The following is a 72,089-nucleotide window of genomic DNA, read 5'->3' on the forward strand; positions in this document are numbered from 1 at the left end:
CGTCTTACTCACGGGTAATTCTTTCAGTCCAAATTTTCAAGGAAGCAAGTCAGCGCTCTTCAGCCATGGCACACGGCTCCGCTCCGCTGGGGTAGCGGTTTACTCTCAGCACCACGCCACTCTCCGTATCCTCTCCGTAGCCTTTAAAAAGGCTCTTCGTGAATCGGGGAGGGCGCTTAAGGTGCCCACCGAGTCACCAGGTCCTCAGGCATCCGCGCCTGAGGTTTTTGAGGGTCCCCGCGTCGCCGTCGCGGCAGGACCCGTCCCTAGCGGAGCCGATTCCCTCCGGAGCTCGGAGGGAATCCGCCATTAGCTGTTCGCGCCAACCCGGAAGTCGGAGCACCACCTGTAAATCACCTGATAATGACATACAGTGGCTGACAGCTATCCAAGTTGTGTTCACTTTTTTGGAAAAATGGAGGCAGCAGAACTACTAGGAAGAAGAAGAAGAGAAAAAGAGTTTGGATTTGATATCCCACTTTATCACTACCCTAAGGAGTCTCAAAGCGGCTAACAATCTCCTTTCCCTTCCTCCCCCACAACAAACACTCTATGAGGTGAGTGAAGCTGAGAGACTTCAAAGAAGTGTGACTGGCCCAAGGTCACCCAGCAGCTGCATGTGGAAGAGCAGGGAAGCGAACCCGGTTCACCAGATTACAAGTCCACTGCTTTTAACCACTACATCACACTGACTCTCACGAAGGCTCCGTAAATACAGGGCATCATCTAACCTTCACGTAAGCCCTTTGCAAGCAAATGCTCAATAAACTGGTCGTTTCAAGGCACTCCCCATGGCAAGAAAATATATGGCCCCATGACCTTGATAACTGCACAATCTGTTCAAGAACATGCCCCAGACCGCTCCAATATGCTTCATCATTCTGGGTACACAGAGATCCACTTCTATCTAGGTCAGCATCCTGTCCACACAGCAGTGGCCAAACAGATGCCTCAGAGATGTCTACAAGCAGGACATGAGTTCAGTAGCACACTTGAACTTGTGACCCCCAGCAACCGAGGCATGTTGTCCTGGTGCAGATGATCCCATAAGAAGCAGCATTGGGGATACAAGTCAAGTGGTCCAGATGATCACATCCAAACCTGAGCATTGAATCGACATCAGAGTGATCTCCCACCCCTCACCCACGGGGGGGGGGGGAATTACAGATGAGGTGCTTCAAGGGCAATGGCTGAAAGCCCTTTTGGAAGTATCCTGCTAATGTATATAATCTCTCAGGCTGGAAGCAGTTACTGATTTCGATGAATAAGCCATGCTTCTTAATCGGCTTGAATACCAGCCTTGCCTCTAACTCCTAATGAATGAAAACACTAGGAGATCTTCAATGAAAAATGCATGGGAGTGTGCCATTCATAAAAACATTCAATTACACATATGAAGCATATCCTGCCGTGACCCATATGGAACTTGGCTTTAGAAAGTAGAGTGACCCTGTTTTCTGAAAGTCTATCAATGGCTCAAACTGGTTGCCCTCTCACGCAAAACTGTTCTGTGCTTCTTCGGGAGGAAATCAATAAGCAGAAAGTAATCTCTGAGTACGGCTACAGCAAACAGAACGTCCTTTGCCCTAGGCACAAAACAGTTTCTTTTCTATTTTCGAATAAAAGTGGGAGGGCGGGGAGATGAAGAAATGTTTTGTCTCTTGCCTATATTGCTTTATGGTGGTCTTGAAAGTATGCAGGGGCCAAGCTGTGTATTTACTCATTCATTTATTTGCAGCATTTGCCAGCCACACTTAAGTGTATGTTCTCAAAGTGTTTGATTCACAAATAAAAAACTCACAAGGAAACCACAATGAAACAGAGCAGAACAGAGAATAAAACAGCGAATAAAAAGTCAGCAGCGACAACAAAATAATCCCAGGATTGCACCAAACACCTTAAAAGGCACGGGCAAATTGGAAGATTTTCACTTAGCACCAGAAAGAAAACAAAGACAGCACCAGGGGAGGGAAAGGCAATGGGAATTCCAGAAACAGGGTGCCATAGCAAAAAAGGCCCTGCATTCTGTCATCACCAGCCTTATTTCAGACAGTGGAGAGATCCAGAGCAAGACATCAGAGGGTGATCTTAACACTCTGACAGGATCATATGGGGAAAGGAGTGTTAGAAACTGAGATATGAAAGCTAGGAGCTAAATGGCACTTTAAACCTATGGGCGCCACGACAGAATGTATAGGCACACTTAAAAAACAAAAACAAGAATACAAAGCTGAAAATGAATGAACTGCAGCTAAAATCTAATATTCATTTTTCACATGGCCTAGTCCTCATCTGAAGATTGCAAAAAACAAAGCCATACTTCCCCTGCCTGCCCCCTAATATTTTTATGAGGGTCCCTTTTCAAGTCCTCAGACAGTGGCTGGAAGTGGGGAGGCAGAAAAAAGGTCCTCCTTCTTTTCATTCCAGCAGTGGCAGTTTTAATCTGAAATCTTAGGCGCAGTAGAAGAAGAAGAGTTTGGATTTGATATCCTCACTACCCGAAGGAGTCTCAAAGCGGCTAACAATCTCCTTGTCCCTTCCTCCCCCACAACAAACACTCTGTGAGGTGAGTGAGGCTGAGAGACTTCAGAGAAGTGTGACTAGCCCAAGGTCACCCAGCAGCTGCATGTGGAGGAGCGGAGATGCAAACCCGGTTCACCAGATTACGAGTCTGCCGCTCTTAACCACTACACCACACTGGCTCTCTACTGCACCCAGAGCTCAGGAACTGCTCACATTAATGAAATTCCCTGTCGCAAAATGCACCTAGAACAATGGGAGTTTCGAACACTGGAGGAAAGTAAATCCTGCAAATGGGTACAGGACAATGTCCAACTTCTTTTTTGCAATCCCTGAGTCTGGCGCCTCCTGAAACTGCCCTGTCTTCCTTTAAGTTAGTTTCCTCCATATTTCCCTTGGCTTTCAAAAGTGCATATCCCTCTTTCTGTGTAATTTCAGAACAACTGGAAGGAGCAGCATTTATTTATTCATTTTTACTCTTCTCTGATTTATTTATTTCACAACAAACGAAGACTCTCTGGACAGTATCCATATGACAACAAACATACTACTCTGAGAAATGCAAACTGTATGCATCTAAAAAGTGGCAGTTTGCCTTCCTCTGATCAGGTTTTTGTGTGATTAAAAAATAAATGGTTGAGTTTCCCCAATTCTGCTGTCAGCTGTCTGAGAACAAATTGTTAGGTTCCTGTCATGTGTGAGTGTGGAGCACACTAAAGTAAGAAAGGAATTTCTTTCCAGAACAATAACCATCAAACCATTCTGTCTAGAATTCTAATCTGAGGTTGCTGCTGTGAATACTGAAACAAGGTGGTCTTTATTCTGGAATAGTTAATCCAGAACACTTTTGTCTCTGGCTCCACTCATTGGTAGCTCTGCCCTCTGCTGGTATACAGATTATCCCTTAAAAAAGTAGCCCTTGACAGAGAAAAAGAAAACCATAATGAAAGTAAGGCTTCATAGATCTGAATTAAAAAATTTGTCCAGAATTTACCACAGATGGTGGAGCAGTAGAAGAAGGGAGTTTCAGTCACTACCTTCCTTTCACTATTGTTTGTTTTACTGAAAAATAGGGCTATTTTGCAATGAATGGAAGAAGAGTGAGTGGGGATAATGAAAGGGAGCCAGTAATTAACCCACTTCCTTACAGGGAACAGAAACTGACGATCTAAGTGGCAATTAAGGCACCATTCATCCACCCGCCATTTTAAACAGGAAGCCGTAAAAGACACAGCAGGTGCAAGAAGGAAGCTACTAATTAAGGTTGCAGGAGACCTTTCCTGAAAAGAACTTGTTTGTGAGAGAACATTATAGGATGATCTTGGCTGTAAGGATTGGGTACTGTTGAATAATCTAGCACTGTTTTAAGCGCAGTGTGGACCACTGTTTTAATTCCTCTTTTTGCTGATTGTGGAAGAGCAATGCCTTAGGAGCATTATGCAAGGCCCCAAGCTTAGCCTGAAACAAGTGTGCCATTTCGTATCTCAAACGGCCACCTTGTTATTAAGCAGTCTGAGGACAACTAAAATATTATAAGCCCTCCTTTATGTTTTATTAAACCACCTCTTTTCACCTCCAAAACAATGTAATCTCCATCTACTAAAACCACTTTATCTCCCGCTCTAGGTCCCTTTACTGTAGGTTCGTCTGTCATTCATCGCGAAAGCACCCGAGTACAGTAGCTGTAGCAAAAATCGAGGGGCTTGAGAAGTTTGTTGCCAACTATAGAAAAGCATAAGGTTACTGAATAGCTAAGCCTATGCATAGGAAGCACATTCATCCGTGCAAAAATGAACATGGAAGATTACTCGCTTTCAGTCATCAATAGGCATTTGCCCTCAGTCGTTACCTTAACGAGGACACTGGAAATTTATCAACAGAGTGGTATAGAGCAGCCAGGTACACAGGGTGAAGCTGAAAAGATAAATTCCAAATTATACTCTGACTCTCAAAATAGCTTGTGCCATCCATGTTATATAAAAGTAAATTTCAAGTAAATTCATTACTCTTAGACTTCCCCTGTATATAAGCAGACAATTGCTCCATCTTCCATACTATCACCCATATACCTGTACATCCCCTTGAAAACGTTAACCAAATATGGAATACCCATAACAAATTAATACACTGAATGGCAGTGGGTCTTCCCCAGTCCCAACGGGGCTTTCTTTGTGGTGGCACCTTGGTTGTGAAATCCATTCTCTAGAGAGGCTTGTCTTCATTTTCAGGATGCGGAAATATTTTTATTTTTAATTTTAATTTCAGGGGCTCTTAATGGGTTTGTATTCCCCTGCCCCTCCCACGGAAGTGTCTTTTCGTGTTTCAGGTTTTCTTTAAGCGAACCTGTGTTCGTTTGCTGTAATTCAGTCCTTACGAACCTGGTCTCCCACAGATGTTATGGACTACAACTTCCATCAACCCCAGCCAGTTTCATGAAGCTTGCTTGAAGTTGCACGACTCTTTGTGGAATCAGTGGGGGTTTAAAGAATGGGGTGCAAACTTCTTGAATGTAATGGATGGAGAAATAAATAAGCGCAGGCAATGTGAACTTCTCTCCTGACAGAGCTGAGGAAGGATCCTGTTTCTTCTATAACCAGGAGCTGCTCTTTGAAAGAATGGTGAAGACCCTGTAGATGCCTAAATCTCCCCCTCTGCTCCAGCATACACTTTCAACCCTACCACGTTCGTGGTTTCCATGGCAACTTTCCATCTGTTTTTGACTGTTTTCACAGCCTTTTTAAATTAAAGCTTAACTATGTCAGTGTTCCCAGATTAGCTTTGTCTTTGAATAAACCATATGCCTCTTCGACAAAGCCCGCTATGCCAATAACATGGAGAGGAAATGTTTAAAGTTGATTTTTCACACATCTCCTCTGATTAAAAACAAAGCGTCTGGGCAAGGGGAAATATGGGAATGTTTGTACAAAGATCCATTTGTCATCATCCAATAAAGCTCTCATGCCCTGCACATAATTGATCATTGTATCGGCTAAACACGACAAGGGAAGGAGAGAATCGCGAAACAAGCAGACCTCCAGTTGTCCGAAACTTTGCATTTCCTGAAAATCAAAGTGAAGTGACAGTTGTTAGGAGAGTCCTAGAGGTCTCTTGGAATAGTGATTGACTTACACTGCTTTGGGAACTGTAGTTCTGCAAGGGGGATTGGAGCCTCTCAGCACCCTTAACAAACTACAGTTCCCTGGGTTCTTTTTGGGGGGAGAGGGAATCAAGACTGTTTAAAGTGGTATGATATTGCTTGAAATGTCTAGTGCAGAAAAATGACTCAGTTTTCTATTGGCATGTATTTTCCCCCATGTTCTTGATTTGCATATATTTGCATGCCTTTTTGCAACAAACTGATAATAACTCCCCCCTCCCCCTCCCCCAAAAAAGAAACCCTTCAGAATCTTTCCAGTATCCCCTGGAATCTACTTTATCCATCAGTTCACCTTTCAGATCCCAATTCAGATCTCCTGGTACCAGCCAAGAACTCGCAAAGAAGAGATCCTATTTAAACGTTGTGGATGGTAAACGATGAATCACAAAATGAAAATAACAGATGTTATAATTAGTGTCTTTGGCCTGATGCTCACAGAGAAAAACAACAACCAGAGTTGATGGTTCTGCCCACTTCCTTTATGATATACTGGGGATATTCTTGGATTTGAAATTCCTTGGAAATATTGTATTATTGGCCTCACGAGCCTTGGCCTAATAATACATTAGTTTATACCTCAAGGATTCTTTCCATCTTGACATTAGTCAAGATGATCTCTTAGCTTTGTGTGGTGACGAAGGTAAAAGTAATCAAAACCTACAATGAATAAATAAGCCATTAATAAAGGATGGCATAAACTTACAAAAGAGCAGGTATGTTAATGGCAAGAGAGAAATCATGTCGCCAAGTGAGCTTCATTGCTGAACAGGAATTTGAACTCTGGTTCTCCTTAGTTCAGGACCGATACCCTATCCACAATACTACCCTTATTTAACACACATTAATGATTCTATATTAATAATAATAATAATAATAATAATAATAATAATAATAATAATAATAATTTATTTATTTATTTATTTCCCGCTCTCCCCAGCCAGAACCGGGCTCAGGGCAGCTAACATCAAAATATACAATACATTAAGACATAAAATTCAACAATTGACTGAAATACAGCTTAAAATCGGATTAAAATCAAAATAAATTACCCGTTAACCATTTCTGCTATATGGTGTAATCACATTGCACGTGCATTTTACTTGCACAAATTCAGTTACGGTGGTGGCCCTCCCAGCTATGGTTGCAAAAGAGGAAGGGGAGAGACAAAGGCATTTAGTAGAGTGAGGCAGCGACCCCAGGTAGCTGGGTAGGCATGGAGCGGTGGCAGAATTTTTGAGGATGCAGGAAATCCTGGGTGCCAGGACACACATTTGGGGAAAGCACTCTTTAGTGAGAGAACCCCAGTAGAGATTTAGCATGGCAAAACATGCAGCAAAGAGAAGAGCGTTGAAATATAGGCTGTAAAATGTGCCCTTGCCAGTGAACCCCAGCATATCCCACCTCCCTAGCACACAGATAGACTGCATGTTTAGTAAGTTATGAAATGGTTTACTTACAAAACTCTTCAAATGTCAAATTCATGTGCTTCTCCATGCAGCAGTGAGGGGGAAAATTGCACAGGCAGTAAACTGTTGCTTGGTTACAACATGGTAAAGGTTCCTAAATATTGATATAGGAAAATGTTGGTTTCAGACTCTGTTGTTTTCTTAAACAAAAGAGGCTGGTTAAAGCCATATGGCTGGAAGGAGCAGCTCAGAGCTCCTCACGTACCAAATTAACATGTAGACTGAGCAGAACAAAAGGCTTGGTTGCCCATTTCCCCCTAGGGAGAGGGGAAATGATACAGGCTAAGCAAAAACAGAATCCCTTATCATGTAGGGAAAGGCGACAAACCAGCACATGGTGCACAGTACAAATATTTGATGGAACTCATAGAAATTGAGGTGTGAGTGCATCAGGCCCAGCCCACCCATTAGCCTCAATGAAGCAGTCACCTCAGGCACTGGGGGAGGAAGAGGAGTGCGGGGGGAGCACACCGCGCCCAGCAGTGCGATCCCGGTAGAGTGCCATTGTGGCTGCCGCCCGCCCGTGCTGGGCGCCACGCCGCCTGGACATGCGTCATGCCCCTGCAGGCAACGCGCCACACCCCCCAGGACGCACACCCCACCCCCAGGGCGCACCCCAGCCCTGCCCCCGCCTGCTCTCTGCCCCCCCCCCAGTGCCAGAGCATGAAGCTCCGCCCCTGACCTCAGGCAGCAGACTGGGGACAGCTGGAAGGGACAGCAGATTGGGGGCCCCTGAGGAGCACACTGTGCAACGCCTTCCTGCGCTTGTCACCTGCTCCTGCTGCCTGGGAAGAGAAGGGCCTCTGCTGCCGCCACCTCTGTCCTCCTTTTTTCTCTTCCACCACCTTCAGCACACCAAGGCTTCCTTGGGCCACCTCTGGACACCCCAGGCAGTAGAGGAAGAGAAGGTGGAGGTGGTGCAGTGGCGTAGCGTGGGGGGGCAGGGGGGCATGCCGCACCGGGCGCAACATCTGGGGGTTAGGGTTAGGGGGCACTGATCCACGGGTTAGGGAGCGCAAATTACTTGCCTTGCCCCGGGTGCTGACAACCCACGCTACGCCACTGAGGTGGTGGCAGCAGGCATATTCAAGCTGGAAGATGTCTTGGGCCAGCCTGTGTGTGTGTGTGTGTGTGTGTGTGTGTGTGTGTGTCATCTCACACGTTCCTGGTATCCTGTTTGTCTGAACAGGGCTCTCAAGCGTACAGCAATCAAGTACAGTGGTACCTCAGGTTGCAGACGCTTCAGGTTACAGACTCCGCTAACCCAGAAATAACCTTTGGGTTAAGACCTTTGCTTCAAGATGAGAAAAGAAATTGTGCAGAAGGCAGCACAGCAGCAGTGGGAGGCCCCATTAGAAGAAGAAGAAGAAGAGTTTGGACTTGATATCCCACCTTTCACTCCCTTTAAGGAGTCTCAAGGCAGCTAACATTCTCCTTTCCCTTCCTCCCCCACAACAAACACTCTGCGAGGTGAGTGGGGCTGAGAGACTTCAGAGAAGTGTGACTAGCCTAAGGTCACCCAGCAGCTGCATGTGGAGGACCACACTGGCTCATTAGCTAAAGTGGTGCTTCAGGTTAAGAACAGTTTCAGGTTAAGAACAGACCTCCAGAACAAATTAAGTACTTAACCCGAGGTAAAACTGTATACAGAAAGCCAGTAGCACAGAGGCTCATGTGATTCAGATTCTCCGAGTAAAATGCTTCAGGCTCCCAAGTGCAGGATCTCTCCAAATTTGGTCAGACAGAGCTGAACTACTCAGGTCAGTAGTTAAGACATGAAGCTCAAGTTGCCACCAATCAGCTCAAAGCTACATTTCAATTTCTCATTTTCCTCCTAGACATTATTTATAATAATCAGGCCAAAGACAACAACTGCTATATTTTTCCAAGAGGTCTGCCCAAGGCCAATATCTAAAACGCTGTGTGGAAGGCAAATCTCTAAAGACCTAAGGAAGGAAGCTGAAAAAGGCCAAAAGAGAGCGAGAGAGAAAGATGGAACAAGACATTTAAGATACAGGGTAAACCTGCACAATTTTGAAGTGCGAGACGAGGAACCGGTGGCCCTTCAGATACTGCTGGACTACAACTCCCATCATCACTGACTATTGGCCATGCTGGCTGGAGGTGATGGGAGTTGGAGTCCTCCATATCTGGAGAACACCGTGTTGTCAATACCAGAATTTATCCCAGCCTGACAGGATAGACTGTCAGGAACTTCTTCCCACAGCGCATAGTTAAATTCTGGCACTGGTGAGAGACTTGTGACCCTCCAAGGATTGTTGAACTACATCTCCCATCATCCCTGACATTGCTGGTTCAGGGGGATGGGATTTGGAGTCCAGCAGCATCTGGGGGTGGGAATCACAGGTTCTTCATCCCCATTTGAAACCCATTAAGCTGGACATACCCCACTCCAGCCATAGAAAGCAGCCTTCTACCAGGCCATATAACCCAGTATTGTCTGCTCTGACTGGTTATTCAGGGTCTCAGCCAGAGCCTTTCCCATTTCCAAGATCCATTTAAACTGGGCATCACATGGCAGGACAGGAGAAGGCTGGCAGGTGGTGTCTGGCTGTGTGCAGAGTGAGGCAATGCCCCCTCTGTCCTAATGAACCAGCCTCCGCTTGCTCTGCTGTGTCCGCATTCGCAACTTGTGTTTTGCAGTTGCGCCCCCATCCCAAGGATACAAAAGATTTCAGGTTCTTTGTTTCGATTCTTTTAATTGGGAGCTTTGCTGTTCTGAAAAGCTGCTCCAGAAATAACTTGGCAGCCAAGGCAGCAGGTTGAATAAGCCCCTCGGAGGCACTTAAGAACGGCTGCTGATGCAAGAGGCCTCTTAATTGATCCGAATCCATCCAACGTTTGAAATGCACAGGGCAGCTGCGGCCTTGCAGTTTGTGTTAGGAAGAGAAGGAGCAAAGCGAAATTACCGTTTCAGAGGGGAGGGCTCAACCTTGGCTTCTGTAATTGCCGTGACCTGGGGTGAAGGACAGGAGGTGGAAATGACAAAAAAAAACTTCCAAAAAGGTTCTAGATTCAGGTAGGTAGCCGTGTTGGTCTGACACAGTCGAAATATATATATATAAAATAAAAAAATTGTCCAGTAGCACCTCAGAGACCAGAAGTCACTCAGTCGTCAACAGGTTTACCATACCCATTGAGTCAATCACCCATCTCCTACTACCCTCCTGAGAAAAACCCCACCTCACCCTCCCACTATATATAAGGGTCTGGTGACTTCGGTTTCAGTGTATCTGAAGAAGTGTACATGCTTATACCCAGAACAAACTTAGTTGGTCTCTAAGGTGCTACTGGACAATTTTTTATTATTTTTTTATATATTCCTCCAAAAAGGTGTTGCAAAGGTGGGGGTGGCTAAAGCACATGCCTCAGTATTAACCTTTAGATTGACTGAATAACATTAAAAACAGCCAAAACACCAACTTCCAAGCAGGCATAACAAAGTTACGCTGCATGATGGGCTGATCTGTAAAACGCACATTTCCCTTAACTGTGTAAATGTTCACAATCTTGGTTTGCAGTAGATAAATGAATGAAATAGGTGTGAGGAATCTGGTGCTTTCCAGATGTTGCTGGATTCATAATGTTTTGGGTTGGATGGGGGTCAGACTGAACGTTGCCCTGAATTCCTTCCATTTCTTGGGGTCCTGTACCCATGGGGGTTTACTGAACTAGTCAGACAAGTTTCTTTGAAAGAAGAAGAGAAGAAGAGTTTGGATTTGATATCCCGCCTTTCATCCCCCTTCAGGAGTCTCAAAGCGGCTGACATTCTCCTTTCCCTTCCTCCCCCACAACAAACACTCTGTGAGGTGAGTGGGGCTGAGAGACTTCAGAGAAGTGTGACTGGCCCAAGGTCACCCAGCAGCTGCATGTGGAGGAGCGGAGACACGAACCCGGTTTCCCAGATTACGTGACTACCGCTCTTAACCACTACACCACACTGGCTACACTACACCACACTACACCACACCACAGACAGCGACTTTAGCTGGCCACTTAAGTGTGCTCTTTTGAGCATCTCAAAGGAATGAGCTAGGTTGCAAGAGCTACAGTGAGAGATCTGGAGGGTGGCAACACGAGAACGGGGACTTTTCTGCAGTGGTTCCCCTGCATTTGTGGAATGCTCTCCCCAGGGAGACTCGCCTGGCACCTTCATTACACATCTTTAGGCACCAGGAAAGAACATTCCTCTTCTTCCAGGCCTTTGGCCGATTAAACTATCTATGGCCTTTTAAACTGTGAGGGGGGTATTGTTTTGTTTTTAATTATGTAGTGCATTTTCATGTTTTTATACTGTAAACTGCCCTGTGATCCTCAGATGAAGGATGATGTATGAATGGAACAACACAACCATCTCCACTTTGCCTTCAATAAGTTCAGGTGCAAGATAATAAATTCTGTACTGCTCTGTCCGGTGGGATTTTGGCAGGGGGCAATGAGGGAACCCCCCAAATCCTGAATCCATCATTGCCAGGAATAAACCTTTCAGACTTAAAAAGGAAAGAAAGAATTTATATAGAATGGCATTTTCCTTTCACTTTTTCGAAAGCACATACATTCCGGGGATCCCTTCAAGATGTTTGCAGTGAGTGTCGGCTGCCAGAAGGGAAAGGAACCTACGATGAGATACATCCTTTTGAAATCCGAGTAGTTGCAGGCCACTGGATCTGGAACGCTGCAAGGAAAATGTCAAACTGAAACTGAACGACTGTGATGATTATAAGTAGAGTAATAGGCCTGAAGGCAAGTGAAATAATCATATTAGTCAGTGTTCGTAAGAAACAATATATGTATATATTTCCTCCAAGGCTAGTGGGAGGGGATGAGAATGTCAAGAGCGCTAAGCAGTTTTATGCCACTTTTGATATTCGATCAGACACTGATCTTCCAAAGCTCATGGGTGGAAAAGGCCCAGATCTGCCGTCATTGACATATTTCTGGCCCAATCTTCCTCCAATGACTTTCAGGGTGGTGCACATATAGTATTTGTCAGCATTTTGGCCTCCGGACACTAGTTGCAAAGAGAGGGTGGAAACCACCATCGTGCCCGGTTTCGGCCCACCATAAACAGAGTTCCAATGTCATATTGAAGATCAGGAGGCAGGCAAGGAGCTGCCTTCCAGATGTTGCTCCTTCCATCAGCTCCAGCCAACACAACCCATCATCAGGGATGATGGGATCTGTAGTCCAGCAATGTGTGGAGGGTTACAGGTTCCCAGCCCCTGATTTGTCAGTTGAGGGGATTGGTCTGAACGTCTTTGGGTCCCCTATTCTATATCTGTAGGGTGGGATTCTGTAGGAAACAATGGTGGTGGTTGGTGTTCATTAGGACTTGAAGGGGAGAAGGCAGGCTAGTGGCACGCAAGCCAATGGCAGGTTGATTAGTTTTGCCCCCTCCTTAGGCAACAGGACATTAGCTGTAGGCTGCTTGCTTCTTTGTGCTAAATTCCTTGCGTGAACTGCTTCTGCTTTAACACTAACACCAAGGAGGTAAACACAAAGGCCACCATCCTATGTTCAGTTTATGCACACTTAAATCCCATCAAAACCGATGGGGCTTAATGCATGCGTCTGATTGCTGAAGTCAGACCCTATTGATTTCAGCGGCACTTGCTTCCATTGAATGCCTGCAGGTCAACTCATTCATGGAGTTCTGCACAAGTCCTGTTACTCTCTGAAGAGCAAGGGAGCGCTCCGTGTGTGCTGTGGAGAACTGGCAAACACACTGCAGCATTGCTCTGCGCAGAAGACAAAGGAAGCTCCTGCACACATGAAGCATTTTGACAGTAAGGTAAAGGTAAAGGGACCCCTGACCATTAGGTCCAGTCGTGGCTTATTCTGGGGTTGCGGCGCTCATCTCGCTTTATTGGCCGAGGGAGCCAGCATGCAGCTTCCGGGCCATGTGGCCAGCATGACTAAGCCGCTTCAGGTGAACCAGAGCAGCACACGGAAATGCCGTTTACTTTCCCGCCAGAGTGGTACCTATTTATCTACTTGCACTTTGACATGCTTTCGAACTGCTAGGTTGGCAGGAGCAGGGACCGAGCGACAGGAGCTCACCCCGTCATGGGGATTCAAACCACCGACCTTCTGATTGGCAAGTCCTAGGCGCTGTGGTTTAACCCACAGCGCCACCCGCGTCCCTCATTTCGACAGTAACTTCAATGAAATAGGATACCTGAAGACTCTTGAAAGCTACAGAGAGTTTATATTATGTGTGTGTCACAGATCCTCAGCTAATGCCATGGTAGCTAAAATTATGGTGAGTGCATGATGTTCAGTTGATCTGAAGAGCTAGGATTAATCTGCTTAGCTTGGTTTCGTTCAGCTGACCTTCGTCCTATTAGGCCAGTTAATTTATTGCTACAAATGCCAAGAGTGGTTGATTTCTCTCGGTTTAACTTTCACGTGTGTTTGCTCTCTTCTGCTAATGGATAAAAATGTGTGCTCTTCTGTTTACATTCGAGTCTGGATTTTAAATAATGTAATCCTTACTCCAGTTTTAATTTTTAAAAGCTTCTATTACAAGCTACCTAACGCGTTTGGAGAAGAAGTGTTTTTCTTGAAAAGACCTTCCGTGGCTCTGAAGACAGCCAATTGCTAGCACATTTTGGTTCGAAATGAAACAGAGATGCCATTGTCATGCTGCTGTTTCCTTGTTTCCAAAGGAAAAGAAGTGGAGCTCCGTTTGGGTCAAAAGCATTTGCAGCTTAACATCCTCCCTTAACTGCCATCTATTACCTGAAAGGGGTCTGCCAGCGATCCCAGCTCCAAAGTGCCTTGGCTTGCTCCAGGGACAGAGAGCACAAAAACTCAAATAAATAACTCTGTTGAGCCAGCATAGACCTCCCACGTCATTCTTGCCGGCATCAATTGCCCCCAGGGTGGGTGGCCTCACCTCACACACACTCGCTGCTTGTACGGCGATTCCAAAAAGGACAGACTTGGATCCTTTCAAAGAAAAAAATGAGGGGAAGAGATGCATGATGGAATCGGGAAGGAGACAATATGCCAAAGGCAAACAGGTCTTGCCCTCCAGTAGAGATGAGGGAGAAATTCGACTCTGTTGCATGGAAAGGCAAATCCACACTTTCCAAATTAATACGCAGAGCAACATGCAGCCACCCTTCCGATTTGTACTTCCACCAATTTCGCAAGGCAGCTGCCCCACTCAACTAACATTGTGAATGGGGACAATGGACGTAGGGAAATGTGCATATAGGGCAAAATTGCATACAATAATGTCTGCTAAAATTGCATACAATAATATCTGAAGAAGTGTGCATGCACACGAAAGCTTATACCAAGAACTAACTTAGTTGGTCTTTAAGGTGCTACAGGAAGGAATTTTTTTATTATGCTAAATAAATGATCTGCAGCTATCATTTGCCAAATTCTTCTCTGAGCACTTCTGATTCAACATTGCCCTCCTGCAATAGGTAAAGGTAAAGGGACCCCTGACCATTAGGTCCAGTCGTGACCGACTCTGGGGTTGCGGCGCTCATCTCGCTTTATTGGCCCAGGGAGCCGGCGTACAGCTTCCGGGTCTTGTGGCCAGCATGACTAAGCCGCTTCTGGCGAACCAGAGCAGCACACGGAAACGCCGTTTACCTTCCCGCCTGAGTGGTACCTATTTATCTACTTGCACTTTGACATGCTTTCGAACTGCTAGGTTGGTAGGAGCAGGGACCGAGCAATGGGAGCTCACCCCGTCGTGGGGATTCGAACTGCCGACCTTCTGATCAGCAAGTCCTAGGCTCTGTGGTTTAACCTACAGTGCCACCCGCATCCCTTCCCTCCTGCAATACTACTGACTAAAATTATATTTTCTAGCTCAGTCAGTCTTCTCCGACCTGGAGCCTTGTAGAGCATAAAGCTATCAATGGCTACCAACCCTGATGGCTATGCTCTACATAGACCATTGCAGACAGTGGCTGGAAACTTGGGGGGCGGAGTGCTGTTGGGTTCAAGTCCTGCTTGCATTCTTCCCACAGGCACCTGGTTGGTCAGTGAGAAGAGGATGCTAAACTAGATGGGCCATTGGCCTGATGCAACAGGCTCTTCTTATGTGCTTAGATGTTTTGGACTACAACTCCCATCAGCTGCAGCTGCTTAAAAAAAGGAGAGTCCACAACCTCTTTGGGAGTCCGTTCCACTGTCAAACAACTCTGACTCTCAGAAAGGTCTTCCTGATGTTTAGTCGGAATCTCCTTTCTTGCAACTTGAAGTCGTTGGTTTGAGTCCTACCCTCTGGGGAAGGAGAAAACAAGCTTGCTCCATCTTTCATGTGACAACCCTTGAGATATTTGAAGATGGCTATCATATCTCCTCTCAGTCTCCTCTTTTCCAGGCTAAACATACCCAGCTCCTTCAACCCTTCCTCATAAGGCTTGCTTTCCAGACCCTTGATCATCCTGGTCGCCCTCCTCTGCACACATTCCAGCTTGTCAACATCCTTCTTAAATTGTGGTGCCCAGAACTGGACACAGTATTCCAGGTGTGGTCTGACCAAGGCAGAATAGAGTGGCACTATTCACTTTCTTTCATTCCACCTGCACCAGCAATACTTGTATAGTAGCCTTAACCCTAATGATTACAGCCTGTTCCTCTTCTAACATTCAGTTCCTGCAGTCCTGTCTTTTTTTTGGGGGGGGGGGCGATTCTCTCAAGGAATGGAGCCTGCCCAGGCAGCTGTCAGATTAAGTGGTATTAAGTCAGCGAAGGTCCCGTGTTCATTTGGAGGACAGTGGCAAAGTTACAAAGCACATCAATTGTGGTTCTTCCTTCCCTCAGGTGCAAGAGCTCTCCGATAAAGGTCATTCCCTAGAAGGAAGTATTTCTCAGAAAAAGACCGAGCACAGATTTCCCAGGAAAGCATTCTCTAGGAATGGATCACAGGTACACACAGCCCAGCCAAAGGCACTGTGGGGCATTGCTCCGAGTCTTTTAAAGGCTGACTGACGCAGACCAAATGAAAAAGCCTGTGTAAAGGCAGCAAAGTCTCCGCCAACACCTCAGCCTCCAGATATTAATAAGAGAGATTGTCTGTGTGGCAGGAGTGAAGCTTTTGCAGTAGATATGTTACTGGTCATATTTCCTTGCTTCTTTTCAGAAACTCCCCAGTGCTGCAAACAGTGAATGTTCTGTTTATTTGTGCTGTTTAAAGGTAAAGGGACCCCTGAACATTAGGTCCAGTTGTGGCAGACTCTGGGGTTGCGGCGCTCATCTCGCTTTACTGTCCAAGGGAGCCGGCGTACAGCTTCCGGGTCATGTGGCCAGCATGACTAAGCCGCTTCTGGCGAACCAGAGCAGTGCACAGAAACGCCATTTACCTTCTCTCCGGAGCGGTACCTATTTATCTACTTGCACTTTGATGTTCTTTCGAACTGCTAGGTTGGCAGGAGCAGGGACCAAGCAATGGGAGCTCACCCCGTTGCGGGGATTCGAGCCGCCGACCTTCTGATCGGCAAGCCCTAGGCTCTGTGGTTTAACCCACAGCGCCACCCGCGTTCCTTTATTTACCATATAAAAGCCAAAGTTTCTAAAAAGTCTCTCTCTCTCTCTCTGTGTGTGTGTGTATTAAAAGCATACAATAGATAAGATCAATCAAAAATAATTGTAAGAACAGGAAAACCTTCTTAAAATGCCTGCTGAAATAGAGAGGACTTTGCCTTTGTCTTGCGCCTGAAGTTCAACTGGGAGGGAGGCTTGTCTAACAAGGATTCTCTGCTGTAGATATGCTGAGCACCTCTCTTGTACTTCCTCCCACGTATTCCAAAACCAGAAGTCTACTGGACTGAACACGATTACTATTGCTACTACTATTGTTATTGTTGTTGTTTCAGTATTATTTTGATATTTCGAGCGGGGCAGAAAATGTTTCATCATTGCTGGTTCATTTTGGGGTTGTGTTTCGCAGAAACTGCTTCCTATTTTATATTTTTGAATTGCTATTGTTTTGTTTTTAATTTCTCCCAATCCCTAACGTAAGCTGCCCTTGAGATAGATCTGCTCAGAAAGGCAGCCTGAAAAGACTTTGTTGTTGCTGTTGTTTAGTCGTTTAGTCTTGTCCGACTCTTCGTGACTCCATGGACCAGAACACGCCAGGCACTTCTGTCTTCCACTGCCTCCCGCAGTTTGATCAAACTCATGCTGGTAGCTTCGAGAACACTGTCCAACCATCTCGTCCTCTGTCATCCCCTTCTCCTTGTGCCCTCCATCTTTCCCAACATCAGGGTCTTTTAGCATTATTTATTAAATTTATTCATTTCTGCCTCCAAAGGAAAAGTCGCTGAGTGACTTAAAACACAAATGTACCACAAAAAACCCCACAGTGAAATGCCACCAATTTAACAAGTTGAATTCTACTTCAGCGCTGGTGAAGGGATGACGTCCTTCTCTGATGCTGGTGGCCACTGATGGTTAGGTGGTTCCCACCTCTGGAATACAGGCCAGCTGCCTGTTGTGGATGGGGCTGTGCAGCGGTAAAGCAGCGGTTCTCAACCTGTGGGTCCCCAGATGTTGTTGGACTACAACTCCCATCATCCCTGAGCTCTGGCCTTGCTAGCTAGGGGTGATGGGAGTTATAGTTCAACAACATCTGGGGACCCACAGGTTTAGAAAGCCTGCTCTAAAGGAACACGTGCATAGCTTGGAAGACTCCTAGATACATCTTCGTCATTGGAGACACAACTGATCTCTGTGGCTGGTATGTTTGATACGCGAGCTGTAACTGGGATAACTTGCCACCATAAGCCACTTCACCACTTTACTCCATGCACTGGTAAACTCAAGATATGGGACTGCCCTGGAGCCTGGTCCAGAAACTCCAACTATTGCAGAATGCAGCAGGTAGACTGCATGCGGTGCCTCTGTTAAAAAATCTACACTGGCTTCCCAGATGCTGCTAGGTTCAAGGCTCTTGTGTTGATAGACCACTTGGGGTCCAGGATACCTTAAGTCCCACCTGAGCCTTTCTATCCCACATTGATCACCCAGAGATGCACTCTGCTGCAAGTTGGGCATTGAGTGTTGCTGGTCCCAACACTCTTCCAGTAGATTTGACAGGCTTCCTCACTCCTAACTTCCAGGCATCTCCTAAAGACCTTCTTATGCCAACAGGCCTAGGCAGCTGTTTTTTAAAAAAATGTTCTTGACTAGCCAGTCATTTTAATGATTATTTTGTACTCTTAAAATGGTGTTTCATGTTTTATTGGATACATAGAGAGCCAGTGTGGTGTAGTGGTTAAGAGCGGTAGACTCATAATCTGGGGAACCGGGTTCGTGTCTCTGCTCCTCCACATGCAGCTGCTGGGTGACCTTGGGCCAGTCACACTTCCTTGAGGTCTCTCAGCCCCACTCACCTCACAGAGTCTTTGTTGTGGGGGAGGAAGGGAAAGGAGAATGTTAGCCGCTTTGAGACTCCTTCGGGTAGTGATAAAGCGAGATATTAAATCCAAACTACTACTACTACTACTCTTCTTCTTCTTCTTCTTCTTCTTCTTCTTCTTCTTCTTCTTCTATACCACCTTGATATAAAATATTGGCAGTATACTTTTTAAGAATAAAAGGGATCATCTCGTGACTGCTAGATAGGGCTTTACACTCTAAGCAATGGCTGGGGAAAGGGTGGGGGAGAATCAGGAAGCCCCCCCCCCCACAAGGCACCTCTGGCGAATGGAAGGATCCTAGCAAAGGTGAAGTGCACCCTCTTGTGGCACTGCTTATGTGAACATGTTGCTTTGTTGTACGTAAGCTTTCCGAGTGACTTGCCCATCATTTGGGAACTTTCCCGCAGAGACAACCTATTATTAATGCATACAAGTCGAGTGACACTTGCTTCCTGCCGATCTTCTCCTTCCACTTAAGGGATGAAAAAAAGCTATGGTGAATCTTGCCTGCATGTCGGAACTTCAAATAAACCCTCCCCATTCCGATAAAAAAAAAGGGTTAAGAGCAATCAGCCATTCTTTTGAGGGTTGGTTATTATTAAAGATTAAATACTCAGCAGAATCATCAGACAGAAGACTGATAAAAAAATGTGTACCTGATCATTCATTTGAGAGTAAGATCATTTAGTCTGGCTGTGTACTTGCAGTGCAACACCGTATTTTATTATGTCAGTCAACGTGGAGATCTATTCCACCAATGATCTAGCCCCATTCAAATGTCCCCTAGGATTTTAAGGGTTTAAACTGGAGAGGGAAATAGGGGCACTCATATAAGCCCTGCCTCCAATGCCCACCCCATCTGACCGTCAGTATTGAGGAACAATACTGAGACAATATAGATAATTCAGAACTCAATGGACCATTTGTCGGACTTTGAGTAAAGAAGTTTCGTAGGTTCCTATACACACTCATTCCTTCTACCTGAGTGCAAAAGGAAGCATCTTTCTACAGGGCTGGGTCAACTGTATAGCCCCCAATCTCCCCCCCCCCGCCACACACTGGGTACTGTTCCTACCCAGCCTAGCCTATTGCAAGCCTACCCAGACACCTTATTTTATCATGTAGCAGTGTTCCCCAAACTTGGGTGTGCAACTGTTGTTGGACTACGACTCCCATCATCCCTAGCTAGCAGGACCAGTGGTCAGGGATGATGGGAACTGTAGTCCAAGAACAGCTGCACACCCAAGTTTGGAAAACCCTGATGTAATGCCCAATTTTTCATTTTATTCTATGCCTTTGCCTTAACTTTTAAACTGGGCTCTCTTTTCTTTGCATAAAGTGGAAAGTCAGAAACTCTGTGATAATATGGCAATAGGCTGGAGTTAGCAAATATGATCCCTTCAGGCATTCAATTTTTTACTTTTCTTAACTGTAAAGGTAAAGGTAAAGGGATCCCTGACCATTAGGTCCAGTCGTGGCCGACTCTGGGGTTGAGGCGCTCATCTCGCTTTATTGGCCGAGGGAGCCGGCGTACAGCTTCCGGGTCATGTGGCCAGCATGACTAAGCCGCTTCTGGCAAAACAGAGCAGCGCATGGAAACACTGTTTACCTTCCCACCGGAGCGGTACCTATTTAACTACTTGCACTTTGAAGTGCTTTCGAACTGCTAGGTTGGCAGGAGCAGGGACCTAGCAACGGGAGCTCACCCCGTCGCGGGGATTCAAACCGCTGACCTTCAGATCGGCAAGTCCTAGGCTCTGTGGTTTAACCCACAGCCCCACCTGCATCCGTTCTTAACTGTAAACTGGCTCAACTGACCCAAACGGAGGGTCCCTGTGGGGTGACCTCCACTGAGGAGCTGCCTGGCCTTGAAGCAAGTTTTTCTAGTATATGTGCTGCCAAAGCAAGCACAGAAGCAAGTTTTCCTGATCTGTCAATAAATACCAAAGGGGCAGCAGAGAGATGTGTGTCCTGTCTGGAGGTGTTAGGACATGTAGAGCCAAGGCCCTGAAACAAATAGGAAAAGCAACAGACGACTACTAAGGACCCTCAAGAATCCTACATTTTAGGAGAGAATTCTGAAGAAGAGGAGAGAGACTACCCTTTACTCCACCCTTCCCTACAACCTGACTATGCTAGCTGGGGCTGACTTGAGGTTGGGAATCCAACATCTGGAACACCACAGGTTCCTATCCCCTGCCTTGATGGGAAATTCACTTTTTCCTCTTTTCTGCTGTTTTTACACAAACTCTGCACCTTTCCTTCTGCTACCCAGGAAGTACACATTTCTAAGTGTAGTAGGATTGATCTGCCGAAATAGGTGTTGAGCTGAACAAGCCATTAGGAAGCTTAGCCTTGATTATTCTCAATTCCTTGGCTGCACATCTCTATGCATGGATAAAAAAGGTAAAGGGACCCCTGACAGTTCAGTCCAGTCACAGACGACTCTAGGGTTGCGGCGCTCATCTAGCTTTACTGGCCGAGGGAGCCGATGTTTGTCTGCAGTTTTTCCGGGTCATGTGGCCAGCATGACTAAGCCGCTTCTGGTGAACCAGAGTAGTGCATGGAAACACCGTTTACCTTCTTGCCAGAGCGGCAACTATTAATCTACTTGTACTTTGGCCTGCTTTAGAACTGCTAGGTTGGCAGGAACTGGGACCGAGCAACAAGAGCTCACCCATCGCGTGGATTCGAACCACCAACCTTCCAATTGGCAAGCCCAAGGCTCAGTTGTTTAGACCACAGAGCCACCCGTGTCCCTCTCTATGCATGGATAGCTGCCATCAAAACCTTCCTCTTTTTATAATTATTATTAATAATAATAATACACAAATGGTGCTATCCTAGTGCACAGAACACTTAATCAGACGAAAGCTAGTATTTAATTTGTATCTTTGACGCCAGTTATAAAAAGCCTGTTACAGCAGCTAACATTTAGACGCTCGAGACATACTTATATTTGCGTTGTTTTATTAGAAAAAATACTCAGGCAGGGTCTACAATCATCTGTCAATTAAGAATGGTATACAATGAATGCAAAGAGAAATAAAATTAAAAAATACAAATACAAACTATATCTGAAAAAACCTATTTGGCAATTTTATAACTTTTTTTTTAAAAAAAGAATCAAAGTAATTGCAGATGACCATATAAGTTTAAGCGGTAACTGAAGTGCTCAAGCAAAATTAAAAAATAAGAAATAAAAATAACGAACTGCATTATTTTTTAAATAGTAACATTGCTACAGATCTTTATGAAATACCATTATTAAACAACTATTCCAGAACCATTCCATGTTAGTGGTGCTTATAATCCACACATTGATGAGGAATTCAAATGTATATAGACCATTCTAGACTCAATGGGACCCAAGCAAGCATCTCATCTTCATTAAGGTAGACCCCAATTTATGGTATTGGAAAAGCTAAGTTCTCCAAGCAGAGAGTCTAGAGTTTTGTTTTTTGCTATTTAATAATAAAAAAATTAGTGTAAAAACAGCTGGTATTTATATTCACTGTAGTAATGCAAAAAATAAAAATAAAAATCCTCCTAAACATGGAGGGTTAATCATGCAGTTTGACTGCATATAGCCACCATATAATTATTATTTTTTTACATTTGTTCCTTCCAACAAGCAAGGAAAAGAATGATTTCATATCCCTTACCAGCAATGGGCGCTGTAAAAATCCGAAGGATTTCTGGAAGGATGTTCAATGTGTTTTTTGTTTTTACAACAGTAGTATATAGGCTCTTAGAAATCCAAGAGACATTTTTTTTTTATTGTTAGGAAAGGTGCTTGCTTTTAAACAAATTCTTCTGGCAGCACTAATGAATTACAATATCCTTCCATATTATTTCTACCATAATATATACATCTCAACTTCCATGCCTCTAGAAAAAACATCTACAATACATTTCATAATATAAAAATATATTACAAATCTGCAAAATTATTTTACAAGCAATGTCCCATTATCTATCTGTTTCTCTCTCTCTCTCTTTTGTCTCCATATAAGACGAACATGGTAACACATATTTTTCTATTCCTGTAGGTTAAAAGAAGTCCATAATTTCTTGCTTGGTAAAGCCAGGAAGCAATTTAATTTTCTTTTCATAGCCAACTTTGGTGCATAAACGATTGTATTTTTAAATGCTTCTTTTTTAAAAAATACAAATTTTTTTACAACTAGAAAAATTTAGGCCAAAAGGAGGGGGAAGGAGAAGGGAGATTTCTTTAGTAGCAAAGAGGAGTTTTAAAGGCCAAGTAGTAAACAAAACAACATTGCTACCTTCTTCTGTAGAGGTTATTAAAGTTAAGTCTTACTAACATACAGTAATAGTCCTTATGGAGAGGATCAGATATACAGCAACACTTAACACCGACCTGTTCCTCTTGAACGTATATTCCACCAGAAATGAAAATATGCCACCACCATTTTGCTTAAACATGATACCACCACTTGTTATGCGACGACAAGTTCACGAAAGTGACAATGGATTACTTTGCACCATACTCTTGAGAGAAGAGTTCCCTCTCTAGTGTGTATTTATTTCATTTACCAAATGACAAGATCCCAAGAAGCTTGCTTACAAAAAAACCCAACAACAACCACTACAGGGAGGGTTGTACAGGGCAATGTATTAATTGCCAGTTCATCCGATACAGGCTACGCCAGGGGGGTGGGGTGGGAGAGGTTGCTAAAATAAAAGCCGCAAGCATGCAAAGCCTTTGAGAACACCCACTATACTGCCGGTATATTTTGCTTTCCTCATCTCCCATCGTACAGATATATAGGATCTGTTCCATGTATATAATATATTCCATAGATGCACCAAATTCATTCACAGAATGGTTTGCCAAGCGTAAATAGTTGGTGGCAGCCGGGTGCAGGGGAAGAACATAAGGTGGAGGGGCTTGACTAATGTGCATTTTCAATTCTAATTCCACAGTCAGTGAATAAGATGATAGATGAGGTGCCCGCGCTGAGCTCGCTTTTACCTCTTCAACCTCTTCTGTGGCATTGTTCTAGGGAGGAAAAGGAAACATTGCATTGGTGGCTTCCCCAAAAAACGTCAAGGAAACTTAACATGCGCTGGTTAACGGGTTCACAAATGACACTCTCTCCAATGGCTGTGTCTGCGTGCCACGTTAAATCGCATTCAGCCTGATGTGTGCAAGCTGGAATCATCCATGTGAGCCCTGGGCATGAAAGGCCCGCTTCCTTTTCTCCTGGTCCCATGCAACCAGGAGAAAGGCTTCAGAAATCAACTTTTGGTTTGCCCTTACGTATGAATCAACTCAGTTTGCCCTTACGTATGAATTCGGGCTTGTGGTTTTATCACTAATTATTGTGGGTCGTTTTGGAGCCAACCACAGTACGTGATAAACCACAATCCCAAGTTTGGACAAGCAGCCAAGTTTAAGGGAAACTCGGAACAGCAAAGAGCCTCCAGAGTCCTTTCTCCAGCTGTGCAGAAATGTCGCACTCTGGTACTAGACAGCTCTTCAGACATGGATGCGTCATGTGAAAATGTTCTAATGTGGTTCAGAAATTATGAGCAGTGGCCCCTTAGAAAATGTGCACACTACCCAAATAAAGATCAGGAGTCACAACCTCAATTTTGCAACAGGATTCTGTTTTTCGTTTTTCACGTGGCAGCAATTCATGGCCAGCACAGAATCTCCAGTACATGTCTTCGGTCATGTGTGTTCCCGTTTTATTTCTGATGCTCACCATTTTTTTTAAAACCAAAAGTGAACTTTACCTTGGTTGCAGGAGCCAAAATGTTAAGAAAACACTGTAAACATTTCAAAAAAATATTAGCAAATGTATTTTATGAAGACTGAAAAAGCTGGCAGCAACAACAAAAAGTTTCATTATCCAAGAGTGAGTACATTAACTTGGAAATCTTAATGGCAAGAATCCAGAGAGTCTAGTGCAGGCATAGGCAAAATCGGCCCTCCAGATGTTTTGAGGCTACAACTCCCATCATCCCCGACCACTGGTCCTGTTAGCTAGGAATCATGGGAGTTGTAGTCCCAAAACATCTGGAGAGCCGAGTTTGCCTATACCTGGTCTAGTGCACACAGTGTTTCAGTGCTACATTGGGTTTGGGTGATTTTTCCAATTCAGTGGCAGCCCTACACCACATGGGGTGCTGATGGAGGGGGCCCTCCAAGCTGCTGGGAAGCTCTTCGGGAGTTTTAAGAAACTGATACCGGGAGGGTGAGGGGTTGGATCCTAACCATTTATTGTAATGCCATTTATTTCAAAGCAAGTGTGGTTTGGATTGCAGTTTAAATCTCCTCAAAACAGCTGGAACACATTTCACCACTGCATCATGTACATCTGAAAACCCACAGGGCCAGTGTAACAGGGTAAAACACTCGTGACTGACGGCTTTGTGTTTATATCAGTCATGATTACTTGTGTTGCATAGCGCATTTGATAGCAGCGTGCACTTTCCCAAGGCAAAACAGAAGCTGATTAATCGAAAATATGAGAAATAAAAGGTAAGTGGAAAGGCTTACTGGACACCCCAACTCACATGTTCCCCACCTGGCTTGGGGTCCCATACAAATGTCCATAAAAGTATATAGCCACATTTATCATATATCAAATTGTGCCAGGGGAAAAGGTGTGGTATAATGATACGTAAACACATGAAGCTTCCTGATATAGCATCTCTTTAGCTAGTGCTGGGCTTGATGGAGTTCTTTAAGGATGGCGTTCTTCCCATGCCTACCAACTGACTCACTGGGGGTTGAAGCAAGGGCTTCAAGTATTCAAAAGAAGAAAAAGAAAGAAGTTATGCTATTCTGTTAAGCAGTTCCTGCTCTTAATCTTTGATTGACAACAACAGTTTAAAAAGTGCAGGAACACAGAGGTTTCCTATGACAGGAGAAAGTTTTGTTTTGAATATGCACCATATATTCAATACAACAGTTTTCTTTTAAAACATTTCAGAGTATCTTTGGGGGGGGGAAATGTACAGAAGATTTAGTGGTGGGCACCTTTAGTCATTAATATAAAGGAAGCAAATCTGCTTTTAAGAAGCAGATTTAGATAGAGAATCAAATCTCAAGCAGCACCTGATGCTCAAAAACAGGTTACAAGAGCTGACCACCCCCTCTCCCCAAAGTGGAAAGAAAGTTATTTTCAAATTGAAAAATTGCACCGAGCACAGATTTCAGAGTAATACCACGTGTATTACAGGCCAAGAGTAATTAGCATATATTTATTAAAATATATATGAGAATATAAATTTGGATAAAGTTGGTATACAAAAATTGGTATACAAACCAGCATGATCTTAACAGAAGTGATCTTTCAGGATTCCACTGTGTGTACCTCCTTTACTAGACTTTCTGTACACCAAGCACAAAAAAGTAAAATACACTTGGTAAATATACACATTCCCTTTTCCTGTCACTACAGTTTAAGAACTGTTAAAATGATCTCAAACCTCAAAACTTAACTTTTTGATGCTGTTTTTGTTGGAAGTTGATGTATTGGTGTATCAAATGCTATTTACTTTCTCTAACTTCTGGCAATAAAACTAAGGTGAAATTAAGAATACTTCGAGGTCTACTTGACTGACTAAAAAGAAACTGAAGACATATGCAGGCATTGAATATTTTTCAATTCTTTTTAGTTGTGTTTTTTTATGTTTTATCACTGCTGGGTCTTCCACCCATGGCTCCTTCAGTAGGAAAGTGAGGATATAAATCAAATTAATCAAATGATAAATAAAACTTAAGCTACCAGCATTACTATTTTTGGCATCAGCTTCAAAAAGTCAAGCGAGGCTTAAGGTCATAATGAGAAGAGAACAATCAAAAATTTAGAAGTTACCTGTATATGTTTGGATCCAGAAGCAAGGCAGCATCTTTTGGTAGTTTTGATAAATGAACTACTTTAGTTTTTAACTGATGTCGCTCACTTTCATTTACCCACACATCAGGAAGACTATGAATTACAAAAAATTAAAAAAATGTCAACCTTTTCCCCCAACCATAGATGTTCTAAACGACATTTAAAAACAAAATTCTCACCAATGAATGTGAACTACCATCAGATTAGACAATGAAGATGGTCTACGAGTGGAATGGTTTTCAGTAGTAATAGCCTTGCTTAGCTTACACATGAACTAAGGGAACCAATGTTGAATAACCACTCAATGACAATGACAACATGCGTATTCTCAGGATTCTACTTAATGCAAAGTGATGGCAGCATTGCACACAAGGAGGCACTGTATACACCTGATGAAACAGCCATGGACCATTAGAAATTACCAAAAGGATCAGAGTATAGGGCTTTCCTGTTCTCGTCATCCGAAAGATGAGAATACTGCTAGATCCTGCACTTGACTCTCATAGGTTTTTGAGATGCTAAGCCATAAAGTAGAAATGTTTTAACTTCTTTTGGCAATGAAAATCCTAGCCTGTGCAAGAGCATGGATTCAACCATCAGCATCCATTATAATTCAACTTACCGGTATATCATGATGAGACAACCAATGCAACTACTCTTGGTTTAAGAAGTGCCTCTTCCTCATAGTGGCCATACTTCCATTTGCACACCACAAAAAACTAGCTTTAAACAGAAATAAAAGCTGTCCTGCATGCAATAAGCACAAATAGCTTAGAATATTGCATATGAAATGAATTGCAGTTTCAACAAGTCAGGAGAATTGTAAGGAAATTGCAATCTTCCCAGGCCAGTGTTTTTCATAATGATAGCAAAACACGTGAAACAGCAACGGACGAAGATGCACTAATATACAGTTGACTCTTCAGTGCATGCATGCATGAGCAATCCCACAGCAAAATCTGCTGGGATGATAGACTTAGGATGCAGCAGATCTCTGGCTCAAGTTGGCATCCCCAACCTCAGCTCAGCTGAAGAGACATTGGCATAGCTTGCTAATTTCTAAACTGCTTCCAGTTTTCAGTCCCCAAAAAGGGGTGTTACAGGGACCAGACTGGATCCTAACTAAGCCTGTTCCTGTGAACTGGCAATATGGCATAGAACTCTTTTTTGCCTCTGCCAAGCTTAAGTAGTGCAGCTGCAGCCAGCCCACTGCTAAATGGAGTTTGAATCTGGTGTAGCTTACACCGGCTTGCTTTGCGGCATTTCTTGTGCATAGGCTTGCTCCCATACTCACATATCCTCTGGTGTCCAGTGAAGTAGCAGCTTTATCTTTCCAGACTCCTCTTTTCTCTTAGCTATTACCTAAAAACAACAGTCAAAATTATTGGGCTAAAATTGGTTGACTGGCACTCATGACCATGCATGGAAAGTGTCTGATCACTCTGCAAACAATACTGTACAACTGGAATAAATTAGGCAAATTGAATCAATAAGCACAGAAGTATAGACTTCGCACACACTTTTAATATCTGGAGGCCTGGTATTGTTTTCAAGTCTCTTCATTGTGTGAGATACTTGCAGGGGGGAATACATACGTAAAGGGAAGGGAGGACAGAGCTGTGTCAGGAAATCAAACCTCATGAGGAACAGTTGAGGGAATTGAGTACATTTAGCATGGGAAAGAAGAGACTAAGAGGAGATATGATAGCCATTTTCAAGTTATCTTAAGAGCTGACACATGGAAGAGGGAACAAGCTCGTTTTCTCCTGCTCCAGAGGGTAAACACTCAAACCAGTGGCTTCACGTTACAAGAAAGGAAATTCTGACTAAACATCAGGAAGAACTTTCTAACTGTAAGAACTGTTCAACAGTGGAACAGACTCCCTCAGGAGGTTGTGGACTTCCTTGGAGGATTTTAAGCAGAGGCTGGATGTCCAGCTGCCATGGATGCTTTAGCTGAGATTCCTGCACTGCAGTGGGGTTGGACTAGATTCCTCTAGGGGTCCCTTCCAACTCTACAATTCTATAACCTTTTACCAGAAAATATTCTTTATAATTAATGTTAACTACGAACTTGAAAATGGCAAGGAAGTTATTTATTACATTATTGCAGCCAATTCCTGGGTGCATATGGTGGTGCTGGGGACCACTACTAGCTTCTGCCTCCAGTCTAATGCATTACAATATTAACACAATACGGGGTGTTTGTGTTTGCATCAGTGGCGTAGCGTGGGGGGTGCCAGGGGTGCCGACCGCACCGGGCGCAAAATCTGGGGGGGGGGGGCGAGTCCAGAGGGAAGGGACAAGTTCCTTCCTCCGCCGGGCTCCCCGCCGCCACCGCCAGCCTTGCGCCCTAGCGCGCGCGCCCCCCGCCGTCGCTGTGGCTGCGCTCCGCTCACTGCTCGCAGGAGGAGCAGCCGCTGCAGCAGCGCCGACGCCGCCACCGACGCCTGGCCGGGCACGGGCAGCCTCTGCACCCTGCCGCCGCCGCCATCCCCTCGGCCCAGCCACAGGCGGCGGCTGCTTCTGCCTCCATCCTCCTCCGGGCAAGCAGCGTTGTTTGCGCGGCAGCGCCAGCGGCAACTCGCAGGTTAGGGGTTGGGGGGGCGCAAATTACTTGCCTTGCCCCGGGTTAGGGGGCGCAAATTACTTGCGTTGCCCCGGGTGCTGACAACTCACGCTACGCCGCTGGTTTGCATACAATATATGTATGGGAGTCTTAGATACAAATGAGACAATACAGAGGAACATGACCCTTGTGGTCCCTACTAGCGCTACAGTTCTATTGCTCTAAGGGGACACTGCTAGACAGCATCTCCTCAGAAAAATAATAGTTGAAAAGACATGTAACATGTCAGTATTGCATTTGCTTTCCTACTGCTGCACCAAGGAAATGGTAACACAAGACCATGTTGCTTTTATCCCCAATGTTTTTATGCAGTTTGCCTTTTAAATTTCTGTCCAAAGCTTGCTGGTTGTAAGAGATGCACGAGTGCAGAATTGAGAGGGAAGGCATGGGGAGACAGCCACAAAACTCTTGTGGAAGAAGAATCACCTCCTTTAATGAAGCTCTAGAACGTTCCTGGAATTGACTCTGAACTGGCTCAAGGGGAAGGTGGGACTACAAACATCATGAAGAAGAACTGGAGTTCTCCTATGCAAAAGAAACTGTTCAATTTAAAAGCACAGATCTATAAAAGGTCAGCTCCAGCTGGGAATTAAGATTTGATCTAAGTAAATGGAATTCTGCTGACCTCTTCTGGAGAAGAGCAGAAATGCAAATGCAGAAACTATAAAAGAGCTGGCATTTTTACAGTGGTGCCCCGCAAGACGAATGCCTCGCAAGACGGAAAACTCGCTAGACGAAAGCGTTTTCCGTTTTGGAGGTGCTTCGCAAAACGAATTTCCTATGGGCTTGCTTTGCGAGTTCCTGCTGGTTTTTTTCCCTCCCCCCCCCCTTTTTCTAAGCCGCTAAGCCGCTTATCAGCTGATCCGATCAGCAGATAAGCCGCTAAAAGCCGCTAATAGTGCTAATCCACTAATCCGTCAATGGGCTTGCTTCGCAAGATGAAAAAACCGCTAGACGAAGAGAATCACAGAATGGATTCTTTTCATCTTGCGAGGCACCACTGTATTTTTATTTTGAAGTCTGTCATTCTGTATGTTATATGGCTTAGACCCAGTTATCCTTGCTGCCCCTGCTGAACAGCAGTGGGGTTGACATAATTCCTTCCCCCAAGTTTGTCATGGTGCACCTCCAAGTTTCCTTTGCAACTGCTACTGCTCTGATCAGGGGAATGCAGCCATTCTAAAAGCCTTTCAATGTGTCCCTCCAGACTCTCCCCAGGACATGTGTCTCCCCATCCCACACATCTCACCAGCCATGCTCTGCACCATCCTCAAGTACTTTTGCCAGTCTGGAATGTGTCCTTAAACCATTGGTTAATGGGACCTGGCTAGCGGGCCCCATCGTTATCTCCCCCACCCTCACCTGGGCCAAGTTTGACAGGTAGGTAGACTTGTCAATCACTTGCCATCATAATGACACCAAGTGACCCCCTTTTCCCCTGAATAGTCTGAAATGTAGAGCCCACAAAGCTGTTTCAAAGTGCTCTAGAAGTCCCAAACTGATCATAGTCTTACAAAGCCTTTTGCACAGGGCTTCTCAAAAAACACAAATCATGTGACTTGCAGTGTTGGCAAATCCCTTTCAGATAAGCCAGGTTTTTAATGAAAACATATGATGTCCACTGCAGGGCAGGTGAGTTTGGTACCTTCACTGCCTAAACCAGGCATCCCCAACCTGCGGCCCTCCAGATGTTTTGGCCTACAACTCCCATGATCCCCAGCTAACAGGACCAGTGGTCAGGGATGATGGGAATTGTAGTCCAAAACATCTGGAGGGCCAAAGGTTGGGGTGCCTGGCCTAAACATCTGTCGTTTGCCAGGATAGAGATCAGTGCTCCATGCACCAATGCCATGCAATCCCTGTAAATTTGTCAACAAAGGAATGAGGTCCTCACTGAAAATGATTCCCCACCCCTGCTCTATTCCATGTTCCGAAGGCTTGGAACGTGCTGAGGGCTCAAACACGTAACTCCTCCATTCCCAGATGTCCTCTAACCTCAAGTACTCTTCAGTAATAACTCACATGAAGAGGGAAAGGAGGTACAAAGGGCTGCACTGCTGTAATTGAAGCCACAGCCCTACTGTTGCAATGCTCCGGCTGGTTCATGCAGGCTGCTCACTCACGACTCAGCTGCAACTTCTGTGATGGGAGCCTTTTCTAGTCATGAAGACTCCTGAGTGATTTAGAGCAATGGAAGGCCAGGATTCTGTGTGGTGGAGAGGAGCTTCGGCAAATAGAAAAAGGCTCCCCCCTGCAGAAGTTACAGCTGAAGTCATAAGCATCCAGCAGGAGCAGTATAACACAGGGAACAGAGCTAAAGCTTTGTCCCACTGCTACTTTGTAATTTCTTTCCCTCTTCAAATGCAAGCAATAACAGAAGACTATAGTTTCTATGATGTCCAAGTTTGGCAAACTGAGGTTAGCATTAACCATAGTATGCCCAATTGAGACATCACAGGCAACTGGGTTTGAAGGAAACTTAGAGACCCGAGAAAGCAAAGTTCAAAATCTCATTTAGCCATGACTCCCATTTAGTGACTTTGGGTCCAAGTCAGTTCCTCTCGGCCTAACCTATTTCACAGGATTGCTGTCAAGAAGAGCAAAATATAACCTCCTGCAAAGTGTCTTACTACCATTCCTGTATAAGGAACATTTTGAGCAATCAAAATGCTGTGAAAATGTAATCTGCCATGAACATGTGGACATGCACATATCTAAGCAGTGTTTAAAAGCTGAACATCTTATTAAGGTAAGTACGGAAGAATACTTACAGTACTGTGAAATACGACACTGTGGCCTTTTCCTAAACTTTCTATGTGAGCAGAAAGGTTGAAGCAGATAGCTCGATGTCGTATGGCGTCCAGAGTCTGCGCATCAAAGAAGTCATGTGGTCTTGCTAAAAAAAGGAAAAAAGCCTTCAGAACTAATGGAAGAGCATGTTAAGTATTCAAATATTCAAGCTACAAGGGTCATACTCTATCATGAAGCAAAGTTTACCAGTTAAATTCTGATCAGCTTCGGAACAACTCCCTAAACTAACTGAAATGTTCAATACACTTGCTTTTATGATGGGCAAGCATCTTATAGATGTCATCCTATTTGAACTGTGCTTCTCTCTAAATCTACTCTGTCCAAACTTAAGACAACCAATACTAAGAAAAATGGTGCTTATAAACTGAAGACAAGCAGTCGCTTTAACTGCACTTAAGTAGCAGTGAGACACCCTTTGGAAATGAGCAATTTCTTCAGGATAGTACATTCAACTGAAGGTTCTGTCTTATATACAGACTCTTTCAGAAGGTTATAGAAGAACAAAATCATACTAGAATTGCTTCAATTATATTAACTCAAAAGAGCATTAATAACCAAATACTCAGTACAAAAGGTTTTTATTCACATGCAAGCCTTGCCTGTAGGGCATTATATAAATTTAAATTTCTCTATTAAAATTAATATGATGGCTGCCCTTTTGAATTATAAACTTAAAAAGCAGGAAAGCAAAGTAGGCAAAATCAATGTATTTTATGAGCATTATGATGGGGAAAATTTCTTAATCATTTACACCTGGTGGAATCTTGTTAACAATATCTAATCAGCATCAGTTCTTAAAGAAAAGAAAAAGTTATTGACCAATCTCAGAACAGTTGTAATTTGCACAATAAAGACATCAGCAAAGATACACAAGTCATTCATATCCCAAATTCCACTTAAAGCAAAGCAAAACAAAAACAAAAGTAACAAAAAACAGGTTTATCACATATACAACCAGCAACATTCTGATTGCGTAACATTCCAGTATTCTCTCTGCTTCGGGGGCAAACTTAGCAATGAGTCATAATATATTTCAGATGATATTGTAATAAAAAGGTGACCAACAAACCGGCAGATTCATCCAAGAAAATTATAGTTGCTTAAACAGAACAACCCCCTAAAGCATCTTACAATTTACAAAACAGAATACTGTGAACTAAGTCTTCTACATCACATGATACACATAAACAAAAGCAAAATAAGTACCACATTTTTCCGGGTATAAGACTATTTCTGTGTACTCCAAATTAAGGAAAACACCCCTCAGCACTACCAGTGTATCAGACAAGCCCCAATTTTAAACCTGAGTTCTTGGTTTAAAAACCTAGGCTTATACATGGAAAAATACGGGATGTGCCAGTTCTTTTCATAAAAACAAGCCTTAAACTTACAGTTTTAGCTGAGGAAGAATCAACATCCTTCTAGGACTACGAAATCATTAGTTGGCAGTCTATACGAATCAGTGTAATTTGCTTTCATTCATTTTGTACTAAAAGTTATTATTATGGACCATATAATTGTGTTCAACTGACTAAGAGAAAACTTTTGAGCAACCTTGGGAAATGAAATCTTAAAAGATCTAGACAAATCTTTAAATATACATACCTCAGAAACAAGCAATTTAGAACAGTTTAAGATTAAACTTATATGAGTTCTTACCTATATATAATGTTAAATGCCAAATCTTCGGAACATTTCATTTTAGATGTATAAAAATTATACATCACTAGGAGTGTTTTTAATTATGCAAGTTCTGCCTAAAATACCTTCCACTCACATTATGCTAGTTTGCTTAAAATGCTAGAAATTGAAAATATTCTGAATAGATGGAATAAAAACTGCAGATGACTACTTCAGCACTGTTCAACTGCTACTGATATTCTACTTCAACAGACTGTACCAATGTCTTAGCTCAATTAAAACAGTTCTCCAAACCATGGTCTGGGAAATCAGAAACTGGAATCACACACTTTTCTTCTTCCCTCCACTTTTAAGTTTAGCTCCAACCATAGTTTGCTGTGACATTAAAACCGGTAAACCATAATTAGTGCTTACCACCCGGACAATTAGAAACCACAATTCAAACTGAAGTTTCATCTTCTGGTTTGGAGGTAGGACAAGCAATTTTAGGCACTACAATTATGCTCAGTGCTAAACTGCAAAAAGAAAGTGAAGAAGATTGTGTGAAGGGGGTAGAGCAGGCCTCTGAATTGAATCTTAGTACTGAGAACAAGAGCAAATATGCTTAAAAACTTTCAGGGAAGCAAACATCCATGTGACTGCTTATGTAATTGGGTTATGAAGGTATCTACAGCAAGAAAAAGGAAAAAATACATTTGATTCAACTTTATACATTCCCTATACAAGCGAACACATAAATATATTTATTGACTCATTTACTGCAACAGTAAGGGAAACAAAGATGTAAAACTGGGGAATCAAGTTTCAATTCTCTGGATACTACTAATGTAAACACTGGAAACTAATTCTAAACCTTTTGCTTGAGATAGCCTTGATTTTTTGAAAGAGGTAGCTTTAAACCCTTATTCATCACCTTGTAGTTTTTTTAAAAGCAAGCTACAGCTTGTTGTTTAGCAAGCTTCCCTCTTATTTTCAACAACCGCAAGAGTGGCAAGCTTGCTTTCTCAACCGTGTTGCACATCAAGTACTGCTGGTTTATATAACATAACTATGCAATAGTTCAATGCCAAGAAGTCAAAACTGGTATAATGAAATTAATCGAAACTATAGGAACAAACTTTACTCTGCAGTTTTGTTTGCAACAGAAGCAACACTTGAAATTATAATTAACAAGAAAATAATAGGTTCTGCAGTAAAATGAAGTGCTGCAATTGTATTTCCCATATTTTTTTTTTTAAAGTACCTTCCATTTCGGAAAATAAGCCATAGTAGTTTCAGTATTACTAAAATTCTAGCAGAAAAAAATGGTAAAATTCTTCTGCAAAAGAGGACAGAACTGCACTTCTGTTTGTAAACCTAAATTTTTAAGTCTTAGTCAGGGTGTTTAATTCATCACTATCAAGTTTCATCTAAAGTCAAACGCAAAAAAAAGAGGAAAGAAGGCTGGGTACTTTCGGTGGCCTCCAAACTTGGCCCAGAAGCTGCAGCTGGTGCAAAATGCAGTGGCTCAGCTGTTCACTGGAGCAGGATATCGCTGACAAGTTACCCCATGGTTGAAGAATTGCACTGGCTGCCGATTAGCCACTGGTGCTGCTTTTGGCGTATAAAACCCTATATGGCTTGGGACCAGGATACCTGAAAGATCATCTCACCCCTTATATACCCAACTGATCACTGCACACTGCAGGCGACGGCCTCCTGCCAATACCATCTCATCAGAAGGTCTGTTCCACACAATGTAGGAATCCGGCCTTTAGAGTTGTGGCACACACCCTTGGAATTCCCTCCCCTTAAGTACTAGACAGGCGCCGTCTCTGTCTTTTCAGTGCCTACTGAGGACAACAAGATTTTTAAGTTGAGCTCTTTCCCAGTCTGCATCTTATATTGGAATTGTTTTTTAAGGCAGTGATTCTCAAACTTCCGTCCCCAGCTGTTGCTGGACTGCAACTCCCATCTAGCTAGGGATGATGGGATGTTTAGTCCAACAACAGCTTGGGACCCTAGTTTGAGAAACAGTGTTTCAAGGGGTATTTATTGTTGCTTGCCACCCTGGACTGCTATGGGAGAAAGAGAAGGATATGCCTTCAATACATAAAATATACTGTAAAGGAGAAAATGGAACACGATGTAGTGGTGCAGTTGATTGTGTATCACATTCAGCTGGTAAAAGTGGATGACATACACTTTTTCTTTTTAAAAATGCTTGATTTAACGAGTTTGATCGCATATACATATATACTGCTTTCAGTCAAATGTGCAAACTCAGTTCCAATGCTGACATATATTAATTACGTTGACATTAGGGGATAGGAAAACCCTACTTGTGGCACTGATTTGCGATGGTCAGCTAATGCATATAAATCATCACTTGAAGCTGCAGGTGAAGAATGCCGAACATGCCCATATGAACCGGCCCCACAGCCTGACAGTTTGTCCAGAGACCATGTTACAATTATTGAAGTCTAGCTTTCCCCAACTGGATGCCCTTCAGCTGTCACTGAGCATGACCCCCATCAACTCTAGCCAGTGCAGCCATGTTTGTGGCTTGTGCTAATGGGAGTTATAGTTCAAAAATGCCTGGAGGACATCAAAACGGGGAAAGTTGAAATGAGCACAAATAGGAAGAAGGGCCATTTTAGTTTTTAATTTCTGAAGTAGTAGTTTTAAATTAGTTCCCAAAATAGATTAACCATGTTGGGATCCTGAATAAAGGAGGAGCCCATAAGAACATTTATTCAAGCTTAGCTCGGTTTTTGTTTTTTAAAGGAAGATGAACAAAACAAGAATGGATGGAGCTGATTGAGGCTGCTTCATCTCCCTCCCTTCCCGGGTTATGTATGGCTTGCACCTTGGCACAAGAGCACAAGGGTTCTGGTTTTGCCACTCTCACTGGGAGACAGGAACAACAGTGGGAGCATGAGAAGGCAGAAGGCTGGGTTACTGTGAGTCAGAAGGGTTTCCACCAGTTAATGTATTTAAACTGGGCTTCAGGTGCATGAGTTTGGGAGTGCTCTCCCCACCTCCCATTGAGTTTCACATGCCTTGAGGATCACTGACAATATGGATTAGTACAGGCACAATGGTGAACTTGTTTTGTCTATGGCTAAGACAGCAAGAGCATGGAGGCACAGTATTGTGCTCCCTACCATCAGCTCCCTGTCCAGAATGAATTCCCCATGCCCCCTTCTTGCTAGTTTTAACCATGCTTAAACTTTACATCAGCACTGGCCTTATCTATTTGTGGCTCAGTCTTTTAGCAGTGGTTAAATGTTCCCCAACATAGTGTGGCATCAGTCCTATAAGAGAGAAGGGTCCAAAACCTTCATACATCCAACCTCCTTAAACCTAACAAATTACTGTGAAGTCAGTAGCACATAAAGTATGGTACAGCTACCATCTATGAAACTGTGGTGCACCCAGTTTCTGGACTTAGACAATATTATGATTATAGACACACATTAGTTTAGATAACTGCTCCGAGTCCAGAAAAGAACAGATCCCTTCTGTTTTTCAGGAGGCCCACAGAATGTTCCCCTCTACTGTGAAGTACTTGCATCTATTCTGGCTGGCCGAGTTGTGGAAATGGACCAGCTGATATAAGCATCTCTATCACCCTGTACCTTACATAAAAGATCTTAAATCAAAAGTTGAAAACAATGGAATTTATAGGCTAGCAAAAAATCAATAACTAAAAAGTGGACAAGTAGTCAAGAAAGGCAGTTTTTAAAGTTTATGCTGCTTATTACAGAACAGTCGAAGTTTCATATGCTTACGTAAAGAGCGCCTCCGCTTGTTCTTTAACTTCCTTCTTTTGTTCATTCCAGCTTTAGAAGGAGATTCTTCTTTAGCCTTTGGCTGGTTGGTAACTTTTGAAGAATTCTGCTGGCTGAAATGTGTTGGCACGTGACGAGCCAACCCACTCTGAGACGCAAAGCTCGCATTGCACCCTCCGACGACACACTAAGAAATACAAAATCAGAAATGCTCAATTAAGGCATCATAAGGAAGCTACCGATTCATTCTCACTTTGTAGTGCTGCTCCTTTAACAACGGAACAACAAATTCAGGCAACATATTAAAAACTGCTTATTTCAAAAAGAATTTCCTCTTCCCTGGATGTCCCTAATGCAGATCTGTGTGTGTTAACAAGGAATGATAGTTGAATCAAAGCTGACCTCCAAATACTTGAGCACTCAATCCATTCCAATTATACCATGCAAACATAGGCCTTGTTCTAATTTTAAAAATCCTGAAATCACATCACATGCAAGGGACAATTTTCTTGCATGCTACACAACCACCACCCATTCCTATGAGTATTTCACATGGGTAAAATACTTGTTCTCCTGACCAAGGAAGATACCTTAAAGAAAACTAGCTATTAAAGAAAATTTTATTACAATCAATTTAAGGCTCCTTTCTACACATTTCATTGAGTACTGTGGTTAAAGTGGATTAGGTGGTTATGTTCCAAAGAAGCAACATGAGCCAGCCCCAACCATATGCATCAAAAATTGCAGACATTACAAAGACCAGTATGAGCGAACAGACTACGTCAAGCAGTCTGCTGTTCAAGGATGTTGAGGGCATGTTGCCCTTGAATAGCATCAAGCTGCTGAGAAAAAACGTCAATACAGTAGATAAGTAAAAGCTGCTACGCATATCCTTACTACTCCCTGAAGGTTTTTCAGTAAGGGATATTTTGAATTCTCATCTGTGCTGAAATGTTTTCTTTGGATAGAAGCATGTACTTTGTAACCCAGTTTATCAAAATATAATTTTGTCTGCTTGGGTTCCAAAAGAGACATTGTTAGGAGAACTTCAAATCTAGTATTATACTTAGTATTATACCAGCCCCCACACCCTAACCTGCTCCTAACTTTATATGCGTTTAATATACCATCTCACACACAAGCTAAGTTTATTTAACCTGAGCAGAGGACCCCAACAATAGAAGTTGAAAGCCACAATAGCATGTGCTATCTACCTACTAACTGAAAATCATTTTATACTGAAAACTAAATCAAGGCTGAAGGTTTTGCTAAGCTGAATTTTCCTGTAGCTTAGTTAAAGTTTTGGGGTATCATCCAACCTTCCTAGCACACGCATTTTCAGCTGTGCAAAGGAACTTCCCCTCCCCCAAAATTTGTTATGGGTTTCCCAACAACCCTCCAGAACAGATTCAGGGGGCATGTGGGGAGAAGGAAGGGAAGTACCATTGTACATCCCAAAGTGCTTGAACTAGCAAAACTGTTTAGCTGGATACTGCCCTTAGCCTACAGCAGCATATTTTTGCTCCTCCCAAACTTGATATTGATGTTTTCAGACCTGAAGGTTAACAAAACACCACCCCAAATTGGTTTGGACAACAATCTTTTGGCTTAAAACACAAATATGAATGAATCTTGTGGGCATGCACATAGCTCCTTCACTGCTCCCTTTGTGGAGGAAGCCAACAATTCCATCAACCACATTTTCGTACCACTTCACTATTAAGAAAACCTTGAAGAGGGTCAATACTTGAAAAAATATACATTCTAAACATTCCAAAAAAAGTAGAAATACCAGGAAGTTCAAGAATACTTTCTCATTTCATTTGAATCAGAAAACTATATTTAACAGCTCTACATCAAGCCAAACAATTAAGACAACTTCAAACCATGAATTCATATCCAAAACCCTTAACCATAGTTGCCCAGTTCAAATTAAACAGGAAGCAAGACTTCTTGGTTTGCTCACTTGCTCATGTGAACAGAAGAGGAAATGGGCTGTGGCCAAAAGACTTGTTCTTATCTTTGCTTATCAAGTCAATATGTGATCATCCAAACATGGTCACTTGTGAAGATGAGTGTCTGCATTTAAGATTTACCTTTTACAAAGCTCTCGCTTTAAGTTAGACAGCTAAACACAAACATCTTTACATTCTTAGAACATTTTTGTAAAAAAACAAACAAACCACCATTGTAGGCTTATCCTAAATTGAACACTTAATCTAAATGAGAATGAGATTAAGTCTGAAAGTAGGTTCAATTCCTGTTCTAGAAGCGGCATCTGAGTAATCTAGTCTGACTGAATAATCCCCAAACTGCAAAATCACATGAGTTAAGTGGCCTGATTAGATAGGCTGCAAATGAGTGGCTGCATGTGGTGCCCATGGTAGTGATACACACAGCTACTGGGAAATGTAGTCATGAAATAAAAAAGGATAAAGATCTTCAGAAATGTGTCTTTTCCACCCTCAGGGCTATCTGCACAGGCAGAACTGCATGCATAGGACTACGTAGGGAGAACTGGGCAATTAAATTTAAGAGAAATTAAGACTGTAGAAGAGATATTGGTTCTACTTGAACCAAACCAAAATAGAACCAAAATAGAAACTTTTCATGGAATCAAATGGACGGAAGGATCTGGTTCAGAATATCATGGGCTGGGGTGAGGATTTGGTTGTTGATAGCCCTCAAACTGAGGTCAGAAGTTGTTGAGGACACAGGCAATGGGCAGCCACCAAATTTAACCAATTAGGATGATTAGGAGTTATCCACAATATTCCAAAAGATACCTTACCTTAAATGGTTTGTCACCACTGTGCGTCAGCATATGCCTCTGCAACCAGCTCTGACTTGTTGACGGGGTGTTATATACTTTGCAGCCTTTCCATAAGCAAACAAATACCTAGTAAAAGAAAACACAGCCATTAAGGTAGGGTGAATGTTCACCTATTGCATGATTTTAATATCCAAACTCAAGTACACTCTCAGTTCAACTGTTAAAACTCTCAAGTGAAGTGTGAAATTGTTTCCTCTAAGGATTTCTACAGCTGTAATTCAATTTGGTGTTAGAAAACATGACAGATTTCTGTTGGGAAAGAACATGCATTTTTTTAAAAACCACTTTTGAGCTAAGAGAACAGAAAACATGCAAACAGAAGAGAACCACCAGCAGGTTATAAAGACTAAGGATGCTAGTAAATTTCTAGTTTGAGGACTGGACAATCACAATCCAAGGAAGTAACACAGTACATTATCAACAGCTTTATTAAAAAGACACGTAAAACCCTCTAGAGCTGATTTTGAGGGTGCACAAAGGGCTGCATGGGGGACAAAAGGAAGACTGAGACCCACTGCACAAGCTAAGTCTGTTCCAACAATGTATGGACAGCATACAACTCAGTTCCTTATGAAAGGCTTTTGAGGAAGTTTGGTAACTTGAGTTCATGAAAACTGATGCCGTAATAAATCATTAGTATTTAAGGTGTCACAGGATTGATGGTTTTTGTTGCAAGAGACTAATACTTGTGTCAGCCACATGGCTAAATCATGATAAATGGAATGAACTCCTTAAAAATGGGAAGAATATAAAAATCAAAATCAAGAAATTAACATCAGGATCCTAAATATTCATCATTAGAGGAAGCAAATATTTGTGATGGCCATTAGCTCTAAAATTTAATTAGCTATTATGTGAAAAATCATGGGATTAAGGACAACTTTAAAAAGATATAAATCATGGGTGGCTAGCCCTAGAGTGAAGGGTACGTAATAATCATCACCCTTTTTTTGAGCCTAGGGAATCAAGACTCTCAGGGCCACATCAAAGTGAACGTGCCTCCCCTTTTAAGAAAGGAAACTGGGGGAGGGGAGTCCTTAGAGAGCACAAAAGCCTTTTAGCATCACAGAATCAACAGCAGGGGACTTGCAGAAGAGGTCTGTCAAAAATTCACACACAAGTGTGTGTGTGTACATGTATATGTATGACAAATTTTGGGAGGCCATATACAGCCTGCTGATTAGCCACCTCTGAACTAAATTAAGCAAACACAGGTCTGTTGATGGTTACCATGAAGGATACGGAACAAACCTGTATGCCGATATTTAGGCAGTACCTTGATAGCTATAAGATGATCCTGGGGTGGGGGCAGAACTCCACCAAGAACACACAATTCCTAGACCCAGAAACCATCAAGCTACAACTTCTCAGACTTACCAGGATTCAGCTTCAGTTAGGTAAGACTGCTGATCTGGCTAAGAATGGCATCACTTACATTCTTAACAGCAGTCCTGAAAAAGGGCTACAGTATATTTCACAGAACTGTGGGATACTTGGGGTGTATTTAGGGAGAAACATTCTTTTCTATTTGATAACAGTCTCCTTGTTCAATCATAGAAACTGCAGATAGCTACCATTTTGTTTGTGTGGAGACCCCTGCCATTGGTGCAGCTGAAGTCCAACAGCCTTACACTAGAAAAGGATTCTATGCTTTAATTATTCAGGTTATAAAGGCAGCTGTTTTCCCTCTTTTAAAGTGAGTATTTTGCTTTTCATGTATTCTTCCACTTCTATATATGTATGTTAAAAACAGGTTGCCTCGTCTCAAAACTCCAAGTTACAAAACCAAAATCTAAACTGCTGATGCAAAAGAAGAAAAGCTACATTAAGGAACACAAACTAACTTGAAAGAGAACCAGTCCTAGACACTGCTCCCTGCCTTCTCTTTATCAAGCTGCAAAATTCCAAATTAGATAACTCATCTCTTAACTTCAGACATCTACAAATCTTACTTGCTAGTGGCAAGTGTCAGTTTATATCCCTTCCCCCAATTCTCTCGTTCAGTGGTCTGGAGGCAGCAAGAAACAGTAAGTGTTTCTTACTTTCCACACACCAAAGTGAGAGTGAGAAAAATCCCCACCTCTCTCAAAAAGACAGGAAGCTGAATAAAGGCAAGATGGAGGCAATGCTGATGGATGGATGGCATTTCCAGGAATTGGGACTTCAGCCTGCTCTAGACAAAATGGCACTCCCTCTGAAGGAAGAGGTCTGTCATCTGGGGGTGCTCCTGGATCCAGCATTTGGACCACTAGAGGACCAGGTGGCTTCCAAAAACGATTGGCATTTTATTTAGCAGCAGCAGTTATTAACTCTCAATACACACAGTACAAATATCATGGAAGAACAATGAAAAAGTAAACCAACCCCTCCTCGCTGGCCGTCTACATGTATGGAGCGAATGTGGTCTGCCAGATCTGGGCTTGAGTTGAAGCAAGAATGGCATTGGTCCCAACAGCAGTTATAACCAATACTTTTTCCTGATGAAGCTGTAACTCCTTGTCCATTCATCATAACTGGAGTTGAACGTCCACTGGAAATTGTGCTGTCTACATCCATTATGGTACTGCTGATGCTACAGGAAGGGGGGGGAGAGAGAAATGAGTTAATTATGAACCTTCTTGTGTTTTCAAGCAGATTTATATTTCAACATAAATGACAGCACTCTAAATCCCAGCACGCAAATTAACAAATCTCAATACACAAATAAATGAGGCAAATGTTGGTTGACTCAATATGGGCGAAAACAAGTTGTGATCCATTAAAAGTGCTCAAAAGTCCCCATTTCACTACTCCCTGGCTCCATGTCAGGAGTTAGCAAACCACAAGCCTTGGCTTGTCATTACATGCAAACCCACGATCATTGCTTGTTTTGCTTCACACAGACCAGGAGTGTAACAAAGGAACTCCATGCAGGTGGGTGGGTTGGCAGAGAAGGGATGGAGTAGTCTGCCCCTCCACTGTGCCCAGCATAGAAACAAAATGGGGTGCCAGAGGAAGGGAGCCCTCCTCTGAACACAGAAAATGAGATTGTTTGCCCTTTCTCTGCCAGTCTCCAACAGGCTACTAAAAACTGTTGGGATTCTTTACAAAACTGATGTACACATAATATACATCACAGCCATTTCTGGAAATATGTAAACAACTGCACGCTGGCTCAGTCTTTGAGCACATAGAAAAGAATGACTGTGATTGCAGGCAATGGCCAGTTCCCAGTTCTTCCCTCTTCTGGGTCCAAAAGGACCCACATGTCAGTTATCACACAACATTAGAACATGCCTAAAATGTTCACCACCTGTACTAAGACCCAGCATAGGTTTCTGAAAAAGAAGTCAAGCCAGACAGATCTCTTAATTTATTTATTTTATTTTTTTAGTTACAAGCTTGGTGAATCATGGGAATGCTGTGGACTTAGCGTATCAAAGTAAGGCTGTGACAAATTCCCCAATGATATTCTTGCTGCAGGGTTCTATCCCGTGCCCATTTTTGTTCAACATCTTTATAAATTACTTGGATGGAGGTATTGAGGGGAACCTTGTCAAATTTGCAGGTGACACTAAACTGGGAGAGATAGCTAATGCCGCTGAAGACAGAATCGGGATTCAAAATGACCTTAGCAGATTGGAGAACTGGTCCCCAACTAACAAAATGAATTTCACTAGAGACAAATGTAAAGTTCTACACTCAGGAAGGAAGAACTAGCTGCACAAATATTAGATGGGGGGACACCTAGATGGCCAGTACTACATGTGAAATGGATCTATGAGTTCTCAGTAGCTTAGCATGAGTCAACAGTTGATGCAGCAAGAGGGGAAAGCTAATGCTATCCTAGGCTGCATCAACAGGTATCTCTAAGCAACCAAATACCATTCCAGGCACTTCAGAAATAGTATTAATTTAACTTAGGCTGCACTAAAATTGCAGAAACACTTAACAGAGAGTAAGCACTACTATCACCATGGAGCTTACTTCCAAGTACAAAGAAACAGGACTGCACTGCAGGTGCAAGTACAAAGAAACAGGATTGCACTGCAGGTGCCCCCTTGTGCACCTTCTCCCCACCCCCACCCCCCTATGCAAGACTGTAAAAGCATTTGGGCATGTTTTGGTATTGTTGCTTTTATTCTTTATGTCACATAACACCTTGCTTTATTTTGGACACATAAGAAATATGAAACAGTATTGCTACATCTACTGTATTTTATTCTATTAAAGGAAAGAAACACACTGCACTCAAGATCTGCAGTTTATTCCTTCAAGGGATGAGATTTCATCATTATTACTAGCAATCCCTTTTGGCAAATGTAATGAAAAGGCCGGCCATCTAAAAATCTGCCTGTATTGCATTTGTTAAAATTGTAATGGCTAGGTCAGGCAATAGCAAATACAAAAATATTCATTGTACAGTGGTACCTCTGGATGCGAACGGGATCCGTTCCAGAGCCCTGTTCGCATCCTGAAGCGAACGAAACCCGAGTCTGCGTGGGTCGCGATTTGCCGCTTCCGCGCATGACACCATTTTGAGCGCATGTGGCAAAACCCGGAAGTAACGCGCTCTGTTACTTCCAGGTCGCCACAGAGCGCAATCCGAAAATGCTCGACCTACTTCAACCCGAGGTCTGACTGTAGTGTTCAAATAAATGCTGTGACGGCTGATTAGACAAAACATTGCAAAACAATGCCAGATAAATACAAAAAACCTAAACAACCTTTAAGTATTTTTGTGCTCTGCCCTTAAACCTTCCTTCCTAAAGTGTTTGATCAGGGCAGCTTTCCCTAAGGCACACTTCAGATCTAACAGATGGATCATTACACCAGTGGCCCTAGAGGTCAACATGCAGGCTGGATTTGTTCATAGAACAGTATTCCTGAGATGCAAACCTTCCATTGGGCACACACACAACTATTTGCAACCAAAGTGTATCTTGGCTGGTTAGGGGGAGCCAACACAGAATTGAACTAAGTCAAAGCTGATGTAGATTTTGGGATTCACAAAATATATGCCTATGCTAAGAATCATATGGTCTCAGCCCAGTTCTGTACATGCTCCAATGGGGTCAAGGGGCAGCATACAGACCTCTGCTTCTGCTCTACCATCCACCCACAATCACCGTAATGTTGACAAAGGTATGGACTTTTTTTGTATTATTGATGTCTGCTAGGATTCAGGTGGATTTGTAGCTGGTTCCACATGCTCCTGGAAAAAAGTAACAAGTGGGGTGCCGCAGGATTCTATCCTGAGCCCGCTGCTAGTTTGTCTTTATAAATGACTTAGGCAGGCATGGCCAAACCTGGCCCTCCAGCTGTTTTGGGACTACAATACCCATCATCCCTGACCGCTGGTCCTGTTAGCTAGGGATGATGGTAGTTGTAGTCCCCAAACAGCTGGAGGGCCAAGTTTGGCCATGCTTGAACTAAGGGAATGCTCATCAAATCTGCAGATGACACCAAACTGGGAGGAATAGCTAATGCCGTAGAAGACAGAATTGGGATTCAAGGAGACCTTAACAGATTGGAGAACTGAGCCCAAACAAACAAATGAATTTCAATAGGGACAAATGTCAGGTTCTACACTTAGACAGGAAGAACCAGCTGCACTATTATAAGATGGGGACACTTGGCTTGCCAGTTCTACACATGAAAAGGACATAGAGAGTCTGAGAGATCTGCACTGGTTGCCAATCTGCTACCAGGCCAAGTTCAAAGTTTTGATACTAACATATACAGCCCTATACAGCTTGGGAACAGCTTATTTGAATGATTGCAGTATCTTTTGCATACCCAGTAGATCAGTACACTCCTTCAAGTTCCAAAGATATTAGTAGCCCTTCTATGAAAACCTGAAGTACGGTTTTCAGCGTAGATGCCCCATTCTGTAGAACAGGGGCAATTATCTGCTTTTTCAAAAAACAACTGAAGACATGTTTGTTCTGACAAGCTTGCCCAGCTGGATGAATTCGTCTCTGGCACATGTGTCCATTTTGTATTGTTTGAAATTCATTTTGGTTTTATTTGTGCTGATTAGTTGCTGTTGTATCAGATTCCATACAACGCCTTGGAACATATGTGGAAGGCAATGAACAACACATAGGGCACTATTGTACTCCCCCCCCCCCAGCTCAAGTCCTGGACATTAGTCACTGCTCAGACAGAGCCCCTCAAAGACAGGGCACAGCTCAGGTTAAGTTCCCCACTAATCTGAGCTAAGACATGTCATAGGACATGTGCGGAGGGTGTAGCTTACAAGCAGCTTATAAAATGATCTATCTAAAAGTTTCAATTCAGTCTAGTAGCGGAATAGGTTTCCCAAACACAGCTGGGAATTCACACTTAGAAACGGCCCTGTATCTACTCACCCCCTGGTAAGGGTCAGCTCAGCAGTTTATAGCATAACAGCAGCTAAACTATAATATTCCACACACTAGTTTTGTAGAGCCCAAGGCTCAGGAGTTTCTCTTGAAAGCCATCCTTTGGGAGTTCTGCTCACTTTCTTCTGGTGTCCAGGGCTTAAATGACAACCAGATGAAATGTCAAGGGAGTGGTCAAATGCACCCCAAAAATAAGTTATTAGGGAGGAAAGAAAAAAGAAACAAGACTGTTTTGGAGCTGCATTAGAATTAACTCCAGGATTCCATTCCCATTTGGTCCCACTTTAAGATTTAACTGCATTTTAAGTAAAGCTCTCCAAACAGCAATTGACAAACTTGTCTGCGACCCTTCAGTTCTAAGACTTCCAAGGCAGTAAACAAATAAAACTCATAAAATGCATACAATTAAACTCAACCTGATATAAGAAAACAAATGGAGGAACTCAACAGTACAACTAGGATCACCACAACTCCAGTCAACCTAACAAACTTCAGAAGATATGTGGGTCTCGGATTAATGCCTTTGAAGACGACCTGTGCAGGTTCAGGAGGAAGGAGGCAGCACAATAGATATGTAGGGCACAAGCCATTTAAGAATTCAGAGGTGAGCACCAAATTTCTGGTTTCAGCTGTTCCCAGAAACAGACAAATAGTTCAGGATAGCTGTTCAAGGACAGGGTAGAGATTAGAAACCCTATTAGCCAGTCCCAGCTGGGTTTTGAACTGAGTGAAGTTTCCAATCACTTGTCTTTTCTGGTATAATGTACACAATCAGATAGTGAGTTAAGAAAATCTTGGAGCTTGACTTGTACACTAATGAAGAAAGTTATCTCCTCCCTTGGTAACAGCCAATCGTCTCTGCATTCCTTTGAATGTTCCCTTCGGAGGGAAGCAGATAATTTGTCCTCCCACCATCTCCACACTGTTGGCAGCATTTGCAGGCCTCTATGAATTTGGATTTTGCTTATTCATGGCCAGTGACAACCACTGCTCTCCCTTCAGTTCTCCCTTTGCTCTTAGGAATTGGAGAAAACAGCAAGAAGAATTCCAGCCACTTTCCCCCTTCTCCAAAGCAGAGCGCAAAATTACAGAAAACATTCTGTCCTTTCCTACACATGTCACATAATTCATAGGAGTGGCACATGTTTAATTCACTTCACACTGGTCTTTTCCAGAAACTGTGTGTCTATATTGATGCTTTTACAGTGTGAAGCTAAAAGTAAATGTTACTGAGAAAGGAACAAGGTTTGAGGAGATAGCAGCCTCTGTTGAAGACATCAGGTTGCTGCAAGCTGATGGCACCAGAGCTCCTTTGCACTCCACGGTCTCTAAACCAGTTAGCCAAAAGGATTAAGGTTGGTAAGACAGCAGCTTACATTCATGTCACTCTGCTCAAGCACTCAAATGTAGATTCAACATGGATGAACATTACTTCTTAGCTAGTAGAGCATGAAACTCTTAGGTTCGTGGGTTTGAGCCCTATGGTAGGTGAAAGATTCCTGCATTGCAGAGGGTTTGACTCACTAGACAGTTCTGATTCTTACATATAAGTGCATTTCACATATGTGTCATCAAAAAAGCCCCAAAACTTTTCCCCACCTGGTCATATGCATAGACATATTCATCACAAATGTGTAAACCTCAGAACGCTCAAATTTCCCTCATATTGCTGTTACATATCCTCAGATAGCTCAGTTTTGCAGATCATAAGACTCAATCTCAGGGTCAAGGATTCGAACCCCACATTGGGCAAAAGATTCCTGCATTGAACTAGATGGCCCTCGTGGTCCCTTCCAACTCTAAAATTCCATGATTCTAATCATTCATTATCATGCAGTAATGAACACAACTGTGAAAATCACAGGTTTACAAACTGAAGAGACAAGGTTCTTCTAGTCTTAAATCTATTTTGTGCTCCTGTATATACTTAGCTCCTCTTAGCTAATTGGTCTTTGGGTTTTTTGGATTAGTACATATGGCAGAATCATTTGCTTTATATCAGTACGGTTGAACATACAAGAAAAAGCATTCAAAAACTACATAAAACATGAGTTATCTTCCCTTGCTAAATCTTCATCATCAAATGAATTAAGGTTCCGATTCTTCAAATGCACAATTTGAAGCACAAGAAAGATACTTTGGTGTAGGAAATGTCAGGCCAATCTGTATACATTTTCATTGAAAACTAAAGCCGATCCTAATAATGGAAGTTAAAATATAAAAAAAAACACTTTCTACTTCAGTATACCGTACTTTTCCATCTATAAGAGGCCCCCATGTATAAGATGCCCCTTATTTAGGGAGGCCTCAAATTTAAGAAAATTAGCAAGGGTGGTGGTGGTGGGGAGAATGCTGAACCAACTATCACTCACCCAACTGGCAAACACTAACAATTGCAAGCAATGCAAGCCAAATTGCCAAAGCAGCAGCCAATCCAAAGCAGCCCTTGCCACATCCATAAATAATCCACCCAACTGACAAAGCAGCAGCCAATACAAAGCAGCCCTTGCAGCAGACACCATTCACCCACCCAAGCGCTAGATCCTGCTGGTGGATACAACCAATCGCCCATTCCCCCTCTGTACTACCCACATATAAGACGAACCCCACCCATTTTAAACTTTATTTTGGAGTAAAAAAAACCCTCGTCTAATACATAGAAAACTACGTTATTTAAGTATCTTGCTTCATTATCTATATTCCTGACATTTTAAAGGCAATTTATTCATTGTTCACTGTTAAGAAAACGTATGTTTTTGCTGCATGACTAACACTGGTCCCCAAATGGTAGATTCCTCAACTCCCTCTTTCCAGAGAAAACAACAGTAGCATCAGGAAAACAGTTATTTAAAATAAATGTGACACCACTCATGTAGTCAACGTCTTTTCTAAGGGAGAATGTGAACTTTTGACCACTCTTGCTACATACAAGGTCTGAGAGCAACAGCAGCATCTCTAGAGGCCCTTGAATGAGAACGACTAAGGTATAAATCCATTCCCAGTTCTTCCATGAATGCACTGGGGCAATGATTGCTATTTATTACTGTGAAGATACAATGGGTAAGAATTCTATGCCATTTTAACCACAGATAGAGAAATGACAGTACAGTAGCCTCTACAAATGATTATGGTAACTAATCATTTCAGGCTCAGTTGTGCCAAGTTACAGTATGTTTTTGTACTTGGGATCAGTTCACTTACAGGAAAACATTCAGCTCAAACCAAAAAGTTTTAGGGAGGCCCAGAGGTAATGTGGGCCTACAGGGAAGATTAGTTCAGAGAATACAAACCAATGATTCTCATTCTTATTCAAGCAGTCTGAACTGCTTCAGGGAACTCCATGCTATACTGCAGCATAACCTAAGTTTCCCCAAAACTTAGTAAGCTGTTTTTGATGGGGTTGTGGCACATATAAAGGCTAAAAGATTCAGAGCCATGTATACCACTTTTATCTGAAATACTGAGACACCAAGCTGCCACACATCAGAGTCTATACATTATTATAGACATTCAATGTCTATAATAAAGTTAACTTTCATAAAGATCTAGAAGTGGAAATTAGATTAATGAAGAGCAAGTGAAGCTCAGAAGGCATGTGTGTAAGCTACTTACATTAATAACATACCCTCTGCATCTGGGTTTGTTGTTTTTAATTTGTAGTTTCAAAAAAGTTTAATGGGTTTTTTAAAGGCACATGCATGTACATGCACTTGAAGTATACATAAAACACACGAAGAAGCCTTCATTTTTACAGCCATCTCCATCTGCTAGTTTGTAACCATTGTACAGTTGTACGCTGGATCTCAAATGCCTTGTGACTTGAACGTTTTGGCTCCTGAACGCCGCAAACCTGCAGGTGAGCGCTCTGGTTTGCAAACGTTCTTTGGAACCCAAACATCCAACGCAGCTTCCGACTGACTGCAGGAAGCTCCTGCAGTCAATAGGAAGCCGCGCATTGGTTATTGAACATTTTTGGAAGTCGAACAAACTGTACGACTGTCATACTGTAGAACATAAAGAAAACTTTAAGTTAAAGACAGAGGAGGAAAAACGGATGGAACAGCACATGGAGTTTTTTAACTTTATTACAGCATATGTTCAATGAAGATTGGAGTATGTGCAGGATAAATATGAGCTGCTGAATGTCAGTAAAGCTGACACAAATATAAACATCAAGTGCTAGCACCTTTAAATGCATCATACTTGAAGAAGACCATTAAAGAATTCAATCTTGGTCGGCTGTTTTGATGTTGGGTGCCTCACAGTTATAAAGCAAAACCCACCTAGCTGTCAGCTGCATCAAAAATGGCTCATGTATAAAGGCACAGGGATATGAGGAACATCAAATGACAGGGATGAGTACACCAAGCATATTTAATCTGCTGAACATTCATTATGTGACTTGTTGCCCTATGGGGCTTTTATGAAGTCATAAATGTGTGTTTAAAACACATTAAACAAGCAAGCTGTTTTAGCAGATTTTAGTGGCCACTTAGTAGCTGCTTCTTATAAACAAAAATCTATACCTTAAAACGGATTGCTGACTTTAGATAAATGCAGCATTAAAAACTTCCAAAGGCAACTGCTGACTCCATAGCACCCAGGGACGAATGTAACATTTATAATCAGAACATTAACCAAAATGAAAATAGTTAGAAAAAATAATGATGGAATTTAACTTGGCTCAATTTTTTTAGTATTTGGGATCAATATTAAAGTTCTGTATTTAAGACAAGCTATTATTAATGTTAACAGAATAGGACATGCTCTTCTGCTTTCAGCAACTCCATTCCTGGGCAATACTGGAAATTGTCTCCACTACTGGCATTGGTCAGGTGTAGTGCCTCAGCCGTCCTGTGCTATCACACAAATGTGGCAAGAAGAGACAAGTGTTCCCAAATGCAGTATTGAGCAGTAAGTCAACAATGCCCCCAAAGAGCTGCTACCATCCACTCTTATTTAGACTAAGGGGCACATCATGCATTATATTTTCCATCAGAGAGATCTGAAGTAGTGAAGAGTAAATTTTGAAAGATTTCTGACTTACAGAAATGTGAAGGTGGGAAGCCCCCTCCCCAAGGGCTTTTTCTTTCATTCATTTTTTTCAAATGGTAAAACTGGAAATTTGGGGGGAAATATTAAATAATTTTCCTTTTGAATAGCAAAATGCTTTTGAGACAGTTTTACTTATTCAAAATGTGCTCTATGTATTACTACTATATTTTATTACCCACCCTTCATCCAAGGGTTCCAGGGTGGGATACAACAATTGAAACATAGTGTGGGAAATGGTTTAAAACAAGTACATCACAGAAATAAGATAGGTCCTAAAAATATACATCTCAAGTGACAATGAAATGTGCAAAACAGCAAGAACTAAGATGTGTGTTCTTAGGCAGCAGTTTGTAGTGCTCTTTTTCTCTACTATTGGGTATATCCACAATTTGGAATTTTCAAACCAGTGTCATTGAAGCAGTTGTGCTTTGAAGCAGCAGTCCTATGCAAGCTAACCAGGGGGTATATTCACCATTAAATAGAGTGGGCTGTACTTTTGAGTAAATATAAATACGATTCCTCCGCAAAATTCATAAGTACTGAAAACACTAAGTTTGAATTTTATATTGTAAAAGTATTAAAAGGAAAATTTGCTTACACTTCAACTTCCCCCAAGGATTTCCATGTCCCCACCTCCATATAGCTCAACAAAAAGGGGGGTTCCTGCTGCAGGTACCCCCAGTGATGAGCAAAAGCACCTATCCCTGTACTCACAGAAGACACTTTTAACTTAATTGCTATGTACTAATTGATTGGGGAAACAGGGGGAACTTTAAAAAATGATTATGGCATTATACTTTTTCAGCATTATCTAAGATAAGCTTTAGTATCTCATAATAAATTCCTCCTTTCCTCAACAATTCAATGTGATTTTATATGTGATAGATGTAGTCTAGAGGCTAGCAAATTCTGGCTTGCAGGGACTTGGGCCAAGTAATCTTTTTTTAACAAACTTTAATATTTCAGGAGTATTTTTTAAAAAAATACAAACTATTTTGCATCTAATAAGCTTCAAGTTTTCTTCTAGTCAGCAACTGTCTCCTAGGAACTGAACTAGCCTTAAGAATTTAAATACTGGCCCAACACTGCAACTTGCATGAAATCGATCTGCCTTCAGTTACTATTCATTTAATAGAGTGACTAAATAAAAAACACGTGCAAGTTAAAATAGTATAGTCACTAGGACTAGTTTAACAACTTATTTTTAATCATGTCAAACTATATACTAATAGACAAGTATCATAAAAAACAACGTACCTACTAAGAAATGCCCAGAATCCCAACAGATTGTAACTATCTGCTGCATACGCTTGTGAGCACACAACTAAGAACCATTGGTCATGCAGAAGTTTGTTGTGCCAATATAAGCATTTCTTACACACATACCCTTTTGTTCAGAAGCATAACTGGGTTTTCATAAGCTGCATAAACCCACTTGTGTTAGTAAATTTTACAAGATATGCTTGTTAGTTACACGGCTGATACACACAATTAGGTGTTTGCTGCTCCCTTAAAGGGCGAGTAAAGGAGAAGAGGAACCAGTGCAAACCATTCGCCACTTCCCAAGCTAAGCTGCTTTTTGAGGAGGATTTAGAGAGGAGTGTAAAAAAACGTAAAAAGCTCCAGAGCTAAGACAGCCATGTTTGCTAGAACAGGGTGTGGTAAAAAAGGTAGGAGTTGAAAAAAAATGAGGGGAGAGAATACAACAAGATGAGCGTCTAAGGCTCTCTAAACCAACTCCTCCCAAACCAGCAATGGATTATATGGGGCCTGGCTTCTAGCCAGATGGGGGAAAGGAGGATTTGTGTAGTAACAGGCCACAACCATCCCAACAAACAGAAAAACCAAAGAAAGTTCCTCTCACTGACAGATGAGGATATGCAATACATAAAGTCCCAGTTGCCTTGGAAGAACAGGAAAAGGCGTTTTAGGGTGGAGTCTTGTTGGTGCTACCTTACTATGGGCACACATGAAACCTTTTAATACTTTTGACACACCTGGGGCAGCAAGTAGCAATCCTTTTGCAGGAATTACTCTACATCAGTGTTTCCCAAACTTGGGTCTCCAGCTGTTTTTGGATTACAACTCTCATCATGCCTAGCAAGCTGGGGTAGTGGTCAGGGATGATGGGAACTGTGGTCCTAAAACAGCTGGAGACCCAAGTTTGGGAAACACTGCTGTACATGCCTAGGAAGAAAAGGAGGGGGGGTGAAAAGCCCCCTCCCTGTCCAAGATGGAGGAGCCATGCTCAGGCCAAGGGCAAGTCCTGCCAAGTGAAGCAGCAGCAACTTAACTTCTGGAACTTTTGAACCTGGAACAAAGATGGGAGACGATGCAGATTGGAAGGGGGCATCACAAAAAATGGAGCGGGGTGGGGAGGAAGCGAAAAGATGCCGAGGGTTGGCGTTGGGCCGGGGGCATAATCCGCTTTTAAGAGTTTGCCTGCGGATTTTTAAAGGCTAAATTAACATTTCAAGAGACTGGGGTACACACCAACACCCTGCCCCGGCCTTTACCACGAGTCCCCACTGTGATGATTTGCACCCCGGGGCCCCCTAAACTTGAGAGAGAGAAGAACGGGCGCACCCTCTTCCCCCCCCCCCCGCCAACCGACCTGTCTTCGGAGTCCATGCGGCTGAGCGGCTCCCCGTCGGAGGAGATCTCGAGGCTGCCCCTCCGGCCTGCCGACGAGGTGCTGCAGGTGCTGCTGCCGCCGCTTCCTCCTCCTCCGCTCCCGGTGCTGTAACCTTCGTCTCCGCCGCCCGCGCTGGAGCTGCTGTTGCACCCGCCGCCGCTCGGGCCTCCGCCTCCAGCCGCCGCTCCGGCCGCTGCCGGGCCTCCGCCTCCTCCGCTGCCCCCGGGCCCGTCGCCGCCGCCCGCGCTCCCTCCGCCTCCTGCTCCTCCTCCCGGGCCGGCCTTGGCGTCGGCCTCGCTGCCTCCGGGGCTGAGCGAGCGGGTCTCGTCGCTGCAGCAGCCGCTGGAGGAGGAGGAGGAGGACCCGGCGCTGCTGCCGGCCTCGGCCTCCTCGTCGTCGTCTTCGTCCTCCTCGTCGTCGCCCTCGTCCTCGTCGTCGCCGTCGCCCGCCTGGCTGGCGCTCTGAGGGCTCGGCTCCGACATGCTCTCCGCGCCTTCGCCGCCGCTCAGGAGGGGCTGAGGCGGCGGCAGCAGCAGCAGCGGCGGCGGCGACGGCTCGGCCTCCATCTCGGCCGAAGGGGAGGCTTCGCTCTCGGCCTCCTCAGCGCCCGATGAAGAGGGAGGAGGAGGAGGCGGCGGCGGCACCCCCAGCGGGGGAGGCTCCGCCATTTCGCTCAGCTCGGCCGCCATGGCGCGTCGGGAGTCTCGGCGTCGCTCGGCCCTCCGCTCTCCTCTCGCGCCTACGCAGCCCGACGCTCGCTCGCTCGCTCGCTCACTGACGGGACTGACGGACCGACTCACCGGCCAGATGCCGCCGCGGGCGAGGGGAGGGAGGAGGAGGAGGAAGGGAAGTGGGAGGAGCTTCCGCTGCGGTGGTGGTGGCGGCGCCAGGCACGCGCGCGCCCCGCTCGCTACGGCAGCCGCCTGCGGACAAAAGCGTGAAGCGGGCTCCGAGGACGGGGTGGGCGGGAGGAGGAGGAGGGGTTGCCTGAGATGGAACGGGAGTGGGGGGGGGGAGCCCGTGCTGGAGCCTCTCTTCAGAGTGAGGCTGCACAGGGAGCCGGGTTCAAATCCTTCCATTTAATCCCCGTGAAGCTGGATATGGGTATCTGTGTGAGCCCCAGCCTACCTCGCAAGGCAGTTGTTGTTTTTTCCGTTTCATATAATATTTATTTATTTCATGCAATTTAATACCCGGCTCGGTTGTGTGTTTTTTTAATAACACACACACACACACACACACACACACACACACACACACACACACACACACCCTCTGAAATGTAACGCTGTAAAACGATAAATAAGGGCATATCTCTTTCCTCTTGGTTGTAATGTATTCGGTCAGGGAGGTTATTGTCTGTATGTTTCTTTGGTTGCGAGTCGCTTTGGGTTCTCCTAGGCAAGGTAAAGCAACTAAGAAATTTAATAAATAATAATGGTAATGCTAAAATGGGGGGGGATTCATGGCTCTACTTCAAAACATACAGAATTTAAAATACTAAGCTTAAGATCGCCTCGATTTTATTTTATTTTAATGCATTTTATTCTTGCAAATGTAACCGGGGTGGTGATGGGAAGAATCATCATAATCTGACATTTGCTATAAAAATAATGATATTCCAACCGTCGTCACTTGAGTTCCCTGGGAAGAGGGATTGGTTCTAGTGCTCTGATAATTTCAGCTTCGGGGTGGGGTGTCTCCTAACATTCTAGACTGAATTTCTTGCAGAAAGCAGCAAGTTGGATTAGACAACCCCAGGGGGTTCTCCAGGCGCAGCTTGAAGACTTCCAGCGAGGGAAAGCCATCTGCACACACACTCCGGTTAATTGTTGAACTGCCCTTACTGTAAAGAGGTTCTTCCTAATGTTCAGCTAAAATCTGCTCTGCTTTCACTCAAGCCCATTAGATCTCATGCCCATTGGGACAGCAGAGGAAAAGTCTCACCCATTTGGGAGGGCGGCATCTATACATTTGAAGCAGCACCATACCACTTTAAACAAAGAATCATGGGACTGTAGTTGCTGGGACTTAGGAACAGGGTCAGTGCTGTTGCGCTGAGGGTCCTGCTTGTGGGCTTCCTCTAGGCATCTGCTTGGCCGCTTTGGTTGCAGGATCCTGAAGTACAGTGGTACCTCGGGTTACATACGCTTCAGGTTACATACGCTTCAGGTTACAGACTCCGCTAACCCAGAAATTGTGCTTCAGGTTAAGAACTTTGCTTCAGGATGAGAACAGAAATCATGCTCCTGCAGCACAGCGGCAGCAGGAGGCCCCATTAGCTAAAGTGGTGCTTCAGGTTAAGAACAGTTTCAGGTTAAGAACGGACCTCCGGAACGAATTAAGTACTTAACCCGAGGTACCACTGTAGAGGGCTTCCATGTGCCTTTGGCCTGACCCAGCCAACAGCACTCTTCTTAGGAAAGGGAACAGCAGCTGGTGGAGAAGGAGGAGGTTAAGGAAGAAAGTGGAACCACAGGCAATTAATCATTAACATCCTGACAAGAAGAGATTTGGAATGGGAAGGCAACCTCCCTAGAAATACACTTCCATGGGGTTAACTGGAGGCAAGGGAGAAATCATACTTTATTGCTCCCTCTCTCCCACATCCACCAGCAAAAGAGAACAACTGGGGCATCTTAAAACCATTCTCAGTGAAAGTCAACCCAGCGTAGAGCTTCAAGCTGGGGAATCCGAGTAAGTGCTCAGCTTTCAAAAACACTTTTCCAGTTTTGAAAGGAAAGGAGCAAATATATGCAGCCCACGATGAATTCATTCCTGAAAATGAGTTGATGTCGCAAACTCATCCATTCTCCAGGACGGCAGAGACATCAGTGGCCCTAAAACCAACTGGCTACCCTCATCTGAGGGGCTGATAGAAAGTGTGCAGCTGCTGTTCTAAAAGCTGGTTTGTGTGTTTCAATACAAACAAGCCAGAAACTGATACTTTGCTTGTACAAACTTCAAGCAGCAGCAGCAGCTGTGGAGCAGAACTAAGCCAGCACAATCTGATTTGAAATAGCTGAGAAGTATGCCATTAGAACTATGAAATTTGAACACAGGAACATTATCGTGAGCCAGGCCATTGGTCCATCCATCTAGCTCAGTATTGTCTACAACAGAGATGGGGGCGCCAGCTGCCCTCCAGAAGTTGCTGGACTACAACTCCCATCATCCCTCATGATTGACCATGCTGGCTGAGGCTGATGGGAGTTGGAGTCCATCAACATCTGGAGGGCCATGGGTTTCCCACTCCTGGTCTGCACTAACCTGTAGTAATACACACATATAAATCTGTCACCTGGAGCCAATTACAACCTCTCGCCCTAACCTACCTCACAATATTGTTGTAAATCAAAAATGTGTGAGGGAAGGGATCATGTACAACACCTTCAACAGATAAATGGAATTGATTTTTTAGCTGTAAGCTGCCTTGAGTCCCTATCAGGGAAAAAGGTTGGTAACAAACAACAACAGTGAGAATTATCAGGAATTTACCAGAGAGTAAATCCTATTCAACTCAGTGGGAGTGAGTAAAAATGCTCACAGTGGGAGTGAGTAAAAAAGGCAGTGTAAGGCTGCACAGTCTTTACCCAGTTGCCTGGGAGTAAGCCCCATTGAATACTTGAGAGTGCACAATGTAAGGCTCCATCTACACTAAAGGAATAAGCACTCCACGCATTTCCTAAGAAATGGCCAGCTGCTGAAGCATTGCAATTAAAGAATCTAAGGTGGATTGGTGACCTTTTCCTTCAGAATTAGGAAGGGCTTCATATGCCAGCTTCACCATTTCCTCCATTGGGTGCAGGCATTTTATTTCCAGCATAAACAGGACTCTGTTTTTGTACCTACACACCCCACCACTTGTAACTGTTCTCTGAGATGGGATGGGGGGGGGAGAGAACCGGGACATTCTGGGATCAAATCAGAAACTGGGACGAATTCTGTAATTCCGGGATTGTCCCTGGAAAATTGGGACCCTTGGAGGGTATATGTCAATAGGCAGGGAGTTCCAAAGTGCAAGTGCTGCAAGAATGTGGAACAAGTATTACATGGCACATTAAAGGTAAAGGGACCCCTGACCATTAGGTCCAGTTGTGACCGACTCTGGGGTTGCGGCGCTCATCTCGCTTTATTGGCCGAGGGAGCCAGCGTACAGCTTCTGGGTCATGTGGCCAGCATGACTAAGCCGCTTCTGGCGAACCAGAGCAGCACACAGAAACGCCGTTTACCTTCCCGCCGGAGCGGTACCTATTTATCTACTTGCACTTTGAGGTGCTTTCAAACTGCTAGGTTGGCAGGAGCAGGGACTAAACAACGGGAGCTCACCCCGTTGCGGGGATTCAAACCGCCGACCTTCTGATCGGCAAGTCCTAGGCTCTGTGGTTTAACCCACAGCGCCACCCGCGTTAGATAGTGCCAGTTCCATAGGTCGGAGTGGCTGCGTTGGCACATGTGGGGGCAAGGCGATCCTGCAAGTAAACTGGTCCCAAGTTGTTAAGGGCTTTATATACTGAGAGTAAGACCTTGAAGCAGCACAGGTCTCTGAGCAGAGGCGTTCTATGCTGAAAGGGTCTCAGGTAAATGGAACATATCCTGTCTAGACTGATACTAACGCCTACAGACAACTCTCTTTCCTGTCTCTTGCTGGTGCAACAAATAGGTCATTCTACACCATATACGTGGAGCCTTCTAGAATATTCTGTGCTGCATGTGGTTCTGCAGCCATCACCCCCTACACGTTAATTGGATCCCGTACAGAGTCTCAGTGGTGTCAGGTTCCCCCCCCCCCAGCCTGTTGAAATTGGCGCTTGTCAGCAGCCTTGAACTCCCCATGACCTCCATCACAGAAGCTTCGCTCTGTCTACACAGATTACTGTGCAAAACTCATGACGGGTTTGGATTTTATTCAACACGTCGGCCAATGCAGCGGGACTGCCCCAAGAGCTTAAACCTCGAATATCTGGGAGCTGTTAAGAACAGAACGAAATATTCTGGTAAAGGAGGGAAATGTGGAGTCTGCATCAGTTACACTGCAACCTTAGCAATCTAGGGAAAGTTCGCACAATAGCGTTTCTGTACAATCATGTTCAATAACACGAAAAAATAGTGAGTGCTAATAGGTGCTCTGCGTGAGGGAAGGAGGACAATTGTTAAGGATCTTCTTTCTGAGGAGAGAAAAGGGGGAAAGCCTCAGAGCACATTTTTGTATAACAATGCCAAGATATTTTACAGCACAATCGCTAGACATGCCTGCTCAGGAATAAGCGCCGCTGATTTCAATAGGACTCACTCCCAGCTAAGCGTGTATAAGATTTCATTCTTATTATGCTTTGCTTTCAAAAATAGCAGCTATTCTTCTTTCCATAATTTTGCTCTGACATTGTAAAAGCAATCTTTTTAAAAGTCTTTTTACTGCAAATACTCTCTTCAGAATCAAGAGAATTGTTAGCAGGAGCTAAGCCAGGAAGAGTTGCAAAGTAATGAACTCTGAATTTTTCCAGCTGCTCTGCCCCCATGCTCTGTCTTGGAGTCTTATTAAACTGCTGATGCTTTTAGGCAGCTGCTCAAGAGGCTGCAACTGTTTTTTTGGATGGAGATGCCAAGGTACATGCCTAGATGTTCTGCAGCAAGTCTCCACCACCCTGGCAGCTTTTGTCCAGGAGGCAGATATTCATGCATGTTCATTCATTCATACATGTATGTTCATATGTACATCACACTGAATTGCCCCAACATCCCTGCTGCCTTTCTACCTGAACAATGGCTATTCTCCTCCAGAAAGCTGCTGGTCTCCTTGGTCTGCTGCCTAACTCACTTGTTACCTTGACACTCCATCAGTAGAGCAGTGAGACTTCCTGATGTTCACAGGATATTTTTATTCATTTACTATGTTTGCTGTGAAAGTTCCTGGCATTTTGTGTAGCTGATACTTGTACAAAACGTTTGTATATAGCAATACGAATGAAGATGCTCTGCTTGGTTGTTAATTCTGCTTTAAAGAATGTAGAAATGATGATGATGATGATGATGATGATGAATAATTATTTATTATTTATACGCTGCCCATCTGGGCAGCTACCCACAAAAGATTAAAAATACATTAAAACATCAGTCTTTAAAAACTTCCCTAAACAGGGCTGCTTTCAGATGTCTTCTAAATGTCAGATAGTTGTTTATTTCCTTGACATTTGATGGGAGGGCGTTCCACAGGGTGGACACCACCACCGAGAAGGCCCTCTGCCTGGTTCCCTGTAACCTTGCTTCTCACAGTGAGGGAACCTCCAGAAGACCCTTGGAGCTGGACCTCAGTGTCCGGGTTGAATGATGGGGGTGGAAACACTTCTTCAATATTCTGTTGGTTATTTGTTGTTGATTTCTTCCATGCCTTTGCCTAGCTGCAAATGTTTCCCTTAGCTTATTTAATTTGCCTATGATTGTATTTTGTGCTTTGACATGAAAATTGCAGTTTAATTTTCCTTTGCCGATTCTGGGGTCTGTCCAACTTAGGAGACATGTCTTGTCTTCTATTGATACTGCCTTAAGGTCTGTGTGGCCGCCTTTACTTTTGAGCTTGAACCTTCATCTGGTTTTATGAGGCCTCAGCATTCCTTGGGAAACAGAGTTCCTTAATTTAGCGTGCAAAGGTCTGATCTGTGGTATTATTTGGTTATTTGCTGTTTATTTCTGTATTTGGTATTTCGCGTATTTGCGGTTTATTTCAGATGCTTTAAAGCTATGTTGTAAACCACTGGGAGTTTTGCTTAAATATAAGCAGCATATAAATTGTCCCAGAAAATAGATATTCAAGTTGCATGATGTGAGAAACTAGTTGGACACTGAGAAGTGGGAGGAACCAGCTGGGGAACCCCCAAGGAAGAAGGCTAAGGGCCTGGGGAGGGACAGCAATGAGTGGTCAGAGGGAGAAGAGGGGGCAGACTCAGGGGGAGGTGTCAGAAGCTGAAGAGGTAACAGGGTTTAGTGAGCTGGGAGCGTCTGTGGCAGAGAGAAGTCCAGAATCAAAGGCAGAAGCAGGAGAGGAGGGAGGCCAAGAGGCAGAGATGAGTCAGATGAGGCATGGGTGTCTTCCCCTCCTGCTTCAACAACCTCTCCTCCTCCCTGGTTTCCAAGGACCAGGAGAGGGATGAAGTGGGAGGAGGAAAAGCAGTTGTGTGGCGAGTTCCCGCCCCCCCAGTGGAAATAGTGACACATGACACAATTATTAAGGTTAATGGGCTAAACAAGGCCACAAATTTATTGGTTACAGGTGATGAGCGGTATTGGCTTAGGCATTGGTCCTAACCGACTATATCCGACTTCAGCCCGTCCGCTTGAAGTCCAGGAAAGGTTAACCAAAAGTAGGGGGAGTCCTGCTGATGCACATCAACTAGGAACTCCCCTGGGGTCACCGCTAGGGGGCGTGCCTTAGGCCCTCACCTCCCCAGGCTTCAGACAGGGCCACGCCCCCAGAATCCTTTATCGGACTACCCTTCAATATGCGGGGTAGGTGACGGCACTACCTCCCCTCTTCCATCTACAGAACTGTACCAATGCCTAACCACCAACACCCAGAAAGTTGTGACGATTTGCTACGAGGTAGGCAAAAACCAAGTGGCTGGTGCCAATTTGCCAAGTGGAAAAATTCCTACCAGGCCCCTCAACGGAGACCAACCGCGGTCCATAGCAAGGTCAAGGAACAAAAACCTTATAGGGCGGGAGGGTGGGGAAAGCAGGAACAGCTGGTATTCGGCAAAGAGGGAGATTCCCAGCCTCGTCCTGCTATAAATAAGGCAGGCCACACCCCCAGAACCAGCCGATTGGCTGGCCAGGAGGTGACGCAGCCGGGAATCCCCCCAATCATGCGGGGGCTGGGTTCCAACCGCCACGGCGTGATGGGGCCATGAAGCCCGTAATCCCGCCTCCTCCGAAGGGCGGAAGTGGCTATGTAGTCTCAGATTGCTTGGGAAAGACCTGAGCTGTGAGCTGCTGCCCCCCACCATTCCTATGAGTCCAGCCAGTCCATGACACTGGTCTTATTTCTCTGAGGCTGTGTTTTGATGTGTTCAGACTCTTCTATCCCAGAACGACAAAGAGCATAGGGTAGAAAGAGAGAGAGAGAAAAGGAAGGAGTGAGGTTTCTTAACAGATTATGATGATTCCTAGTTGCTAAAGTGAAATGAATAATCCTTTAGACTCAAGATGGGCTTAAGAATGAAAGACAAAATACTCCTCCTCCTGTATGGCTGTCAGGATCTGGGCGGTGTGATAAATGGCTTAAGATGTCTGAGGCAGGGTAAATTGCCCTAAAAATAGCCTGTTAGTATGCTTCTTTCTGGTAGCTGTTGGATGTTAAAAAAATAATAAATGATGGCGGGAAAGTGGAGTTTGTCCTAAATCTCCTAGAAATGGCTTCTAAAAATGCATCTTCATTCTGCTGTCCAGAAAGAGGGAAGGGAAAGAGATTAACAGATATTTTCTAGTGGGAGCCTCAGGTCATCAAAACTTCTTGATTAGTCACTGTGGGGAAGGGAGGAGTGAGGTTTTGTTGTCCATATAACAGGTTAACATTTCTGGAAGGAATTGTATGTTATTTTAACTTTAAATTTACAAGGGACAAAAGATGGCAAAGATTTACAGTCAATGAGGCAGCAGTCAATGGAAGTATTGTAGCTTGCTTGAACATGCCCAACTCTACCCTTCCCCGGAACAGACTGCAATCCTTATTGCAAAAGCTGGATTGTGGGGCTATTCCATAACACCTTTCTAGAAGTGTTTTCTCCACCTGAAGAGCTGCTCACCACATAAACACCACACATTTAAAACCACATGCCCTGTCCCAAGAATCCTGGGAACTGTAGTTTAGCCACCACAGAGCTACAATTCCCAGCACCCTTAACAAACTACAGCTCCCAGGATTATTTGAGGAAAGTTGTGTGTTTTTAGTATATGGTGTGTTCACAGCTGAAGAGCATAGCTGAAAAGTGAGGCACTTCCAAGTGCCCAGTTGATTAACCACCCCTCTAGATTTGTTTGTGGGTAGGTATACAGTGGTACCTCGGGTTAAGTACTTAATTCGTTCCGGAGGTTTGTTCTTAACCTGAAACTGTTCTTAACCTGAGGTACCACTTTAGCTAATGGGGGCCTCCTGCTGCTGCTGCTGCGCCGCCGGAGCACGATTTCTGTTCTCATCCTGAAGCAAAGTTCTTAACCTGAAGTAATATTTCTGGGTTAGCAGAGTCTGTAACCTGAAGCGTATGTAACCCGAGATACCACTGTACTATTTAATTCATCCTGACTTGTTTGCAGGGAGGCTAGATGACACTTCATCAAAGCAAGCATTACTTCACACTTTCCACTGCACTTCCCCAGCGGGTCCCCAGTAAGTCACACGAAGGAAGTGGAGTTAACTCTTTATTAGAAAAAAACAGGATCTGCACAGGAGTGTTGGGTGTAATGAGCACGGCAACTCCTCTTCTTTGATAAGTCTTGCCCCTATGAAGCAGTTGCGGAGACTGAAGTTCCTCACAGCTATCTAAGTCTCCTTTTCTTCAGCTCCCCCTCCCTCCAGCAATGAGAAACTGTGCCTGCATGGCTGTCTTTGCTCCTCTCACTTCATGCCTCTTCTGGCGCTCATGGCAGTAAGATTTGGCTGCTATGTTCAGTTCCCTTCTGGGTGTGTATCTTGTCCGTTGCCTCAGCTAGGAACAGAGGAAGCTGCCTTAGGCTGCGACAGACCATTGGTCCAACTAGCTCAGTACCGTCCACACAGACTGGCAGCAGCTCTCAGGGTTTCAGACTAGGGAGCTTTTCCCGGTCTTACCTGGAGATGGGAGCTTCTGCATGTGAGGCACACTGCTGAGCTATGGCCCTGCCCCAATAGCAAAATGTCCTGGGCCAGCCCTATCTCAACAAAGTAAAGGTAAAGGGACCCCTGACCATTAGGTCCAGTCGTGGCCGACTCTGGGGTTGCGGCGCTCATCTTGCTTTATTGGCCGAGGGAGCTGGCGTACAGCTTCCGTGTCATGTGGCCAGCATGACTAAGCCGCTTCTGGCGAACCAGAGCAGCGCACGGAAACACCGTTTACCTTCCCTGGAGCGGTACCTATTTATCTACTTGCACTTTGACGTGCTTTCGAACTGCTAGGTTGGCAGGAGCAGGGACCGAGCAACGGGAGCTCACCCTGTTGCGGGGATTCGAACTACTGACCTTCTGATCGGCAAGTCCTAGGCTCTGTGGTTTAACCCACAGCACCACCCATGTCCCTATCTCAACAAACCTTGTCATAAAAAAACCTGGGCAGATACGTGTCCTCTAAAAAAAACCCCAGCAAAAATGTTCAAAAATGGGTCAAAGGAGCGCAGGAAGAAATCCACTTTCCCGCTTTCCCAGCCCTCCTTCCAAAACGGTTATTTCTGAGCAGTGACAAAACACAACCTCTTTTGTCAGCTGCTTGCGTTCCTGGCTGACAGTCCTCTGGGGTTCCATTGTGCCGCCTCCTCAGGCTGTTGTTGGAGGAGCTCCTGGGAGCCAATCTCCATTCCTATGCAAGGTGCCATCCTGTCAATCACCAGCTTTCATTTCTCAAACTCCTGGACAATAGGAAACAGCGGGAGGACAAAAAGCTGTTGGGGAGGGAGGAGGAGAAGGGGGGCGGAAGCCGAGCGCTGGAAGGAAGCAGCTGCAATTGCTGTTGAAAACCAACCTCCGTCCTTAAGGCCCTTTCAGCTTCGATTTCTTCAACGGACCAACAACTCTCCCCCTCACTTCCAAAACTCCAGCCGCCCCATCACTTCGCCACCTTTGGTTCTGGTGCTGCTAATCTCCCTGGTGTCCCAAACTGGAAACGGGCATCTCCTGTGCAACGGGTCACCGGCAGACCGTAACTTGCAAATAAAACTTTCTGGAAAGTAGCTTTCCAAGGACTGGCAAGGCAAGCCAGAGAATAATACGTATAAAAAGTCATGGGGTAGCAAATTTAGAGCAACGGAGGCTCTAAATTCAGCTCAATTTCCTCCTAGCCTAAGGAGTGTGCAAGCAGGAAATTAAACAAGCCTGGTTAGGTCCAGCAGGGGGGAATGAGGGACCTTCAACTTGTGCAAATGAAAGGCTGGGTTTTTGCATCTTTCAGAGAAGGCAGTCTGCAGTGCCTGCCAGAGGTGGCAAAGTTTAATATGGCACTGTGGGGCAGCCTTCGTCACTGGCTCCAATGGGGGATTCCTTTCCAACCTAAAGTATCTTATCCCCCACCCCCAGTGCAATCCAATACATGGCTACAGGAAGGTAAGACCCACTGAATTCAAGGGGGGGGGGCTTACTCCCAGGTATGTGGATAGAAGAGTGCAGGCCCCTTTTTTCCCTTTTTCCGTACATGAAGCAGCATCTCCCCGCCCCCCCAGCTGTCAACTTTCCCCATTTCTTGTGAGGAATCCTATTCGGAATAAGGGAATTTCCCTTAATAAACGGAAAACCTCCCACCCGTGGCTTCTGTAAAGACACACCTTTTTGCTCAGGATTTGCTTGCCCTCTAAGATCACACCTTTTTTTTATTTAAGTCCCCATTAAGATGTTTTATGGTATGCCTTTATTACATCTGTTTTACTGGCTTTATGCATTTTAAAAAGGACACTATTTATAGTTTTCATGTTGTACACAGGGCTTTTTTTTCTTCACCAGCTGGAGCTCCAGGTGGGCTCCATTGCCATTCAAAGAGAACAAGGGAGAAGTTCATGATGAGCTCCAGACCTGTTTTTCTATAAAAAATGGCACTGGTTGTACACCAGTTTAAAAAAAACAAAATTTTAAGCGGCTTAAGTTAAAGTAAAGGGACCCCTACCATTAGGCCCAGTCGTGGCTGACTGGGGTTGTGGCGCTCATCTCGCTTTATTGGCCGAGGGAGCCAGCATACAGCTTCCGGGTCATGTGGCCAGGATGACTAAGCCGCTTCTGGCGAACCAGAGCAGTGCATAGAAATGCCGTTTACCTTCCCGCCGGAGTGGTACCTATTTATCTACTTGCACTTTGACGTGCTTTCGAACTGCTAGGTTGGCAGGAGCAGGGACCGAGCAACAGGAGCTCACCCAGTCGCAGGGATTTGAACCACCGACCGTGGTTTAACCCACAGCCTTAAATAAGAAACACTGTGTGTTTGGTTTGTCTTCTTTTCCTAATATTTTAAAAACAAGGTGGTCTCAGCATCTTGTGAAACAGGCTTTGCAGGAGAAATGCTTTCCACATCTACTGTTTATATAGTGTCAGCAAGCAGTGCTAGCTGTTGATTGACAGAAAACACCCAGATCTTGCTGGAGAACTGAGTAGGGAAGTTGTGGCCTTCCAGACATTGCTGAATTTCATCTCCCATCAGCCCCAGCCAGCAAGGCCAGTGGCCAGGGATGATGGGAGCTGTAGTCTATCATCACCATCCAGAGGGCCACAGGTTCTGTTATGGACTGGTTGGACCGCATGGAATGGTGGGAGGAACCTGCTGGGGAGCCTTAGAGAGATGATTACAGACTAGCTTCAGTATTATCAAGTGTTTGAGAAATTTAAATTAGATTAAAAAAAGGGCTTTTCCAGCGAAATCTCCAGATTGGAATCCGAGGTATTAAATTCAAAATGCAAAACTCTTTCCAAGGCATATAGACCTCTCCTTGTCTGGGAGTGGTAACAAGATTTTGGATATGTCATAACATTGTCCCAATGGGAAAATCTCTGGAAGAACAATTGGAAATTTACTACCTGTTATGCCATCAGGGACAATTTCCTTAAAATGTAACACCGATGGTACCTAACTCCTCAGAAACTAGCCAAAAAAAAAAAAAAAAGATGTTAAGAATCTCCTTTAACTTCAAACCAGAGGCATACTTATTGGGTATTATTGCTACAGACTTTTCTAATAAATTTAAGGATATTTTTCTCTATGCAACGGTGGCAGTGAGGGTTCTTATAGCCACAATGTGGAAAAGTGAAAAAGTTCCCTCAAGACAAGAGTGGGTCCAAAAAATGATTGACTATGTTGAATTAGCCTATCCAAAAAATTAAAGAACAAACCAAGGAAAGAATATATTTCAAAATGGGAAGCATTTAAAATATACTTGAAAATTAATAATACTGACTTAAAATCCGTAGCAGCATTTGAATAATACCAGCAATATCGTTCACTAGTTATATAACATATTCTGAAGTGATTTGAGATAATAGCAATAACATGTATTGACAGCAAAGAATGGTAATTTGATTTATGGAGTAGATGGGACGTCGGACTTAAAAGGAAGAGACCATTACAGCTTATGGATTATGAAATTTATATTAATTATTTATGTAAGGTGTGACTGATGATATTCTTGTTATGATGTAATTTGTCTTTTGTTGTTATGTGTTGAGCAAATAAAATAAAGAATTATTCAAAAAAGGAATGAGGTTTCTTTCTTTCTTTTTATTAAGAGGCCTTGCTTGTGTGAGGGATATGAAAAGAGCACGTTCACCAGCCTTCTCAGAACAATGGCTCCAGATGGAAGATGTAATTGATTTTGAAGAGCATGAACATCTGTAGAGCATGTGTCCCACTATCCCAATGGGTCGCTGATTTGGAAAAGAAAACCCCCTTCTCCTTGTGTGGATGATGTGCAGAAACCAATGAAGCAGTCAGTCACTTCCTTACAGTAAGGACAATCCTGCATTTGCATGCACAGAGTAGGTGCTTTCTTACTCTCCAAAGCCTGGCTCGACAGTCGGTAGGTATGTTCAAGAACACTAAAAGGCATTTCAAGCGGGTGAAATAAGCGGAGGGGACAGCTTCTGTGCAGAAGCAACAAACCAGCAATTTTTCACCGTAAAGCACTGTAAATTGTTTTTGAGAGCATCAGCATGGGACTTTTAAGAATGCTTAAAGAAACCGAGACGGTCGCAAACCATGCTGAACCCAAGGCAGCAGTTTTGCAAGAAAAGGCCACAGTTCATTCAAGTGAAGTGGCTTTTCTGGGGATTAACTGATGACCGATATCAAGATGAACTACCAAGGGATCAGCAGAACCTCATTTAAATTGGCTAAGTGGAATCAATCGCACCCTGCTCTTAGAATTCATTAACTAACTACAAATGCAACCTGCAATAAAATGTTGCAGTGTGGAGTGCTCCCTGTTTGGGATGCCAGATGCACCTCCGCCTCACTGAGTGCATCTATTTTGCTTCTACGCAGTCTTCCCTGTCACTTAATTTATTAGTTTGCATGATACCTCTCCATGCCCAGTGCCTTTATGGGCACAGAAGCAAAGGCACTCAGAACCTGGAAATAGAGGGGACGGTCATCATTCTTCACTTCTTCATTTGGACGATTCAGTGATGCATTGTCTATTACTTATCATTTTTCCATTGGTGGAGTTGGCCAGAGGACTGCAGCCAAGAGTGGAAGTCATGAACTACAGAGCCTCCCATTCAACCTTTTCCAGCTATGATTGCATGATCTCGGACAAGCTGCGATTTCTCATTCACAGCCCTCCAAGCCTCTGAAAGACAGTGGTACCTCGGGTTAAGAATTTAATTCATTCTGGAGGTCCGTTCTTAACCTGAAACTGTTCTTCCAGTCGGGATTCAGGCCTCATCATGGGACTGAAACTGCCTTGGTCGCACTGGTTGATGATCTCCGGCGGGCTAGGGACAAAGGTGAGAGCTGTTTCCTAGTTCTGCTGGATCTCTCAGCGGCGTTCGATACCATCGACCATAGCATCCTTCTGGACCGTCTTGAGGGGCTGGGAGCTGGGGGCACTGTTATACAGTGGTTCCGCTCCTTCCTCCTGGGCCGTGTTCAGAAAGTGGTGGTGGGGGATGAGTGTTCAGACCCCTGGGCTCTCACTTGTGGGGTGCCTCAGGGTTCTGTCCTCTCCCCCATGCTTTTCAATATCTACATGTGGCCGCTGGGAGAGATCATCAGGAGGTTTGGGCTGGGTGTTCATCAGTATGCGGATGATACCCAGCTCTACCTCTCTTTTAAATCAGAACCAGTGAAGGCGGTGAAGGTCCTGTGTGAGTGTCTGGAGGCGGTTGGAGGATGGATGGCGGCTAACAGATTGAGGTTGAATCCTGACAAGACAGAAGTACTGTTTTTGGGGGACAGGAGGCGGGCAGGTGTGGAGGATTCCCTGGTCCTGAATGGGGTAACTGTGCCCCTGAAGGACCAGGTGCGCAGCCTGGGAGTCATTTTGGACTCACAGCTGTCCATGGAGGCACAGGTCAAATCTGTGTCCAGGGCAGCTGTTTACCAGCTCCATCTGGTACGTAGGCTGAGACCCTATCTGCCTGTGGACTGTCTCGCCAGAGTGGTGCATGCTCTGGTTATCTCCCGCTTGGACTACTGCAATGCACTCTACGTGGGGCTACCTTTGAAGGTGACTCGGAAACTACAACTAATCCAGAATGCGGCAGCTAGACTGGTGACTGGGAGCGGCCGCCGAGACCATATAACACCGGTCTTGAAAGACCTGCATTGGCTCCCAGTACGTTTCCGAGCACAATTCAAAGTGTTGGTGCTGACCTTTAAAGCCCTAAACGGCCTCGGTCCAGTATACCTGAAGGAGCGTCTCCACCCCCATCATTCTGCCCGGACGCTGAGGTCCAGCGCAGAGGGCCTTCTGGCAGTTCCCTCATTGCGAGAAGCAAAGCTACAGGGAACCAGGCAGAGGGCCTTCTCGGTAGTGGCGCCCGCCCTGTGGAACGCCCTTCCAGCAGATGTCAAAGCGATAAACAACTACCTGACATTCAGGAGACATCTTAAGGCAGCCCTGTTCAGGGAAGTTTTTAACGTGTGATATTTTATTGTATTTTTGGTTTTTATGGAAGCCGCCCAGAGTGGCTGGGGAGGCCCAGCCAGATGGGCGGGGTATAAATAATAAATTATTATCATTATTATTATTATTAACCTGAGGTACCACTTTAGCTAATGGGGCCTCCCACTGCCGCAGCGCAGCCACCGCATGATTTCTGTTCTCATCCTGAAGTTCTTAACCAGAGGTACTATTTCTGGGTTAGCGGAGTCTGAAACCTATGATTACCAGATTTTTTTCAATGAATCCGGAGACTTTTTTTTTTAAAAAAAAGCTGAGTAGCAACAAGGAGTCAGTAGTGAGGATGGTGAGGCAAAAGACCCTGGGCCCAAGCACATATGCATATTGCATAAAGGTGCAAAGCCCTTATTTTGCACCCTGTGAAACATAAATGCCCAGAGATTTAAAAAAACTGGGCAACGCCCGCCCACGACTCCCAAGCCCCCCCAACTGTCAAAACAAAGGAGGAAGGGGGCAGGAGATGGGGGGGGGGCTCGGAAGTCGCAGTTGCCCAGTTTTTTAAAACCTCTGCGGATTTTTGTTTCCCAGGGTAAGAAGGGCTTTGCACCTTGCCTGGAAGAGAAACCACTTGCCTTGCACCTCTCCTGGGCAATGGCGTGCTGCCCGCCTGTGACTCCCAAGCCTTCCTTTATCTCCTGCCCCCTTCCCCCTTTGTTTTGACAGATCGGGGGAGGCTCAAGAGTCGCAGGCAGGCAGCCGTTGCCCAGGAGGTTATGCAATATAATAGTTATGCAACACCTGAGCTGTAAGATCTCCACAGCATTGTTCTCTATCTCACTACTTTCGTAGCAAGATCTATCTCTGCTCATGGCCTTCTCTCTTCAAGCCTCACCACCCTCAGTGTTGCGCACAAGACACATCATATGGGGACTTCCAGCGAGGAAAAATGGTGGGTGCCACGGCAGTGAGCAGCTCCTGAAGCCAGCCAGAGCCAACTGCGCTACCAGGCTGGCTCCGGGCTGCTGAGGCTGCCACTGCCACGTTTCCCGGGGACAGATTTGTAAATCTGGGGACATTCCGGGGACGGATTTGTCCAGGGACAGATTTGCAAATCCGGGGAGTGTCCCTGGGAACCAGAACCCTACTATAACCTGAAGCGTCTGTAACCCGAGGTACCACTGTATGGGAAAAGGATTGACCTACCTTACAGGGTGGCTGTTAAAATGTTGCTTCACATAATAAGTGAAGCACTTTGGATGACACAGTATTACTAGCCACCAGAGACTACATTATTTGTTTATAAGCACATACCTAAAATTACTATACAAAAATAGAAATGGAGGGGCCCTGCCTGCAGACTTCTAATTCAATAGACATGATTTTTAAAAAGAAAGAATGGGGAGGGAACAGGAAGATAAGCAAATTCAGATACTAATTCTTGCTAGGTGGGAAGGTCCCAGAGGGAGCTGATACTGGAAGTTACCGGTGGCAGTTTGTGGCAGCTGAGCCAATGGAAGGAGCCTTGCTGTTTCACTTCGCCCTCTAGTGCTGCCAGGTAAAAATGCTCCAATGAAGACAGTTCTGGGAGAGAAGCCAACAGCTCTTTAATAGGAGGCTTCAGATCAGAATCTCTTAATTATAATTCCCCTTGCCAAATTATTCCTGTTTTTGTATTTATTGCAACAATATACTTATCAGGGGCACAATCTAGTGAAAATTCCATTGATTTCAATTCAGTGCATACTTACTGTAGATGTGCTTAAACCACGGGCTGATATGGGCCTTGAGTTTTAAAGTGTGTGTGTGTGTGTGTGTGTGTGTGTGTGTGTGTGTGTGTGTAAGTAATCTCCAGCATCTGGATAAAGTCCAACACCTGCAATTCCTGTTCTCTTTATCAAGCATTTATATTTGATGAATCAGCTTATTTATTGCCTTTCACTAAAGCCTTGAAATTTATTGCGTCAATTTGACATATGCTTTTGTTTCCAATGTCCCAAAAATATTCATGGAAAACTATACTTTCAAAGCTAGACTGATTTTTACCCTTTTGACTGTGTGTTCTTGCTCTGCCCACAAACTGCTATAAATGTTTTGGTTTTGCGATTTTTTAAAGAAAACTAGTTTGATTCAGTACTGGTC

At 44.1% G+C, this 72,089-nt stretch overlaps 1 protein-coding gene and 1 long non-coding RNA gene across 4 annotated transcripts; both read right to left on the reverse strand.

Annotated features, from left to right (window-relative positions):
• Positions 1-21,507: 21,507 nt before the first annotated feature.
• On the reverse strand, positions 21,508-55,081 carry AEBP2 (AE binding protein 2). Of its 3 annotated transcripts, XM_081210220.1 has the most exons (9): positions 54,153-55,036; positions 42,483-42,690; positions 40,077-40,184; positions 37,286-37,472; positions 31,832-31,956; positions 27,726-27,793; positions 26,411-26,524; positions 25,859-25,923; positions 21,508-23,580 (listed from the first exon to the last, which is right to left on the reverse strand). In XM_081210220.1, the coding sequence occupies exons 1-8, from the start codon at positions 54,860-54,862 to the stop codon at positions 25,869-25,871; spliced, it is 1,575 nt and encodes a 524-aa protein (XP_081066346.1). In that variant the 5' UTR covers positions 54,863-55,036; the 3' UTR covers positions 21,508-23,580; positions 25,859-25,868. The 3 variants fall into 3 exon arrangements, with proteins under 3 accessions (XP_081066346.1, XP_081066347.1, XP_081066348.1); XM_081210221.1 differs by lacking the exon at positions 25,859-25,923 and having other exon boundaries at positions 54,153-55,081; XM_081210222.1 differs by lacking the exons at positions 21,508-23,580; positions 25,859-25,923; positions 26,411-26,524; positions 27,726-27,793; positions 31,832-31,956 and adding an exon at positions 34,105-34,179 and having other exon boundaries at positions 54,153-55,081.
• LOC308595867 lies at positions 34,398-35,277 on the reverse strand. Its single transcript, XR_014012148.1, has 2 exons — positions 35,195-35,277; positions 34,398-35,096 (listed from the first exon to the last, which is right to left on the reverse strand). It is a non-coding gene; the product is annotated as an uncharacterized lncRNA (long non-coding RNA).
• Positions 55,082-72,089: the final 17,008 nt, after the last annotated feature.

The sequence above is a fragment of the Podarcis bocagei genome (assembly GCF_964188305.1).
Source record: "Podarcis bocagei genome assembly, chromosome: 10".
NCBI classification, from domain to species: Eukaryota; Metazoa; Chordata; class Lepidosauria; order Squamata; family Lacertidae; genus Podarcis; species Podarcis bocagei.

What these genes read in the sequence shown, in the direction of transcription:
- AEBP2 (XM_081210220.1), bottom strand. Translation starts at nt 54,862, where the DNA reads ATGGCGGCCGAGCTGAGCGAAATGGCGGAGCCTCCCCCGCTGGGGGTG. An exon ending in CGCATGGACTCCGAAGACAG is followed by an intron (nt 42,691 to 54,152) that starts GTCGGTTGGCGG and finishes CCCTTCCTGTAG; the next exon opens with CATCAGCAGTACCATAATGG. An exon ending in CTGGATCCAAACATATACAG is followed by an intron (nt 25,924 to 26,410) that starts GTAACTTCTAAA and finishes CTTGGTGTACAG; the next exon opens with AAAGTCTAGTAAAGGAGGTA.